The sequence below is a fragment of the Trachypithecus francoisi genome, unplaced genomic scaffold (assembly GCF_009764315.1).
Source record: "Trachypithecus francoisi isolate TF-2019V2 unplaced genomic scaffold, Tfra_2.0 Lachesis_group3, whole genome shotgun sequence".
NCBI classification, from domain to species: Eukaryota; Metazoa; Chordata; class Mammalia; order Primates; family Cercopithecidae; genus Trachypithecus; species Trachypithecus francoisi.
Genome location: NW_022681468.1, coordinates 62299761 through 62371849, shown reverse-complemented (window position 1 = coordinate 62371849; position 72089 = coordinate 62299761). Strand labels below are relative to the sequence as shown.

The 72089-nt window shown below is 32.5% G+C and overlaps 1 long non-coding RNA gene across 1 annotated transcript; it reads right to left on the bottom strand.

The window, feature by feature from the left end:
- Positions 1–31977: 31977 nt before the first annotated feature.
- Positions 31978–52411, bottom strand: LOC117071250. The gene is made up of 3 exons (XR_004432209.1): positions 52401–52411; positions 40281–40284; positions 31978–32116 (listed from the first exon to the last, which is right to left on the bottom strand). It is a non-coding gene; the product is annotated as an uncharacterized LOC117071250 (long non-coding RNA).
- Between the last annotated feature and the right edge of the window lie 19678 nt (positions 52412–72089).

Here is a 72089-nt window from a genome sequence, read left to right as displayed (position 1 = left end):
AAGCCAAAGCCTAATCCAGAGCAAGGCCCTGCCTCTCTATTCAATTCTATGAAGGCTAAAAGAGGTAATGAAGCTGTAAAAGAAAATCTGGAAGCTAGCAGAAGTTGATTCAAGAAATTAAAGAAAATGAACTACCTCCACAACATAAAAGTGGAAAGCGAAGCAGCAAGTGCTGATGTAGAAGCTGCAGGAAGTTATCTAGAAGATCTAGCTAAATAATTGTTATAGATGACTACACCAAACCACTAAGTAACAGATTTTTAATGTAGAAGCAATAACCTCTTATTGGAGGTAAATGCCACCTAGAAATTTCTTAACTGGGTAGAAGTCAATTCCTGGCTTCAAAACTTCAAAGAACAGGCTGACACTCTTGTTAAAGGCTAATGTAGCTGATGACTTTAAGTTGAAGTGAACATTAATGTACCATTTTGAAAACCCTAAGGCCTTTAAAAATTATATGGAATTTACTCTGCCTGGGCTTTATAAATATATCAACAAAGCCTGGATGATAGTAACTTTGTGTAAAACATGGTTTGTTGAATATTTTAAGCCCGCTGTTGAGATTTACTGCTTAGAAAACAGATAAAACTTGAACAGATGAAGAATTGCTTCTTATGGATGAACAAAGAAAATAGTTTCTTGAGATGGAATCTACTTCTGCTGAAGATGTTGGGAATATTGTTGAAATGATAACAAAGAATTTAGAATATTACAAAAACTTCATTTATAAAGCATTAGCAGAGTTTGAGATAATTGACTCCAATTTTGAAAGAAGTTCTATTGTGGGTAAAAATGATATCAAAAAGCATCTCATGCAACAGTAAAATGTTTCGTGAAAGAAAGAGTCAATCTAGACAGCACAGCACACTTTCTTGCTCTCTTATTTTAAGAAATAGCCACCGCCAGCTCAAACATCAGCAACCACCACCTTGTTCTGTCAGTAGACATCAACATTGAGACAAGGCCCTTGATCAGCAAAAATATTATGACTAACTGAAGGTTCAGATGCTCTTTAACTTTTTTAAAGAATAAAGCATTTTTAACTAAGTTATGTTTAATGTTTTTCAGACATAATCTTATTGTACACTTAGCAGACTACAGGTACCGCAAACATAACTTTATTTGCACTGGGAAAACAGAAGGTTTGCATGACTCACTTTATTTCAACAGCCAGTTTATCGCAGCGTTCTAAAACCAAACTCACAGAATCTCCAAGGTCTGATTGTACTCAGGACACTTCCTACACATTTCCTAAAGTCCCTGTAGTCCATTGCCAGATATAGCAATCAAAATAAAAAAGAAAAAAAAACACAGTATCAATAATAATAACAAGAAATGACAGTGTAGATCAAGTTTTCTGAGGACAAGAAAAGACCCCCACTATTTAAAAGGCAAATCAAACCATAATTTTTCCTTTCTAGCCATCCATTTGTTATTAATTAATTAGTTAATTTATTTATTTATTTATTTTAGAGACAAAACAATAGAATTTTCAACAATATAAGGAAGTTTGAGTCATTACTAAGTATCTTATTTACTCCATCTGTGAATTTGTTTAAGACATTTATTTCTCAGTCTCCATTTCCTCATTAATTAAATGAAAACTGTAGCAATTCCTCAGTTTGCTATTGGTATGAATTGAGTTTATTTACATGAACGTGTGAGTAGAATGTTATTCACTATGCAAATGTTAGTTTCTATTCCTCTGACCTGTGAAGGTTTAGGGTCATGTATGATGACAAATTTATCTTTATTCCCAGCACTTATCACAATAACTAACCAAAAGCAGAGGTCCTTAAATTTGTGTTGAATGATTGATTAGAAATAAGCCACTTGGTTTCATTTTCTAAACCTTTTCTTACAAGTATTAAACTTATATTTTTCAACTTTTATGATATTAGAAGAAAGATTATATCTTTTATAAATTGTTGATCTTACTTCAACACTAGAAAATTTCAGATGATAAATTTTATGGTTTTAATATTTCTTTTCTTGCCGAGTTCCCTAGAGAAATACTGACATCTATTCTGACACTGTTAAAAATGTAGCAGATAAGTAAGAAACATAATTATAAAATTATCATAATGTGATGGAACAGATGGTGATGTAAATTGATCTACCTGCAAGCCATGAATGAAAGAATAGGTAAAGGTTAGAATAAATACAAGTCAGGTCAACAACGTACAAGGCTAGGAAAAGAAGTGTCCCCACTGGGTACACAGACAATGGTACCAAAAACTCTATAATTAACTGATTCTTATAACTGGAAGATAAATATCTTAGCAGAGGTACTCAATGGGAGGATCTATCAAGACCTGGAATACAGACTATATTAGTTTACAAATTTAAGGTAACATTGAAGCTACTCACTTTTACTGTTTAACGAAATCCCTATTTTAAAGAACCATTTCAGATATTTTGAAAGAAACATATTTGAACCAATTTTTCCTAACTGAATTGGATTATTGGCATGATTCTGGTGTCTAAGATTATAGAAGATTTATGGACACTGTTTTACACGGTCTATATATTTCTGCGAGTATTTATAGCAGGATATTTTGATAGAAACTTCCACAGTCTATGTTTTACTATATAAATTATATTTGCTTATGTAAAAAAAAAAAAAGAAAAAAAAACTTTAGAGGAATCCATTGTGACCATCAGGGATTCAAAAATTATACTTTAATAAATCCTGAAAAGTCCACATTTAAGACATCACAGTTTCTGCAGTATATACCGTGATGTTCTCAAGAAGGTTTTGATTCTGTTGATATAATTTAAATCTAGGGAATTTTAATTAATAGTCTTGATGATAAACAAGATATCAATAAGCATATATTGTCACCACATCTCCTTATCATAGATGTAGTACAGGTGTTAATAACATACTGTGGCAAAGACTTAAGTCACCATAGACTTATCACACAGAGTGGACAGAAACAATTCTCTCTGCTAATAGTTGTACATGATTGCTTAAAGAAAAAAAATAATCCCAGCATAAGTTAGGGATATGTTTGCCTAGCAGCTCTTAGGTATAGGCCGAAATAATCATTTTTATCAGAAGATCTGCTAAAATTAAAGACTACATATAGTATTATATCATTTATTTGTTGTTCTCAAAAGTAAAGTCATGGTGTTTGCTGTTCATATTTCTTGCCCTCAGTTATTTTGTTTTCTTGTGTAGTGATTAGATATTCAGCAGTCAAATTATCTCTATTTGATATAAAACTACTTTTATGTTCATAAGAGCCAAAAGTTAAAAACTACTAAAATATTCATTGAAAGTTAGAGGTATTATATTCACTCAATAACATTTATACAGTAATGAAAATCAACATCTATAACTACATACAGCAACATGAATGAATCCTATGAATACAATTTAGTGTACAAAGCCAGGCATGAGAGTACACACTGTGTGGATGTGTGCATTGATTTATTGTAAATGGAAGAAAATATGCGAAACTTACTTAGGTTTCAGAATAGTAGTTATACTTGGCAGAAGAGGGGTGTGTTGCAAGGGAAATTAGAGGAACTTCAAGATTACTGCTAATGTTCTCTTCTTGACTGTCAGTTATGGTTCAGTTGGAAAAACGTTATTAATATATAACATCATATGAGACAATTCTCTACAAATATATTACATTTTTGTATACCTTAAGGGCAGAGGTACTAGATGCTTTTCAGAGATTATCTTTTCTAAAATATTAATATTGAGGTGACCATGAAAAATAAAGGAATAGTTCCATCAGGAGCTGGGAGAAAATTGGTTTCCTGACTAGTACAATAAAGATAATGCTTCTCTCCAGGAACAAGTTTGAGTAGGTTAATCTGTAACCCCTTTTATGGAAGATTGGTTTACCTAGTTCACAACCTGCTGCATGTGTAAATGTCACTGAGCCCTTGTTACATGACCATGTGGGAATCAAAGCTCAGGAAACATGGGAAATTATCATATTTTACTTCTACTGCTGTGAGCAATGATCATTCCTTTGTTTTTGCTTTAAGAGTCTCACGACTTCTGCCACCATCCATGAAACAGTGGCAGACTACCTTGTTAGCTTGAGAGTAGGATGATATCTCAAAACCTTCACGTTTTTTGACACTAAAATAACCACTTTACAGATGTCGTTAAGTAGTTAAGTATAACATATATTTAATCAAAAGTAAACTATAGTTATTGGTGTCTGTGCTTTTTTATACATGCACTACCCTTTAACAGAAACTTAAAAATTACTTGGAGCAGTCCTGATTCCTTATAAATCATAAATCACAACAATAAGCACATATAGAAACCAAAAAGTATTTCTTGTTCTAGAAGATATACACACACACATCAAGTCAAAACAAGTTAAGCACTTCCTAGTACACATAGAGCAATAATTAACTTTTTAATGTAAAAGCATTAGCTACTTTTCTTGGGGGGGAAAAAGGATTCGGGATCATGGATTTCTTAGGCCCCTGCCTTTTAATTATATAAATATTTTATCCATTTTCTTTGAAAAATTATACTGCAATTTTTATTACTTTGTCCCATGTATTAGCCATTCAAGTTTTATGCTTGCCTACAAATTAGTAACATTTAAACACTATTTTAGGATTTTAAAATGTTGTATCTTTTTTTTATTCATTTTGCTTAAAGAGAAACAAGGGTTGATGTATTTGCCAAGTGACCAAATGAATACTGCTTGTCCTATTTATAGAGAAATTTATTTGTAGAAGATTAGTTGGAAAACACATCTGATAATACCATATTTGCACAGAGTTTATGTTTTGGGGGTAACTAAACTCAGATCACACTGAATTGTAAGTCTGTTGGGAAACATAGTATCCTAGTAATAATGCTTAACACGGTAAATAAGGACACTGAAGAATAGAAAACTTACTTTTTCCACAATTATTTTAAAAATTTTTAGAGGAGGTACCTGAACCTGGATTTTACCAAAATACTCTGCCTTCAAAGTCATAAATTTAACCTAAAAGGGCCTTTCTATTTAAGCAATACATTTATGATAGTAAATGGTATGCAATTCTATACATGATAAGTCCTAGTCATTTTAATATCTGAATATTAAAATTGTCATTTCGTCATCTAAATATAAAAACATGACTGATATTTTTGAAAATTGAAAATTGTATTGAAAATGAAACATTGCAAGAAAAACTCAGAAATTAATAATTACTAAATATGCTAGAAAAGTAATACATTCTCAGAGCTTCAGTTCCCATAGCATGCAGTATTCTCTAAAACAGTGTCAATGACTCAATTCAGCATATTGATATTGAAAGCACCGAGAAACAAAGCCATAAAAATAGCCTAATAAAAAATAAGCTATTTGTGGGTGATGAAAATGTATTCTGTATGAAAAATTTTGTACAAGACCCTGTGGGTTTCCTCTCAGCTATACAACTAGGCTAGCTTTCATAACTGGGGCTGTTCTCCAGGGATTCTTGTTGCTTTTTGGCTTTGATAAAATAGAGAAGGGATGAGAATATTGAGCCTGATTGGTTCACTACTCTAGGGACAAGGGCTTGAAAGCTTCTCAGCACACTTTTCAAAACAAACAAAATATAATCTTTCAAATGTAAGTATGAGAGGCTTATAATTTAAAGAGAAAATTGGTTTTGTGTGGTGATATTTTTGGGGTGCTTTAATCATTGCCTTCACCTCCCTACTCCTCATATCAGGTAATTGAGTTAATAAATAGTCATAATTCTCATCCTATTATTGTGTTCAGAGTTATGTTGATTCAATTAAATTGTTAATATCTTTTGACTTTAGCAAGTTAGGCTGCGGATTAAATAAGATCATGGTAACATAATTGCTTTGAAACTGCTTTTTACAAAATCATATTAATAGATCATTTTCATTTTATATATACATTTGCATAAAATTACCCAAAATGTCCAACGGGAATAAAAAGTTCCAGGAACCCACATATAGATAAGAAGGGTTAATGTGTACATGTAAGACCACATTGTTGACCTTGCTATCTCTCACAGTAATAGGTTCCTGTGAAAGACTCTTTACTGAGCCATTACAAGAGAATAATCACCCAATTTCATGACTTATATATACACGCATTTTCCCTAATAATAAGGAACTCAAACAACACAATAGCAAAAATAATAATAATGGTAATCTGATTTTTTATGGGCAAGAAACCTAAATAGATATTTCTCAAAAGATGACATACAAATGGCCAATAGGTGTATGAAAACAATGTTCAACATCACTAATCATCACTGAACATCAAAATCACAATGAGACATTATTTCACTCTCATTAGAATGACTATTATCAAAAAGACAGAAAATAACAGGTGTTGATGAGGATGTGGAGAAAGGGGAGGGCTGGTACACTGTTTGTGGGAATGTAAATTAGTACGGCTACTATGGAAACAGTACAGAGTTTTCTCAAAAAGCTAAAAATAGAACTACCATGTGATCCAACAATTCCACTGCTGGCTATATATTTTTTAAAAAAGGGGGTGGAGTTGGGGGGAATCAATTTATTAAGCACATGCCTGCACTTCTATGTCTTTTAAAGTACTATTTACAATAGCCAAGATATGAAATTAGCCTAAGTGTCCAGCAACAAATTAATGCATAATGAAAATGTAGAAATACATGATGGAGTATTATTCACCCATAGAAAAGACTGAAATTCTGTCATTTGCAGCAACATGGATGGATCTATGGAACAATCAGTGAAATAAGGCAGGCACCGAAGACAAATATTATATGTTTTTACTCATATGTATGAGTTAAAAATTTTGATCTCAGTGAGTAGTAGTAGAATGGTGGCTACCAAAGTAGGGTAGGGAAAGGGATAGAATGAAAAGACATTGGTGAATGGGTACAAAACTACAGTTGGATAGAAAAGATAAGTTCTGGTGTTCAATAGCACAGTAAGACTGCTATAGTTATCAAAATTTTATTGTACACTTCAAAATATCTATAATAGATGTTTTGGAATGTTTCCAATGAAAATAAATAATAAATGTTTGAAGCGGTAGGTATCTTAATTACCCTGATTTGTTCATTACACACTGCTTGCATGTATCAAAATGTCACATGTACCCTGAAAATCTGTACAACTATATATCTTTTTTAAAAGAATTACCAAAGCTATACAATTCCTCAAAAATAATGTATTGTCTAGTATTTTTACCAATGAATAAGAAATTATTTTATCATAGGAGATTATATTCATAATACTTAAATTTCTCCAAAATATTAGCAATAATATGCTATCATAAAGATTAATGTTATCATGGCCAACCATGAATACCTTGACAATCTGCATAGTATGAAAACATGTCCATATCGATTTTTCAAAAAACAGATGTTGAAATTAAATCATATATTTTGGTTTTGTTTTCATTAATCCAAATACCCATTGCTTTTCAGCTTTGGTCCTAAAAATATGGCTAATGATTTTCTTCTATAGGTTCTGTCTCCCAAACCTTCTAAATTATTGTGTTTCATGCAATGATCTTATTTTTGACAATTTGCCTTTTCTTTTCCTGTTTATTCTCTTGTCTTTGGCATCCAGTTTTTTAAGCCTTTGAACTAACAGCAAGAAACTGAGGTAATTGTGAAAGAGTAGGACTTTTGTTTTTAAAGTAATACCCTTCTTAGTTTTGAATGTGTAATGTAAAGCATGTTATAGTTTTATGAATAAAATTTAACAAAACAGAAAATAAGTCAAAATCATTTTTAGATGTCTATAATTTTGCATACCTCAGCATATAAAGTATAACATTATGTGTATCTTAGTAACTTGAGATTCAAATCTATGGAAATAAGTGGTGCTTATAGAAAATCTTTAACATAGGGACAGTCAATTGGCATTATTTCAGGAAGTACACACTTGAGAGGCATTGCTGTCCTCCCTTTAGCTAGCCATATTCTATCAATATATGAAGGTTTACCTATTAGTATGATAAATATCAGATATGACTTTTTACTAGCAAAATCATAGCTTAATCATCCACATTATGTCTTGCTATTTGTTTGGGAAAATTGTTTCCTGACCCCAACTATAAGACTATAGGACCCAGCTTATGGAATGCTGTCTTGTCTATCTTGGCTGAACTTTCCACACAAAGCGACAAGAGTGCATGAAAAACAAATTTAGTGGATGAGTTTACGGACTGTTTATCCCTGCTTTCTAGGGATTTTTTTTAATACGTATTGTGTGTATGACAAAATTTTGACTGTGATTTGCTTTAATGGTAGGATTTGACAAGGTAAGAAGATAGCTATTCAAAAATTCTAATTTATTCTGCACTAAAGATAAACTATTGAAAAGTTTTAAACAAAGAAGAGGCATAATACAACTTGTATTTTAGAACAAGAGCTACGATGAAGAGCTTGAATTGAGATGAGTTGAGAGAACAGATAGGAAGGCAAACGTCAAGGTAAGTAAAACAAATTCTGTCTGTATTACTTTCCCTCATTTTCATCCATTAAAATTTCCCCTTCAGCCTTTACAAAAAAAAGTTTCAAAGGTATCCTTTTAATTGTTTGTGTATATTAGTAGAAAAGATCTTAAGCCTTTCACTGCTTACTCTACGTTACACAACTATTCAGCTGTAGAGAAAGACATACTGGTTTCAAAGTTCAATAATCTATCATTAGATAATAAGAGGTAGGAAAACAATAAATGATGCAAGGCAGGGTATGCTAAATGCTCAAGTGGAGGGTTGGAATTTATGCTTTTGAGTAGTGGAGAAGAAGACAAGAAGCTGAAGATTGACAGAGGGGAATATTTGAATAATAAGGGATCAGGCTATTAGAATGTTACAATCAAGAATTAATTTACTAAAATGATTAAGATTAATTAAACAGCCTAGTTTCCATTAAAATATTTGTAGCTTAATATTTCATGTGAAAGACTGGCAAATATAAATGTTTCTCACTTGACTTCATGATGGATATGGATCAAACCGGAAGCTGCCCAAACCAGCTGTGTTAATTTTGATGGAGTGACCCTATCAATGAGGTTCAACAAACATTAGTGTTATCATGGCCAGCCACGTGTAAGGAGACAATACATGTCTAGATTTCTGGATCATTTTAACATAGAACAGACAAGAGAAAATAAGCTTTCCGCATTGCAAAGCTTTTCATGAATGTGAACTTGGCTCTGGGCAGCATCCCCTAGGATCTCTGCACAAACTGGCATGAGTTCTGTCATGGTAGGACTATTCAGGATGTTCACTTAACCAGTAAAATCTTCCCTACTAAGGGAGACTAGAGTAAATGGGATTCAAACACAATGCCATTTTTTATTTAGTAACACCTGTGTTATGTCTGAATAAGAGCCATAAAAATAAGCGTTTGGGTTTCGGAAAGTCATTGCTCCCTACCTATGCCCTGGACTGAAAAGCATATTTTTAAATTTACTTTGATCTATTTCAATTTTTCTGGTGTTCTATTAGTTCAAAAGGTTTGGAAGCATATATATTATACTGTGATTTCATTTTACTGAATATTTAGGGCATTTTTATTTCATTTTTATTCAAAGCAGTCGGAGCCCATTATGGTCGCTACTTGCTTGTTAAATGCAATATTTTTCCTCTAATGGCAGCTTAGAAATACTCTGATTTAAGTTTACGAAAATCTTCAATGTTAGTAAGTAAAATCACTGGAACTTCTCTGTATTATGAAGCACAATTTAATTTAAATCATTTTTATCCAAATGAATGTAATAACCAAATAGCAAATACATTAAAGAGGATTTTTTATTGGAAATCCTAGCATAAAGTTAACTAAAACAACTCTAGAATTCCAGTCAGAGCTCCTATAAAAATAAATCAGATTTATGTTCATGTTGTATACAGCCTATTCTTTGCAAAAGAACAGTGAGGGGAAAAATCAGCAGTATTTAGAAATCTGTTAAGTTTAATAAATGTGCAGGTTTAAAATTCCAGTTGTGAGTAACATGGAAATCTACAAATAAAGCCATATATATAGCTAATTAATTACCACTTTTAGTAATTAACCAGCACCCATGTGTTTATATTTATTGAACCAAGAAAAGATGCCATTTAGTGTGCAATTTTGTGGCAAGTCCATGCACTGAAATAATAATACTGTGTGTATATGAACTTCTAATTGTATGTTTTATTTCAGACTTAAACCATTTTTATAAAGCAGAAGCCAGTGGGTAGCCACAGCTGGTAAAAGGAGAAAGCATTTTCTACTGCAGAGAACTCATTCATGAATTGTATGAGCTGACTTAAAATGAAGTGGATCCTATCACAAGCAAAACAACCACTGGGAAGACCTAGATACGTTCTTAGTTTGAGGTTACACTGATTTTGACACAAACATCTCAACTCCTTTTTACTCCCTTCCATTGGATGCCATTTCTGTGAAATTTGAAGCTCTTAAAATCAAGACTCAAAGTCTGGAGAGTGTCAAGAGAAGTAGAAATACGTAGAAATATTGAGTGCCAGGTTTATCACTAATAATTTATACTCTTAACACTCTTGTAAAATACAGTACCACTGTTATTTTCATTTTGGAGGTTAAAAAATAATCTATGAACCTATTCGATTTTTTAAACGCTTCCAAACAAGGAACATTTCAACAAAAATAAAATCCTATGAGAATTTTGGTTGAGATTTAACAATTCATTTTCCATGCTGTTCACAATCCTCATTCATTACTCATCAATGCACAGCTAATGAAATATGGTTAAAATAGCACCAAGAGAAAAATCAATTGAATCTTAGGAACTTTTAGGAAACATGTTTTCGTGAGTTAATTTACTTCTAATTTCATTTTATTTTTATTACTTTTAGATAATACATGTTCCTATGTTTTCAAAAATAAAATAAAAATGTAAAACAGCAGCCATTATTATACTGTTCCTCACTATAATTCTTGATCCTCCAGGTAAACCCATTTTTATATAATCAATTTTTGTTTGTGTCAATTTCACGTTTTTAAATAGCATGACATGCCTTTTTATTTTGAAGTTTTTGACATGATATATTGACCTATCTCTAATGGAAAAATGAAGTTTACCTATGTTACATTATGCCACTGAAATAAACATATGCCAACTGTTGAGCAAATGACACTTCCCACCTACCACCAGAAACAGCAGTCCCAGGATATGATCACACTACATGGTTTTGCAGCATCAAGTTGCCAAGAAGTCCACAATTTACTCAGATGATAAATAGATCAACAGCTCTACTCACTCAGAGACAGAGTAAGATCAGATTTTATAGTGGGCATTGGTCTCCATGGCCAGTGGATCTGGCCCTGCAGCGGACACAGGGAGATAGTATACATGATACCTCTTGTGCTGCAGGCAAGACCCCATTCCCTTTCTGCTGTGAATAGATATACTAGTGGGATTGACCAGGTGGCACATTTAGCACATGCTTAAGCAGAACAAAGTACACACTGAGTCTGAAACAGGGAAACAAATTCTCATACAAGGCAATAACCCCAGCAGAGGCACTGGCAGCTCTTTGTCTCTTAGAAAAGAAGTATTTCAGACCCAACGCCTATTCCTTTACGCAGTCTGTAGAGATTGAAAGACTTTTTTATTTTTATTTATTTATTTATTTATTTATTTTTTGAGACGGAGTCTCGCTCTGTCGCCCAGGCTGGAGTGCAGTGGCACGATCTCGGCTCACTGCAAGCTCCGCCTCCCGGGTTTACGCCATTCTCCTGCCTCAGCCTCCCGAGTAGCTGGGACTACAGGCGCCCGCCATCTCGCCCGGCTAGTTTTTTGTATTTTTTCAGTAGAGACGGGGTTTCACCGTGTAGACCGGGATGGTCTCGATCTCCTGACCTCGTGATCCACCCGTCTCGGCCTCCCAAAGTGCTGGGATTACAGACTTGAGCCACCGCGCCCGGCCGAGATTGAAAGACTTTTTTCTATCTCAACACTGACCAATCCAATGTAGCTCCATAAAGTTTTCAACATTAAGCATTTTTATATAGATTATATATGTATATATCTTTTACATGTATTATATAATATTATACATAAAAATATTGTATATTTAAATAGAGTATGTAATGTAATGATATATAATTGCTTATATAATTATTATTCTGTTGATTCATAAATATGTTCATTTCTTATACTTTCTTCATTGGAAGTTTTCTTATGTCACATTTTTAAAAACTGGCTGCCAGAAACGGCTTAATTACAATTCCTTTTTCATGATACACTCCCACTGCTAATGCCATGGTCTACTTTTATTATGTAATTAACCATTTAATTAGCTAATGCAATTTCTTAACACAATAAATACTGTGACTTGATTACCATCCAACCTAATTTAACCATTTAACCCATTCCTCTGCCTTCCCTGAAAAAAAGCATCCTTAGTTTTTTTTCATAATTCTATTGTTTTGTCCAGTATATTTTATGTCATTTATATGAGCTTTAAATTAATATTTTATTTCAGTTGTTTTAATATCATTTAAAGGTATACATATAAATTAATGTAACATACTTAATGTAATAAAACTGTTCTTCATTTACTATTATATTGATAAAGTTCAAACATTATTGTTGTTTGAAAGTTGTTTTGAGTGCTTTATAATATTCAGAACTGAATATAACAAAATAAATGTTGTTTCTAGTACCTTATACTATTCAGAAATGAATAAAACATAAGTTTTTCATCTACTTCTCTTGATGGGCACTGAATTGTTTTCAGTTTTTACTGTTTTCTCCACTATGCCTATAAAAAATTGTGTGCACATCTGCTCTGTATGCAAGAAGATTCCTTTAGGTAAATATCTCTGGGAAGAACTGTTGGTCATATACCATGAAAAGGTTCAATCTCAGGAGGTGATCTCGAAAGCTTTTCAAAGTGGTTGATTTGATTGGAAAACCCAGTTACTCATTCCCATACAACTCTGGGAAGGAGATACACTGCTTTGATATGAACACCTGTCTGGAACATCCTATAAAATAAGTTAACTTCAATTGATGAAACTACTACAGTTTTGAGATTATATGTTAGTGAAGCCTAGGCTACCTTAGTTAACAAACACAGACGATATATATCTTCTTCAGAGTTTCATATAGATTTTCTAGGGCATATCATGGTACATTTCATATAATTAGACTTTAATGGAATACATGTGTGGGAATGCATTGTGTGCCTCCATGTAGTTTCTGTACCACAATTTAAAAACCAGAGGCATCAAAATAACTAATAAATCTTCACAACATATATTGTTCAGGCTCCAGATCTGGATATTATCATTCACTAGGTCTGGGATGGGCCCTAGGAATTGTTACATGATTATATATAGATGATAATATTACACAGCTATGTTTGAAAAACAACTGATTTTAGGGTTCATTAGAAATTCTGGTAGAATAACAAAATCTGACTGTAAAACACATCTCTCTAAACGTGCCACTTATAGGACTTGCTGGAATTTGTAGCTAGTTTTTGAAAATTCAGAAGAATATTTAGGCTTTATGTATCCAAGCATAGAAATCTTGATTTAATAAGTCTCAGTTTAGCCATGAGGCTTTTTGTATATTGACTCACCATCTCAATGCAAATTTCTATAATGACTTGCTTATAAAATTACACTCTCAAGTGAGGAATATTATTTCTGTTTTTCTCCTTTGAGTCAGAAAAAGTTAAGATTGTACTACAGCTTGCAAGTAAATGATTGTTTTCCTTGTGAATTTATCAGACATTGTTATTCTGTTGCCAGCGACTTTAGTCCTATTGGTCAAGAATGTGCATAGAATATACTCTGCTCAAGGACTTCGTCTCAGGAGCTGAGCATACAAAAGTAAAAATACCCTAAAAAGGAAACAGATATACAATTCACGTTTCTTAGATACTTATTATCGTGTAAACCATTAAAGAAAAACACAAAATTGTCAATTTGATCAATCATTGAGTCATAAAGCCATGCTTTGAAATCCTAAACTTATCAATCATTTAGTTCCAAACTAAATTTCTAACCAGTTTCTTCCATACAAGCTGACTTGTGTCTTGTTCTTACCATCTGCTGTGTTTTTTATCCTGATATACTCTTATCCAACATGTCCTCCTGGCTCATTTCTTTAGTTGACCCAGATGCCAACTCAAATGTCAAATGTCACAATTTGAGAGGTCTCCTTGAAGAAACCCTTATGTAAAATTGAACCCTCTTGCCTATGGTCTCCCTTTCCCCTTGTCATTTCCCATAAACTTAATATTTACCTTAATTTAATATCAAATAAATGCTTGCTTGTTTAGTTTTAGTCTTCCCGCATTAAAACACAAGCTTTATGATGGCAAGGATGTTGAACTGCAGTCACTGCCATATCCCCAGAAAAAATGAGAATAGTGGCACTTAGTTAAATTTTAAAGAAGTGTTTAGTAAATCTCAAAGTGTCATTCATCAGATTAAACATACACACCCTTCCTTATAAAAAGGATAATAAGAGTGGCTAATTATCTTTCTTTTAATTTTTATTTTTATTTTGAGATTGTCGTCTATATGTTGGCCATTTATCTATCTTCTTTTGAGAAATGTATCTTCAGGTCTTTGGCCCATTGTTTATTTATTTATTTGTATGTTTGTTTGTTTGTTTGTTTATTTATTTATTTAGAGATGGAGTCTCGCTTTGTCCTCCAGGCTGGAGTGCAGAGGTGCGATCTCGGCTCACTGCAAGCTCCTCCTCCCAGGTTCACGCATTCTCCTGTCTCAGCCTCCCAAGTAGCTGGGACTACAGGTGCCCGCCACCACACCTGACTAATTTTTTGTATTTTTAGCAGAAACGGGGTTTCACCGTGTTAGCCAGGATGGTCTCGATTTCCTGACCTCGTGATCTGCCCGCCTCGGCCTCCCAAAGTGCTGGGATTACAGGAGTGAGCCACTGCGCCTGGCCAGCTAATTATCTTTAAATTTGGATTGTGTACACAGCGTTTTAGTATAAAATAATCTGTAATCAATTTTTTTTCTTATTATTGTTTTTCTTCTCTTCCCAGGTAAAAGAAAATTGCACAAAAAAAGTAGTTTGCTTGAAATAGTGTTTCAAAGACAATAATCATTGTTTCTTTAATAGTTTGGTGGTTGAGAACCAACAGATAATCAGTAGCATCATGTAACATTTTCAAGAACTCTAAAGGAAAAATGTAAAAAATCAATAGTCTTTGTTTTAACCTTTCTAGAGGAAATTATTATTTACATTTGTAATATCACATAACTTTTTTAAGTCAAAAAGAAAATAATAGATAAAATACAATTAATTCACAGGATATCCTTAAATAAATTGTCAAACAAGAAATAAACGTTTTCAATATTAGAGGGCATCTTAAAAATTTTAAGAAAAATTTATTGATAATAAGGAAAAGTTCTGATCAAAATGTACTATATTTTAAAACATTTCAGGAATCAAAATGATATTACCTTAAATATTTGCTTTGGGGCACTTTTATATAAAATACAAAGGTGTTACATTATGCCATGCTGGTAGGGTTTAAGCCTTGGACTCATTTTCTTCCATTTTTTCATGTCCCACAGACTCTGTTTACTGATATTTTTCTATGTATGGATGTTCCAAATTGAAAAAAAGTCACAGTTCAAACCACACATCATATACATAAGTGAATACTTACATTTTGAAAAATACACCTTATTCAAAAATAAGATCTAGAAATAGCCTAAATATATTTCATGGGATGCCCCCAAACATAATATATTCAGGATTTCCTGTTGGTAAAGTAAATTACAGATCTGTTTCTCTGAGATTGCAATAATACCAGAGCAACCTTTTTGTCAGACAAATTTTTTCATAACAATGTAACAGGGTGTATCATTAAAGCAGCCCTGTTGGTCAATCCTGATTGCTCGTCCAGTAATCTAGTCCAAGAAGAAAGCCCATTATTAGTCAGTCACAATCATTTTCACAATAGATTCTGTGCTACTTAATGATTTACACTTTGCCCACACAATGAGAAAGACAGCAAAGAAGAGCGGAGATTCTCATAGACTAACATTAACTTCATATTTCTCCAAATTATTTATACAACCCATCCTGGTAGTTTAATAAATTATCTTATTTCGATTTAAATCCAGGCAGAAACAATATGACTCAATGAAAATAATAAATGTCAGTTTATTCTCTATATTGTGGTTGCTTCTGTCATTCTGTTACCAAGTATCTTCTCTCTCTCTCATATACAATGTGTGTGCTAATTATATATTTACACATAAACATTTCCACTGATTAGAAATGGCCCACAGATCTTCAGAAGTTTTTTAACATTTGTATACTTGATCATAAGGATTAAATGTAACTATATTCTTACAGAATGAAGTGGGCTAAAAGGCAAAGAGTTGGCCTGGCACGGTGGCTCATACCTGTAATCCCAGCACTTTGGGAGGCCAAGGTGGGTGGATCACCTCAGGTCAGGAGTTCGAGACCAGCCTGGCCAACATGGTGAAACCCATCTCCACTAAAAATACAAAAATTAGCTGGACATGGTGGCAGCTGCCTGTAATCTCAGCTATTCGGGAGGCTGAGGCAGAAGAATTGCTTGAATTTGGGAGGCGGAGGTCGCAGTGAGCCGAGATCGTGCCATTGCACTCCAGCCTAGGGGACAAGAGCAAGATTTCTCAAAAAAAAAAAAAAAAAAAAAAAGGCAAACAGTTATTACAGATTTTTTGTGTTTTATATTCCACTCCACACAATGATTCTTAGTAGGTAGTTTCTTATAATGTGATAGACAGCAAAGGTTGCCTTTGTTATTCAATGAAGAGTAATATCTATGAAAAGTAATCATAGATAATTATTGCATTTCCTCTCTGTATGCAAATGACCTTTATAATTGACATGTGACTAAAACAAAAGGCCATTGAAACACAAAAAATAGATGAGTATATGTGTGCTTATTTTCATGTAATATTGATTGATGAAATTCCTGATAAACAAAGGAATATTAAAGTAAATGAAAAAGGCAAATGTAACAAAGGTTTTCCAAAGGTAATTTTATGGCAGATATAAATAGCTATTACTTTCCAAAGTAGTAAAGTCATGGTAGATATAAGACTTGCTATAAGTTAGAAACAGTGGATATTTTGGATCAAAAATAATAAATTTATAAAGGTATCCTACTTTGTATAGCTGTCATTTACTTACAGAACTTATTATTTTGTGGATTATGATTAAAAAGTTACATTTTCAAAGCAGGCTTCTAATTATAATGGTGTACTCACAAGTACCATAATTTCTAGCCCTAATTCTCAGATCTTTTCATTAGGTGCTACTATCTGTTAAATTGAAACTTTTCTTTTATATTTAAAATGTCTTTCAACAACAAATAATTCTGTGACACATAGCATTTTTGATAATTATTCAAATACTAGTCTTTAGGAATAGTTATATGACTATCAGAATAATTGTCAGCTTTTTTACCTAAATTGTTCCTTAAATGAATAGACTCAAAAATAATAAAGCTTTTTAGATCCATTTAAGTAGATATTAATTTTCCTAATATGAATATAAATGTTATGGGGTGAATTCCACAGTTTGAGATTTTAATTGTATGAACGTTTCCTTTGAAAGCTTTAGCAAATGAAATACTTGCAATAGTTTATTTCTTTAAGGGAATCCTTTGAAAAGTCAATATCCTAGTTATATATAATTATGTAAAAGTTTTGGGTATCCTTAAATTTAATACCATATAGGCCATATAACTAGCGATAACCCATACGAATTTAATAAATAAATGTGGCAAATTGAAAATATAGCCAAACAATTCATTTCCAAAAAGAGTAACTACAAAATATCAAATATAAATATAAAAGTCAGTTAATAATTATTCCATTAATATTTATTTCAGCTGAAAAACAGCATTAATTTACATAATAAATGTTAAGTTGCCAGTCTAATTTTTATAATTCATTTGAAACAAGCAATATTTGTTTGCTAAAAATAGCATCTATCTATAAAGAAATGTTTTTATTTAATTTTAGGGGTATTATATAACTTAAATGTTGCACTTGCGTTGTAAAAAATTGTATATCCTAATGTATCAATGCATCAAAAATACAAATAGAAACTCAGCCAACTCTTTCTTTTCATTCACCTTTTCCCCTAACAGTTTAGATACTTTATTGGTTATTTTAATACATGGTACCATAGTAACTCCATTAGCTAATTAATGAGTATAATCTCTGAAATTCTTAGATAAAAAACAGTAGCAATGAAATGATTGTTTATCATTTATTTATTTATTTATTTATCTCATTATGTATTTATTTATTCTGAGATAGAGTCTCTCTCTGTTGCCACGCTGGAGTTCAGTGGCACAATCTTGGCTCACTGCAATCTCCACCTTCTGGGTTCAAGCAATTTTCTTGCCTCAGCCTCCCGAGTAGCTGGGACTACAGGCGCACACCACCATGCCCGGCTAATTTTTTGTGTTTTAATAGAGATGGGGTTTCACCACGTTGGCCAAGATGGTCTCGGTCTCTGACCATGTGATCTGCCTGCCTTGGGCTCCCAAAGTGCTGGAATTACAGGCATGAGTCACCGTGCCCAGCTCAAATTATTATTTTTATTGCTAATTTTATTAATATAATATGACACATTAAAAAAATGACTGCTTTTAAGCCATTCTCTTAATCCAGGAATTATTATGCATTTTCTGTTTATTATTGCTGTCTAACAGACTTTTAGAAAAGTTACTGACTTGAAATTGCAGTCACTCAAAAGTAAAGTTTGATTAATTTTTGTGATATTGATGTAATTCTCTCCCCCAGGGGTCTACAGTGAAATGCTGGCACTAAAATTGCATTTCTCCTAATTCTGGTAATTCCTGTATTGTTACTTAAAAAATTAGCTAGAATTAACTTTTTTTCAAATAAGCAAATGTGGAATCTTATTTGTTTCAAATTATTTTCTAAGGGATGCAAGACTATTTCATTTCCTAGTGTACATACTGAGAAATAAGATTTTGGGGAATTTTTGAGTTAATATAATAGTAATTAGAAAGTTCAGCTATATTTTTTTTAGCTAAGATGCTTTTCAACTATACATATCAAGCTGAATAAAATTAAAAGCACCTCAGGGTTATTCTTCTATAGTTTTAATTTTATTAGATGAATTTAACTTTTAGCATATATATATATTTTTTTATTTGCTATATATATATATTTTTATTATACTTTAAGTTCTAGGGTACATGTGCATGACGTTTATATCATGTATAACTCCCCAAAGCAATCCCTGCCTCCTCCCCCCTCCCCATGATAGGCCCCAGTGTGTGATGTTCCCCTTCCCCAGTCCAAGTGATCTCATTGTTCAGTTCCCACCCATGAGTGAGAACATGCGGTGTTTGGTTTTCTCTTCTTGTGATAGTTTGCTAAGAATGATGGTTTCCAGCTGCATCCATGTCCCTACAAAGGACGCAAACTCATCCTTTTTTAAAAGAAGTCAAAGAAAAAAAGCAAGACATGTAAAATGAACAAAATTTCAAATAGTTTTCCTTGTGTCAAATGTTACAGATACTACTTAGTTACCGTTTTTGATTTGAAGCCTCAATGTCAAGTTTGAAGTGACTACAGAACTAGCTTCTATCCAGAGTCTATGTGGAACTCTAGGGGAGTCTATTTTCAAGAAGGCTGAGAAAACACTACTGAAATACAACCTGAAATGGAATTTGCTAAGATGTGTTAAAACTGGTACGTGTTGGGCCCAAAAGACTTATTTAGATAAATGTACAAAGTTGATAAAAATGTAAGCCATTTAAATTTGATGTGTATTTGCTGCATCTTTTATCAGCAGATACTTTGTGGAAAATATTTGAATATTTTATTAAGCCAGTAATGATGATAGTAAACTCAAGTCACTCTCATAGAATTAACCATCATAACTTCTTTAATTTTTGGTGAGAAATACAAGCTGAATGTTCTTACTTGCTTAACCACACAACAGTTCAATTGCTTAGTGAAAGTAAAGTTTTATTGCGACTTTTGGCAATCACATTTGTTATTTACATGTTTCTAAATGAGCAGAAACACCCTCAACCACTGTTATCAATTACTGAATGGCTTTGGAAATTATATTTTGTTGCAGACTTGATAACATGTCTCAATTAATTCAATCTAAAATTCCAAGGAAAAACACTGATTAAATATAAAGTATTTGATTACAACTAATGTATTTTAATTATAAGTGATATCAGCTGCTTTACACATTTATGTGATGTTAAAAAAATTAAAAGCAGAAATGGAATTTCAATTCCTAGACAAATTTGCAGCAAATGTTTTTCAAGCTCAAATTTTATTTCTAGCAGTGATTTTTCTGCCCATGAGGCTGATGAAAAGGCTGTTTCAATATTTCAAAATTCATTTACCTCTGCAATTGAGGAGCTTCTACTTAGCTTTCAATGCAAGTTATCTGAAACATAGTGACATACTAAAAGGTAAATATTTTTTAAAGATAGAATTATATATGGTTTCCAAGCTATAGATACACTAACTTAAAAATTATGTTTTCAGAAACTGACACCAAAATTTGCAGTTTCTGTGAGAAAATAAATTTTAATTTGTAAGATAAATAGATCTAATTACAGATCAATATTAATAGCTAAAAATTTGCAATGGATTTTGACTATAGCAAACATTAACTCTGAACCCCAACAAGCAAAATGTTTTGCTCCCTAAAAGTATAAAATCAAGTTATTCTTATGAGTAGACCAGCATCACAAAAAGGTCGTAAATTTTCATTGTTTTATAAATCTTGTCACTAAAAATTACATAAATTTATTTTCTCTTCCATTATATAACTATCTGTATATCATTGATGTTGCATCTTGGCCAACAAGCTTTAAACTACTTATTAATTTTATAGAAAATATTTACTGAGTATTGATGTTGGAAATAATATTATTTCTTTTCAAATGTATCAAGTTATTTCTTTTCCTCAGCAATTTAAAAATATATAACAATTTAAAATAAATATACATTAAGTTACTGTTTTACCCTTACTGAACAATTATTATCATAAGGAACCTCCCCATTAAGTTAAAGCCTAATGAATTGACCATTAACTTTTACTAGCTTACTTTTCTGATTAGAATTAGTACATAAATATAACTTTGCTACTCTTTTTAAAATGCTTAGAAAAATTACAGTATTATAGTTCACATAAGTCCTTTTAAAAATTTCGTGTCACAAGTTTTTGACATAAGGGTAAAATAATGACAGCATTCTTAAAAAGACTCTTGATAGATACACTACTAAGCAGCTTATGTATTCAGCACCAACAACTACAATTTTTAGTACTAGAAGTATTGCCAACTTGCATGAAGTTCATCTGTCACATTTTAAAATGCTTTGAATCTGAACATACACACCATGACGCAGAATTTTAAATGTAATGATTAAAACAGGTATGTAGTAATAGTTAAAAATTATATACTGAAAATAGGGAAACCTGGAATAAGGCTTAATACAAGGTGTGACTAACAAAGAGTATTTTAAAACATAAATGCTAGACATGGATTTTATTTATCAGATTCAGTTTTTCCTTTGGTAGATGTGATGGTTAACATTGAGTGTCAACTTGATTGGCTTGAAGGGCGCAATGCATTGTTCCTGGGTGTGTCTGTGAGGGTGTTGCCAAAGGAGATTAACATTGAAGTCAGTGGACTGGAGAGACAGACTCATCCTCAGTCTTGGTGAGCACCATCGAATCACCTGCCTGTCCAGCTAGGATAAGAACAGGCAGAAGAATGTGGAAGGAACAGATTAGCTTAGTCTTCCGGCCTAAACCTTTCTCCAGTGCTGGATGCTTCCTGCCTTTGAACATCAGGTAAACTCCCAAGTTTTTCAGCTTTGGGACTCTTCCACCTATAACCACAGACTGAAGGCTGCACTGTTGGCTTCCCTGCTTTTGAGGTTTTGGGACTCGGACTGGCTTATTTGCTCTTCAACTCGTAGATGGCCTATTGTGGGACTTTACCTTGTGATTGTATGAATCAATACTCCTTAATAAACTCCTCTTTGTATATACATGTATCCTATTGCTTCTGTCCCTCCTGAGAACCCTGATTAATACACTACACATTGAAACCACTAGTGCTGCTCTTCAAATTTGTATTTTGAAATTTCTGAGTTACTCTTAAAAAGTAATGTTATATTGTACGTTTCACTTTGCCCTTTAAATAGGTAAAACTATCCTCTTTTTACTACTGTTATTATTCAGAACAAGTTTTCCTCCCCAAATCAACTGCACTTTTGCTCCTGTTAAATACAAACACAGAGAAAATAAATGCATTTAAGAGAATATGAGAAAAAATGTGAAAATTTTACAGGTAGGGTTGGAATGTAATATTTAATGCTGATGTCATGGAGTCACAAAATGGCTTTGCTGGCATTCAGATCTCCTCACTTAGCTATTTTCTGAGACTTTTAAGAGTTATAATGTATAAGTATGGAATTATTTTTTCTTATACACTAATGAGTTTTATATCTTCAAAATAGTCAAGGTAAGCCTTCATATTCATTCCAGTGAGATAGAGTTTTCATGCAAAATATTTTTAGAACTTCAGTTTTCAAATCACATTAGAAAGTATATTCTTAAATGTAAAACTTCTAGGAAATAAAACTTCAGGTGCAATAGTTTCATTGGTGAATTCTAACAGCTATATTAGCAGAAAATAACATCAATTATATACAATTTGTTTTCCAGAAAATATAGGAGAGAAAGGACTGCAACCTTGTATTATAAGGTTAATATTGGCATCAAACAAAATAAAGGGGAAAAAATGAACTAGAAAAAAAAGACCAATACTTTTTGTAAAGATAAACACAAAAATTCTAAACAAAACAGCAATAAGCTGAATCTGGTAACATATACAACATTTAACACACCATGCCCAAGCAGAACTTCTCTGGAATGCAAACTCAATCCAAATCTTAAAATTAATTAATTCAATCAACATATTAACACACAAAATAAATAAACCACATGATCCTACCAATTGATACCAAAAATGCATTTAATAAAATACAACATACATTCATGATAAAACAAACAAACAAACAAAAATTTTTTCAGTGAACTAGGAATAGGAAAAACATTTCTATCATGATAAAAGACATTTAAAATTTGATGGCTGATAAAACACTTAATAGAAAAAAAAAAAAAAAGAATGATTTCCCCCTAAGATTGTGAACAAAGAAATGATTTCAATTCTGGCTACTCTTGTTCAACATCATATCAGAAGTAATAGCCAGTGAGGTAAGAGAAGCAGAAGATTTATGGTTTATGCAGAATAGAAAAGAAGAAGTAAAAGTCTCTATTCAAAGATAGCATGATTGTATACATAGAAAATTCCAGAGATTCCACAATAAATCTTCCACAACTAATTAGTGAATTAACAAAACCAGAGGATAAAAAGGCAACACAAAGCAATCATAATTATATTTCCCAGCAATAATTGGAAAATGAAACTTATTAAGTAAAGCATTTAAATTAGCTTTAAAAATTAAACAGTCATGTGTAAATACAACTAAACATGTGAAGGGTTTGTAGGCTAAAAGTTACTAAATGCTGGAGAAAAAATTCAAGCTGAAGTAAATAATAGCAGAGACCTGCCATGTTTATCAAAGTCTCAAAACAATTGTGATATTAATTCTTTCCAAATTTATCCATAGATGTATTCCATTTTAAATCAAAATCACAGCAGGATATTTTTATCGTAGATAAGCTGATTTTTAAAATGTATAAGTCACAGAAACTGAATGAATAAAACAATTTTGAAAGAAATAAAGTTACAAAACTTACATTACATTGAGACTTTCTATAAAGCAAAAATAGAACAATGCTGTATTGGTGAAAGTATAGACACATAGATCAATGGAACAAAATTGACAGCCCAGAAATAGAACTTTATGTATCTGGCAAATTGAATGTTGACAAAGATGCAGATCTTAAAAATATAGTTGGAACACCTAGTCTTTCTCAAAAGTAACTGAGTTATAAAATGATCCTAAAGATCAATGTCCTTAAATATCTAATGCTACATATAATAATTTCTGATATTTTGGTACTAATTTTCCCCATATAATATTCAATGACTAAAAGAATTAAAAAGTATATAGTGTGTAAGTATTCCTGCTTGCTGATTCTGCTTCTGTAGTTAACTTTGTGTACCATACTTCTCAACTAACCTAAATTTAATCTTCTTTTCGAGGGTTTTTATGTACGTTCACATATATAAGACATAGTTTATGTCATAAACTATTTCTAAACTAAATTAAACACATGAAGAACTCTAGCAATTTTTATGACACTAAGCCATTTAGAAAATCAATAATGTCTCTGTGTATTTAAATGTTTCAGGACCATCAGTCTGCCTTAAGCATTTTTGTACAATGTTCAGATCTTAGCCATTATCACTTCTACCAACTTAGAGATATTCAAATTAAAAAAATCTGTTTTTCATTCAAATCCACTGGGAGACTAAACTGTATACAGGATCAGGCTTCTGTCACTTTCATACAAAATATCCAAAACTTAAGTTTCATTTTCTTTTTGGTAATTAGTATGTACCATGCACTTTTCTAGGTCCTGGAATACAACACTGAATAAATACATAAGAAAGTTTGTTCTCAGCACTTTTGTAATTGAATAGGAGAAACAATGTGCATTAAACAATTTCAAGTTATGGTACATTCTGTGAAGGTCCTTGTTGACTATTGAAATATCTGCCCCAGAGATTAGTATATCTGTCAATGAGGCAGTCAGTAGAGTTCAAGAAGGACATGAGCCCCTTTACTCTCATTAGTAATGCACTATCTCATCAAACTTTCATGCAGAAATAAGCCCTTTTTGAGAAAAGCAGAAAAGTTATCCTCTTGCTTTTGTCAGCACCTTACATAGCCCCATGCCAGTTCCCTGAAATTCATGGAGTTCCAGGACCTTTGGGTTCAACTGTTCTCAATCATCAAATGGGATACCAAATGGAAAATACTACAGCCCTGAGTGTTATCTCAGCTATATAGCTACATCTTTATTGATGTGCCAAAGTCAACAACCTTTAGAATAATTCAGCTTAAAGGTGAATTATCCAGGGTTACATTAATCTTTCAACAGAAGTATGGATTGCTCATTCCAAATGACTGCTTTGGGGTGGCCAAAGATTAGTGTTTTTGACTATATAAATTATTCAGCTGAAAATAATTATCAAGCTCTCGGTTGTCACTCAGAAATCATTGGCCAATTCCCCAGCCTAAAGTTTTGGGGCACTAAGTTATTTCAGAATCTAGAAAGCAGTTCCTTAAATTCCCTGGCCTTGGCTCACAGACCTTTCAAAGGATGTATTTAATGTCATGTAATTATATCCTTTAGCAAAATGCTGAATAGAGAGAAAATAATAAGATACAAAATAATAATAATATTTGGAGAAGTGATTTCCAAATAACAAATTTGTTATTTATGGAGAGAATATCTTTTAGATGGTGGTGCTTTTTCAGGTCTAGGCAGGTTAGAAGCTCTGGTGCTGTTTAAAAGGCTAGAGTGACCAAAGGTATATGTTTTGTGTCATAAGACTAAAGTTGGGATAAAGTAAACAGTAAGCACATTTTGAACTCTATTGTCCTTCAACATGTAAGTTGATTTTTCATAATAATCATAATAAAGCAATGTTTTAATCCTAATGTAGAAATCCACTATCTAACTATTGGCAGTCACAGGTTAAGGAGGAAGGGACACAATTACATGTAGTTTCTCATGCAGGGTACATGGCATTTTTCATTTCTGAAGCATTATTTTTTAATACCATGCCAGTGTCTTAGAAAAGTCACTATTAGTTAACAGGATAACTTATAATGCCCTAAAGCAGATTTGAATGCCTATTGTCCAGTTTGAAACTTTCTAGGGGTATTTTTATGTGAAATCTTGATGTTCAGGAGGTGTAAGAGTACTTTATGCCAAATCTCTTTGTATTGAACCTATCTGATTATAATACAGGGCGAAACTGAGAAACCAAACTTTAATATATACTCATCCTTTGTTTTTCTTCTGTGTAGCTATTTTTAATTCTATAGTCTCATTTATTTTGGCTAATTAAACAACCACCCATAGGTCTTTATTTAAATGGCCATTATAAACATAATCATGTATAACTGGCAGTAACATAACAAACATAACTGACATAAATATATCACTTTAAATACCTAGGTTTGCAATCTGTATTCCTTATATTACAGAAAAAAAAGCTAATGAAGACTTTAAAGTGGCTAAATTGAGTTAATGTTTCTGAAACATGCGGTAGGCATTTTTTCTTGCTCTCTCTCTCTATAAATGTATATGTATATATATTCCTATGTATGTATAAATATATAGCTATACATATGTATATATGTATATATGTATGTATACATACATGTATTTATGTGTGTATACAAATATATACATGCATGTGTATACACATGTGTATACACATAGACACATGTATATATATGTATGTATATCATACGTATGTATACATATATATGCACACATATATACACACACACACGATAAATATTTGACTTGGGAAGGGGTAGCCTTCCACTACTGTGACCTTACTTGCTACTCCTTCTTCAAGATAGAAACTTTCATTTTCTACACTGGCATGTATAATAAGGTAGAAAATATTGATCAGAAATAAAAATATCCTGAGATCTCCAAACAAGCACTTCATTTCTTTTGCCAAAAGAATGACACAAATGAACATGCTTCTTATTTTTATTGAAATGGAAAGGGTACATTCCACTTCCTGAGTACTTCAAAATAAATAAGTAATGTTTATTAAAGACTTATAGACACATAACGGTATTTGTATTTGTCCATCCTCATGCTACTTACTATAAGGTCATATCCAAGACTGGGTAAATTATAAAAGAAAGAGGTTTAATAGACTCACAGTTCCACATGGCTGGGGAGGACTCACAATCATGGCAGAAGGCAAAGTAGGAGCAAAAGTATGCCTTACATGGCTGCAGGCAAGAAAGCGTGTGTAGGGGAACTGCCCTTTTTGAAACCATCAGGTCTCATGATACTTACTCACTATCATGAGAACAGCATGGGAAAAACCTGCCCCCAGGATTCAATTATCTCTCACCAGATATCAATCCCCTCCCATAACATGTGGGCATTATGGGAGCTATAATTCAATGTGAGATTTGGGTGGGGATACAGAGCCAAATCTTATCAGGATTAAATTATTTAAATTGAGTTTCAGTATGTCATTTAATATTTTATCAAAGTATCAAAAATATCTATTTGATATACACAACAGTCAAATAAAATCCACATGTCAGGATATTATGAATATATTTATAAATTTTGTAAATAAAATATTTTTGCATGAAAAATATGATTGTTGCATTTATGAGAGTACAGACACCTTTAGTTTCAGTTATGACATGTAAAGAGCTTTGAAGTCATCACAAGATGAAAGCAGAAAGAGATGCAAAACTCAGCCCCTCTGAGGCAGACTACTTAGGGAAATTCCAAGTCAATAGGGTAGAAGAAACCTAAACAGTAGAGGAATTTGAGCTAGTGATAACTACAGCTACACAAAGCACTAAGCAGAGTCAGACTCCTAGACAGATTAAGATAAAACTAAACAGTAAGGACTTTGGTTCCTGTTACTCGTTACAATGTGTTTGGATTTCAACACAAAGTTACAGAAATGTCAAAAGGCAAGAAAAACACAATCTGAAGAGACAAAGTAGGCATCATAACCTGACTCAGATATGATTCTAATGTTAGATTATCAAATAATAAAGTAAAAAGAATTATGATTAATATTCTAAAGATTCTAGTGGAACTGTAGACAATATCAAGAATAAATGACTAGTGTAAACACAGATATAAAAATACACAAAATAATCACAATGAAATGCTAGGAATAAGAAATGCTACAACAAAAATAAATGTCTTTAATAGAAATATTAACATATTATACACATGTGGGAAAATAAAGTGACCTTGAAAATAGGTCAATAGAAACAATATCATCCATGTGCAAAGATAAAAATGAATGAAAATAAGCAAATAGAATACTCAGGAACTAAAAGCAGTTTTGTAAAATATGTATTGTACATGCTATTGGGACAGAAACAAAAATAATGGTGCAAAAATATTGAAGTAATAATGTACAAATAATTGCACCCAAGTTAATAATGGAAACAAGAAAGTAGGGAAACCCAAAAGCAGGATAAACATAATTGAACTTTAAGAAACCAAATGCATAGAAAAATATTTTAAAAAGCCAAGGGAAAACAAAATCTTACATATGAAACAAAAAAAAGGTTAAGAATTACAGGGTCTAATCATTGGAAACTACAGAAGGAAGAGAGTGGAGTAACTTTTAAAAATTATTATTTTATTTTAGATTCGTGGGGACATGTACAAGTTTTTTACGTTAATATACTATGTAATGGTGAGATTTGGGGTGCTAGTGAACACAACACTCGAATAGTGAACATTGTACCAAATAAGTAATTTTTAAACTCTCACCTCCCTCTCATCCTTCCCATTTAGGAGTTCTCGGTGCCTATTATTTCCATATCTATGTCTTTGTATACTCATTGTTTAGCTCCCACTTATAAGTAAGAACATGCAGTACTTGATTTTCTGAGTTTTTTCACTTAAGATAACAACCTCCAACTCCATACGTGTTACTGTAAATGACATTATTTCATTCTTTTTTAAGGCTGAGTAGTATTTCATTGTGTATATATACCACATTTTATTTATCCAATGAACCATTGATGGGCACCTATGTTGGTTCTCTGACTTTGCTATTGTTACTACTGCTGCAATCGAGTACACGTGTCTTTCTGATAAAACATTTTCCCCTGAGTAAACAGTAGTGGCATTACTACGTTAAATGGTAGTTCTATTTTTAGTTCTTTGAGAAGTCTCCACACTGTTTTCCATAGAGGATGTACTAATTTACATTCCCACCAACAGTGTGTAAACATTGCCTTTTCCCTATATCCTGGGCAACATCTGTTTTTTCCAATTTTTTAATAATAGTATTCTGATTGGTTTGAGATTGTATCTCATTGTGGTTTCAATTTGCATTTCACTGCGGATGAATGATGTTGAGCTTTTCCTCATGTGTTTGTTGGTTGCTTGTATGTCTTCTTTTGAGAAATGTCTATTCATGTTGTTTTTCCACTTTTTAATGCAGCTATTAGTTTTCATACTATACAGTTGTTTGAGTTTCTTACATATTTTGGAGAGTAATCCCTTATAAGATGTATAGTTTACCAATATTTTCTCCCATTCTATAGGTTGCTTGATTACTCTGTTAATTATTTCTGTTACCATGAAGACAGTTTTTACTTCAAGTTTCATTAGTCTATCTTTGTTTTTGTTGCCTTTGCTTTTGAGATATTAGTCATAAATTATTTTTCTAAACTGCTGTCCAGAAGAGTTTGTCTTAGGTTTTATAATAAGACTTTTTACAGTTTCAGGTCACATCTTTAATTCTTTAATTTATCTTTAGCTAATTGTTGTATCTGGTGAGCGGCAGGGGTCCAGTTAGATTCTTCTGCATATGGTGAGACAATTTTCCCAACACCATATGTTGAATAAGATATCCTTTCCTCATGGTTTAGTTTTATGAACTTTGTTGAGGATCACTTGGTGGTAGATATGTAGCTTTATTTAGTGGTTCTCTACTTTGTATCATTGACTTATATGTCTATTTTTATACCAGTACCATGCTGTCTTGGTTACTACAGACTTATAAAATAGTTCAAAGTCAGATTATATGGTGCCTGTGGCTCTGTTCTCTTTGCTTAGGATTGCTTTCACTCTTTTTTGGTTTCACGCATATTTAGAGATTGTGTTTTCTAATTCTGTGAGAAATGATGTTGGTAATTTGTTCAAAATTGCACCAAAGCCATAGATTGATTTGGTCAGTAAAGTCATTTTAACAGTATTAATTCTTCCATGAGCCTGAGATGGTTTTCCATTAGTTTGTGTCATGTATAATTTATTTCATCAGTGTTTTCTAGTTTCCCTTCTAGAGGTATTTTACCTCTTTTATTAACTATGTTCCTAGTTTTTTTGTGGCCACAGCAAATGGGATTGAGTTCTTGATTTTGTTCTTAGCTTGAGCATTTTTGTTGAACAAAAATACAACTGATGAATTTTACATTGATTTTGTATCCTGAAACTTTAATGATGTCTTTTATTAAGTCTCGGAGTCTTTTGAAGGAGTCTTTAGGCTTTTCTGCCTATAAGATTGTGGGATCAGGAAACAAAACACATGCCTTTCTATTTTTTAATTTGCATGCCTTTCATGCCTTTCTCTTGCTCAATTGCTCTGGCTAGGACTTCCAGTACTATGTTGGATACAAGAGTGGTGAGAGTGTACATCCTTGTCTTCAGTAGTTCTTAGGGGAATGTTTTAAACGTGTCTTCACTCAGTATGATGGTGGCAGGTTTGTCACATATGTCTCTTACTATTTTGAGGTATGTTTCTTTGGTGCCTGATTTGTTGGGTTTTTTTTTCATGAGAGATGTTGAATGTTATTGAAAGGTTTTCTACATCTATTAAAATTTTGTTTTGTTTTGTTGTTCATTCTGCTTATGTGGTGAATCACACATAAGCAGATGTGTTATTAGGATCGTTATTAGGATGATAGTGGTTTCTTAGAGTGAGTTAGGGAAGAATCCTTCTTCCTCCATTTTTCTTAATACTTTCCGTAATATTGTTACTAGCTCTTCTTTGTGCGTCTAGTAACATTTGGATGTAGATCTTTCTGGTCCTGTGCTTTTTTGTTTGTGGTGGTAAATTTTTTCATTACTGATTCAGTTTCATTACTTCCTAATTGTCTGTTCAGCATTTCTATTTCATTTTTTCTGGTTTGAACTTGGGAGGTGTAATGTTTTCAGCAATTTATCATTTTTTTTCTAGATTTTCTAGATTGTACACATAAAGAGCTTAGGTCATTAATTTGAGAACTTTTTATCTTTTGATGTAGGAATTTTGTGTTGTAAACTTTCCTTTTAGTACTTATTTTGTTATATCTCAGAGGTTTGGTTATATTGTGTTTCTACTTTCATTCCATTCTAAATATTCTTAAATTTCTGCCATATTTCATTGTTTACCAAAAAGTCATTCAGGAGCAAGTTGTTTAGTTTTCACATACTACTAGAGTTTTAGGAGTTACTCTTGGTGTTTACTTACAATTTTATTCTGCTATGGTCCAAGGAGATACTTAATCTGATTTAGATTTCTATGCACATATTGAGACTTGCTTTGTGGCCAAATATATGATAAATTTTGGAGAATGTTCCATGCACAGGTGAGAAAAAATATATATTTGCAGCTGTTGAGTGTAATGTTCCATGATATCTATTAGGTCTGCTTGGTCAAGATTGCCATTCAAGTCCTGAGTTTATTTTCTAGTTTTCTGCCTTAATAATCTTACTAATGCTGCAGTAGCCAGTGGGGTGTTGAAATCTCACACTATTATGATATTGCTATCTAGCACTTTTTTTCATTCTAGTCGTATTTGCTTTATAAATCTAGTTGCTCCAGTTTTGGGTACATACATATATAGTATTGTTAAACCTCCTTATGGAATTGGTCATTTTATCATTACATAATGCCCTTATTTGCCTTTTCATTGCTGCTCATTTAAAGTTGTTTCGTCATATTTCTCCTTTTTTTTAACATTACTTACTTACAATTATATACTTACACATCTTTATAATTCCAGTTTTTATTTTAGATTCAAGGGGTACACATGCACATCTATTACACGGGTATATTATGTCACACTAAGGATTGTAGTATAAGTGATTCTGACACCGAGGTAGTAAGCCTAGAACCCAATAGGTAGTATTTCAGCCTTTGTCCCCTTCCCTCTCTCCCCACTCTATTAGTCTCCAGTGTCTATTTTTCCCATCTTTACGTCCATAGGTACATGATATTTATTTCCCACTTATAAGTGAGAACACACAGTATTTGGTTTTCTGTTCCTGCATTAATTCACTTAGGTTTATGGCCTCCAGCTCCATGTATGTTGTCGAAAAGGACATGATTTCATTCTATTATATGGCTGTATCATATTCCATGGTGTCCTGTTCTATATTTACTTTATTAAATCCACTATTGATAGGGATCTATGTCGAATCTACAGACTTTGTTATTGTGAATAGTGCTGGAATGAACATATTAGTGCATGTGCCTTTTTGTAGAATAGTTTATTTTCCTTTGGATGTATACCCAGTAATGGGGCTGCTGAGTTGAATGGTAGCTCTGTTTTAAGTTCTTTGAGAAATCAACCAATCGCTTTCCACAGGGGCTAAACCATTTACATTTCCATCAACAGTGTATAAGCATTTCCTTTTCTCTGCAGCCTCATCATGATCTGACATTTTTACCTTTTTAATAATAACCATTCTGAGTGCTTTAAGGTGGTGATTCATTATGGTTTTGATTTGCATTTCTCTAAAGACGTGGAGTATTTTGTTCATATATTTGTTGTCTGCCTGTATGTTTTATTTTGAGAAGTTTCTGTTCATGTCCTTTACTCATCTGTTAATGAGGTTGTTTATTTTGTGCTTGTTTATTCCTTTACATTTTTCATACATTCAGGATGTTAGACCTTTGTTGGATTCAAAGTTTGTAAATATTTTCTCCCATTCTGTGCATTGTTTGTTTATTATGTTGATAGTTTCTTTGTGGTGCAAAAGCTCTTTAGTTTAATTAGGTCCCTTGTCAATATTTGTTTGGGTTGGAAATACTTTTGAGGACTAAGTCATAAATTATTTTCCAAGGCCAATGTCCAGAATGGCATTTCTTAAGTTTTCTTCCAGGATGTTAAGAGTTTGAGATCTTACATTTAAATCATTAATCCATCTTGTGTTAATTTCTGTATGTGGTAAAAGGTAAAGACCCCGTTTTATTCTTCTGCATAAGGCTAGCCAGTTGTCACAGCATAATTGATTAAATAGGGAGCCCATTCCCTCTTGCTTATTTTTGATAACTTTGTTGAAAATAAAATGTCTGTAGGAGTGAAAATTTATTTCTGGGTTCTCTATTCTGTTCCATTGATCTATGTGACTGTCTTTGTACCACTGCCATACTGTTTTGTTTACTGTAGTTATCATAAAAGGGATTATGTTCTTGATTTGGCTCTCAGCTTGAATGTTATTGCTATATTGAAATTCTACTGATTTTTGTACATTGACTTTCATCCTAAAACTTTACTGAAGTCATGTAACTTATCAAGGAGCCATTAGGCTGAGTCTTTAGGATTTTCTAGGTGTAGAATCATCTTGTCAGTGAACAAAGATAATTTGGCTTCTTTTTTATTATTGAGATGCCTCTTATTTCTCCCTTTATCCTGATTGCTCTGGCTAGGTTGAATAGGAGTGATAAGAGTAAGCATCCTTGTCTTGTTACTGTTCTCAGGAGTAATGGTTCCAGGTTTTGCCCATTCAGTATGATGTTGGTTGTGGGTTTGTCATATGTAGCTCTTATTATTTTGAAGTGTGTTCCTTTTATGCCTAATTTGTTGTGAGTTCTCATCATGAAAGGATGTTCCATTTGCTGTTAGGTGTAGTTTAAGTCTTATATTAGATTTCCTATTCATTGCTGGAAGGGGGAGATTGAAGTTTCCTATTTGTATTGTATTGTATTGTATTGTATTGCTCCCTTCAGATCTCTTATTATTTACTTTACTTATTTAGGTGCTCCAGAGTTGGGTGCATATATATTCACAATTTATATATTGTATTGATAAATTAACCCTTTTATTATTATATAATGACCTTTTCCTCACTTTACAATTTTAGACTTACAATCTATTTTGTCTGATACTAAGTATCATTACACTTGCTTTATTTTTGTATCTATTTGCCTGTAATATATATTTTTTTATCCCTTCACTTTTAGTCAGTGAGTGTCCTTTAAGTTGAAGTGATTCCCGTAAAGGCAACATATACTTTGGTCTTGTTCTTTATTCATTCAGCCATTCTATATGTTTCAACTGGGGAATTTTATCTATTTACAGTCAAGCTAATTATTTATAGGTAAGCAATTACTAGTAGCATTTCTTTAGGTGTTTTCTGGATGTTCTCCAGATTCTTTGTTCCTTTTCTTCTTTCTTGCTGTTTTTCTTTGTTTGATGGTTTTCTATAGTGGTATATGTTAAATCTATTATTTCTTGGTGTTTTTGTTTTATGTTTACCCTGAGGCTGACATAAAACGTTTTGTACTTATAAAAGGCTATTTCAAGCTGATAACAATTTAACTGTGATTACATACTCAAATTTGACACTTTAACTCCCTGTTCCCAAATATTTTGTTTTTGATGTCACTAACATATTTTTATAATTTGTATTTCTTTACAAAGTAATATAGCTATAATTATTTTTAATACTTTTCACTTTTAACCTTTATACTAGACATATAATTAATTTACACATTGCCATTTCCGTATTAGATTATTTAGAATTTGCCACGTACTGACTTAATGGTGATCTTTATACTTTTGTAAGTTTTTATGTCATTAGTGTCCTTTTCCTAAAGCTTGAGGAAATTCCTTTAGCATTTCTTGTAAGTCAGATGATCTCTTGATTTTTTTTTCAGTCCAATTATTGAATTGAATTATTCAATATTTTTCAGTCCAATTATTGAATTGAAGTATTCAAGTCAATACTGAATTATTGACTATAGATTCTTTAGCTCTATGATTTCTTTTTGATACATTTTTATCCTTGCATTTCTCCGTTGAAACTTTAAGTATGTTCCTCCTTTGCTTTCCTGATCTCAGTAAGCATCTTTATTACCATTATTTTGAATTTCATGATGGGAAATCACACATGCCCATTTCATTATGGTCAGCTTCTGGAGATTTATCTTGTTCTTAATCTGGACTTTTTAAAAATCTTTCTTCATTTTTCATGGCTCTCTGTGTTGGTTTCTTCATATTACATAAGGCAACAGGCTTTTTCAGTCTTTTCAGATTGGCCTTGTGCAGGAGCTAGACCTTACCATTCTGTCCAGGCATATATTCTAAAATATCTCTTTATCTTTGTGTTTTTCCAAAGTGTTGTCTTTGTTTTTACTGGCCCCTAGGAGATTTGGATGTGGTAATTTCCATCAGTAGTCCAAAACAGGTAAGGTAGAAACCACATCTTCTAGATGTAGCTGAAAAGGTTAGAGTGTTAAATGTGTGTTGCTATTCCTTCTGTCTTCAGGGTTACACTGTGAGCAGGTGTTTATCTCCCACTCCCTATGCACTAAGCTGGAGAGAGGACCTGTGGGAACTGTCTACACTCTCATTCAGGCTGACATTCTGATCCTAGAAGCATAGCCACTGGAGATGGATCTGTTTACTATCCACCTCTTTATTTTATATGGTCTAGGAAGATTTAGGAATGTAATGCTCCATCAAGTCTCTGAGCTGATTGGTTAAGGACGTAAGTTCTTGATTGTGGTTGTATAATTTGTGGTGATCAATGCATGGACAAACTCTTTCCAGAAAAAATTTGTAGACCTGAATTTGTTATTGTTTATCTGCCCTCTTTAACGCCCACAAAACGGGTAAGTTAGATGTTAAACTGTCTAGTAATCATTGGAAGGGGATACAGGAAAACCCCTTTTGTTGAGGAACTATTGACTGTTACCCCATCCTTTTCACTGCTCCTGAAGGATGCAGCAGTCTCTGGATAAGCTTGCACACCCGTTGAAAACCACCTAATTTTACTATGGTCTAAGTAGAATCACATAGGCCTAGTCTTTTTTCATTTCCAGAACTAGGAGGTTTAGGATGCAGTCTGTTGGGTGTAAACTGTAGAAGTTGGGACACTCAATGTGTGGGGAAATTTTTACTGGGAAGAGCATTTTAGCCAGAACTAGGAGGATGCAGCCTGTTTGGCTGGGAGTTGTAAAAGATGGGAAACTCAATGTGTGTGCAAACTTTTACCAGGAAAAATTGGTAGCCTTGGGGTTGTCCCCTGGGTGAGCCAAGGAGAAAGCTTAGAAAATACCCAAACTTCTCTTCAGGTTTCTGAAGTTCTATAGTTTGTCAGCCCAATTAACTCCCTGATGTAAGCTACTTAGGAGTTTAACTGTCAGCAGCAGCAATGGACAGAGTACACTGGCAAATCTCTTTCAGTGACAAATGGGGACCTTTGAGTTTTAGTCCTTTTTCTTTCCTTATCCTAAGGAGAATGAAGACTCGGGGAGTGTTTACATACCTGTGCATGACTTGGTTTAGTGGCCAAGCGAAACTCAGGTATACCTAATTCCTTCTGCTTCCAGAGTTATGTGAATTGTGCCAATCCAGGAGGGACCTTATAGTTGGGGTACAGAATGTTCGGTACAAATTCGTCTCTCCTCAAGGAGGAGCTAGGATTTGAAAATTTCTTCCCAGTTGTATGAGGTAGTTCCCAAGGTGAGGTTCAAACCTAAGTGTGCCTAAGCTTTTTCTGCTCTTTTGCTGTGGATATTTTCTCAGTTGCCTGGAGTGTAGAGTCTCGAGTTTGTCTGTGGCTCTCTTTCAGATGACATTGATCCTTGTGTAGATGTTTATTCAGTGTGTCCATGGGTGAAGGGAGAGTCAATAGCTTCTTATTCTGCCGTATTGCTTATGTCACTCCTAAAACATACAAATAGTTCTTAAAACTCTGTAGTGAAAAATAAACAACTTATTTTTTACATCAGCAAAAATCTGAAGATATCACTCCAAAAATACACAGATGGCAAGTTAGCATATGAAGAGATGCTGAACATAATTTGTCATTTAAAGAAAGAGAAAAAAAAAACATATATTAAGACACAAATGAGATACCACTATACACCTACTAGAATAAATAAAATACAAAAATAAAACTGACAAATACCAACTGGCAACTATATAAAGCAACTTATGCATTGTTGTTGAGAATGCAAAATGATACAGCCACCTTGACTGACAATTTGACAGATTTTTACAAAGTAAAAAGTGAAGTTCAGAAACTGTGCCACTGTATACTTACTCAATCAATTTGAAAACTCATGTCCACAAGTAGCCAACATAAAAATTTGCTTAATACTTTTACTCATAATTTCTATTTGAATTTCACTTTTTGCTGTGTGATAAAGACTCAATGACAAATGGGGCTTATTTCTGAATAGAACTCATATTTAGGTCTCATTTCATAAGACTGACTTTTTATAAATAATAGTCTTATGCTCTTATGTTCAGGCTTTGGAATCTTTCTTTTTTAAGTTGTCTTTTCTTAAATTTGTAACACATACAAACTGTTAACAAATTTAATATACTGTGAATAGAATACTCACCAGGAAAAAAATTGAATTAGTAACCATATGTTTAGAAAAACAAAAGCCAATAAAGCTTGGGAAATATTTATAAAAATATTTAGTTGCATTAAACATAAAATCACATGTGAATTATAATATCACCATGTGATATTATAATATTCACCATGCCGTGAAGAATAACCTATTTGAGACAAATTTTATTGATTTAAAAAGAGAATTAACAGAATTATTCTATGTTTTAAAAGATAATAGTATTATCAGGAAATCTTCATCTATGATGCTTCCAAATACTAAGAAATATTATTCATAGTTTTCCTGTTCCATATATTGCAAAATACCAGATATAGAAGCCAAAAAACTATATTTTTCAATTTGTCTTGTCATTACAGTCCTGACATGTGAAATAAGTTTCATTACATACAGTTTGTTTGAATATAAGTTACTTGAGGAATTAGGATCAGTGTGAATTATCTGGCATCAAACTGGCTTTGTGAAAGTCACCTTATATCTGTTGTTTGCAGTGTTGGTGGCAAGGAATTCTCAATCGCTTGAGAACACCCTGCTTTGAGTTTGGATCAGAGACAACATGATTCTTCAATGAGCCATTGCGGCAGTCCCTTTCAGCTTGACAGTTCTGCGCAGTCATTCTGGAAGGTGTTTCTGGCATCAAAACTTAAAGTCTATTCCTCTAGCCCTACAAAGATTTGATCAGATTTTTAAAATCCCACAAAAAAAGTATCTTTCTGCTCAAACTAGCCGAGTTTTTCTGTGTGCAGCCAAGAACTCCAATCAATATAGTTGCCATAGGCATCTTTTTACAACAAAATATGTATAAGAAATCATAGAACATTTGAAGCTAAGTTAAAACTAAAACTTAAAAATTTTCTCAAATACTTTTGCTTATGTTTTTAATTTTTTTCTCTCAATTTTTATGTGATAATAAAAACTTTAATTTGTAGCTAGGAAATTGACTGTCTAAAATAAACACTAAAATTTTTAGTCTTAAACGAAAATAATTTATCATGTAATTTGTGTAGACACAATTCCATCTATAAGAGTCCATTTTATATTCTTTTTTCTACCTTATTCCCTATAGCTGTAGTTACTCTACAGTTCTTCTACAGCATAGGAAACAAACCTATAATCTAGAGATAGCCTTTCAGTGATAAGCAAGACTTATCATTGGATTTCTGAGGATGTGATGAAACATTGCATCCTACCATATCATCTAACGTCCAAATGATAATATTAGGAGGTGGGACACCAGGAGGTGATTAGGTCATGGGCAAGAAGGCTTCATGAATGAAGTTAGTGTCCTTATAAAATGGCTAACTTGCCATTTTCACCTCCGGAAAACATGGTAAGAAAGTACCCTTGGTGAATCAGCAATGGGACCTCACCAGACACTGAATCATTCTGTGCCATGACCATGGACTTGTCAGCCACCAAAACTGTGAAAAATACATTTGTTTTATTTTTAACATACTCAGTTTATGTTATCTTGTTATAGAAGCTTGGACAGACTAAAACAGATGTTTAAATTATACTATTTTATTTGTGGATTTGATATTAACATAAAAGAGTAATTATTTAAAACAGTAAAAATAATATGGATTTTAATTTGAGGGATCTCTAAGAAAATGTCTACAGCATGTCCTAGGTAATGAAATAAAATAAAAATTTTCATATACATTTAATATTTCATGAGCATTCAAACTCCATTGAAAAATTCTGAGTGCTTGTCATTAAATCTAATCTAGGAATTCAGAATATGTGCCTGTAAATTGAGACAAAAAAGATTAAGAGACATTCATTAGAGACAAACAAGCACTCATAATTTTATTTCATTTCCTTTTTTCTTTTCTTTTCCTTTTTTTTTTTTTTCCCCCTTTGGTTTTGTTTAGTGACAGGGTCTTGCCCTGTCACCCTGGTGCTGACTAGAGTACAGTGATCATAGTTCACTACACTTCAAACTGCTGGACTCAAGTGATCCTCCCAAGTAGCTGAAACTAGAGGCATATGCCACCATGCCCTGCTAATGTTTTTGTTTTATTTTATTTTTTATAAAGATGAGACCTTGCTATGTTGCCCAGGGCTGGTCTCCATCTCCTGAGCTCAAGTGATCCTGCCACCTTGGCCTCCCAAAAGTACTGGGATTATAGGCATAAGCCAGCATGGCTGGCCAGAAATGTTCTTTTGGACAAACTTTCCTCTAATTTGTCTTTTCTAAAATTATCCTCAAAACGTATACATTTACTTGCATTAGATTTATATTTCCTTGTGGATTATAACATTGCAATCTATTTAGAATGCTATCTATTCTTTCTCTGAGCCAGCTTTTTTGGAGGAAGTTATTTTTAACCTCTTCCCATCACTGGATCAGTTATCATAGGCTGAATACTGCATTGTTCAATTTATATCACTGACAAATCCAGTATTTATTAGGGAGAATTTAAACACAACTTGTTTATTTATGAAGTCTGTCAAAATGTCCTTAAATAAAAATTTTGAAATTGAGCAGAAGGTGCTATGATGATGTCAATACTCAGTTAAAGAAAATTCATAGGAATGTAAGGCTGTATACTATAGCCAATCATGAGCAAACCACAGACTTTATTATAACAGAATTGAGCATGTGAAACAGAGCTAATACCTGGTTTATAAAAGTAGAGTTTGAGAAAGTTCGCCAGTAATAAGATTGTATGTGATTGCATATATGTTTTTATATTTCACTAGAGAAGTTTAAAAGAGAATTCACATTTCACCAATTAAACTTCAACATGAAGCACATATGAATTTCATGTTTTCATTTGGTTTCCTCCCAAAGGGGGCTTATAACATATAGTTTACTTTCTGTTGGAAAAAGGAACTTAAAGTTATGTTTGATTCAGTAACGCAATTTCTCTGTCCTTCCTTTCTTCCTGTTTCTTTCACCAACTGTTTGTGAAATTTCCATCTCTCGTTAAATACTATGCTATACAAAAAAAAAAAAAAAAAAAAAAATCAAGAAGATTCTATGTCATCAAAAACTCTATGTTCAATACAAAGTGAGGAAACCTACAGAATGGGAGAAAATTTTTGCAATCTACTCATCTGACAAAGGGCTAATATCCAGAATCTACAAAGAACTCAAACAAATATACAAGAAAAAAACAAACAACCCCATCAAAAAGTGGGCAAAGGATATGAACAGACATTTCGCAAAAGAAGACATTCATACAGCCAACAGACACATGAAAAAATGCTCATCATCACTGGCCATCAGAGAAATGCAAATCAAAACCACAATGAGATACCATCTCACACCAGTCAGAATGGCAATCATTAAGAAGTCAGGAAACAACAGGTGTTGGAGAGGATGTGGAGAAATAGGAACACTTTTACACTGTTGGTGGGATTGTAAACTAGTTCCACCATTATGGAAAACAGTATGGCAATTCCTCAAGGATCTAGAACTAGATGTACCATATGACCCAGCCATCCCACTACTGGGTATATACCCAAAGGATTATAAATCATGCTGCTATAAAGAGACATGCACACGTATGTTTATTGCGGCACTATTCACAACAGCAAAGACTTGGAATCAACCCAAATGTCCATCTGTGACAGACTGGATTAAGAAAATGTGGCACATATACACCATGGAATACTATGCAGCCATAAAAAAGGATGAGTTTGCATCCTTTTTAGGGACATGGATGCAGGTGGAAACCATCATTCTTAGCAAACTATCACAAGAACAGAAAACCAAACACTGCATGTTCTCACTCATAGGTGGGAACTGAACAGTGACATCACTTGGACTCGGGCAGGGGAACATCACACACCGGGGCCTATCATAGGGAGGGGGGAGGGGGGAGGGATTGCATTGGGAGTTATACCTGATATAAATGATGAATTGATGGGTGCTGACGAGTTGATGGGTGCAGCACACCAACATGGCACAAGTATACATATGTAACAAACCTGCACGTTATGCACATGTACCCTAGAACTTAAAGTATAATAAAAACAAACAAACAAACAAACAAACAAACAAAAAATACAAAGTGAGGAACTTTATAACTGAAGTGACAGTAGGATGACTATTCTTTATTAAGTTAGTTCATATATTTTAAAATATATGAAAATTTTCACTTGACTTTGTCAATGTAAGTCAGATATTTAGTAACAGAGGTAGACTATAACTTTTCTACCTTGACTTATTTGCATAATATGAAGACTCTACTGTCCTGCGTTTAAGAAAAATAGTTAACTAAATTATAACTGTTAAATTGCAAGGTATCTTTAGTTCTCTGTTATTATGATAATAATACAATTAAATAAAGTAATGTAATTCATAAAAATTTAATTTAATTCACAAAAAATTATTTTTCTTTGTTGCTTCAGATTCCCTGGGGAAAATATAATAATTTACCTACACTGGAAATCTCTGTATTATAAGACTTTCTAATGAATGTTTTTCAAAATGAAAATTGACAGCAAATGTATTTCACAGATACATCATAGAATGTTAGAATACAAAAATGCAACTGCAGATCACATACTGTATATATTATTTTGTAATAATAATAATAAAACTGAGTCTCAAGGACTATGAGAAAGCAGTTCCAGGAAGAATGCAGATTAATGGTTTAGGCTGGCGTAGAAACTAAATAAGGTTCTGTTGTTTCATGCCTATCCCAAGCAGGATTAATGGGATAAAAGAAAGATATAAATACAACAACCCCAATAAAAGGTTGTTTTGTGTATATACCCTTTTCATCTTAAAATAATTGGTGAAATTAATTCTGGCTGTGTTCTGTAACAACAACTCTTGTGGATTGCTGGAGCATCTGTTGGTTTGGTTCAGTTTTGTTTGTGTGTTTGTGTGTCTGTTTTTGATGACGAATATCACCTTTAGCAAATAGTGGAGTAACTGCTGTAAATGGTTTCATCCTTCTTTTAATTTTCTTCGCCAGGTAGAATTATTATACTCTTTTCTAGATTCTATCCTGGTCTTTAATTATTGCTCTGTAATTGTCCCTACAGCAAAACATCTGCTGTTGCCCATTTTTCTCTCCCTATTGCTTCAGATCCCCTGTGGGCTATATTATATCATGTTGACATTGCATTTTCTAGTTGCCTCTGATGATGTTCTATCCCAAGGGTCCTACAAAGATCAGGATTTTTAGGTACTTCATTTTCTACGACAAATCAGACCTTTTTCCTTCTATGTTACTGTCAGATTATTGAATTTAGGAAATAATTTTGGCAAATAAGAGCAGTAAAATTGTTTTACATTGACAGTTTTGTTCTATTTATAACTTTAAAAATGTAAAGTCCAATATAACCTTGTTATATTTAGGAGTAAATATAACAACAGATTATCAATTTTTATAATTAATTTTATTCATGGTGTATTTTTATTATCATACTCAATTTGTATTGTGAAATCATATTTATACTAAATTATGTTTTATATTTATATAATATATATTTATTTTATAATAGTGTGACATTTAAATTATATTATGAAATATGATGTTATAATTATAACATAATATACATATGTATATATATTATGTCATGTTAATTATCACTATTATTTTATGAAGAATGATTTTGGATAAATATAATGGATATTTATATTTATTTTATATCTGTATTTTTAGAGAAGCCATTGATATTTTATATCTAAAGGAGAAGTATAATTGGTTATTAATGTTTAGAGGCTAAAGATTAAACAATATTTATATTATACTTATTTATATTAATAATTAATCTATACAACATTTAGCCTAATCTTGTGTCAGGCAGCTCTCTTTACTCAGTCCTACTAAAAGGCTCCTTCATTCACACTACATTTCCCAACCTTAGTTAAATATCATATATTGTATTTTATTGTATTTTAAGAAAGATTACAATACCTAATGTAAGATCAAAATTAGAATCAAACACAGTCTTACGAACATTAAATTCTATAATTTAAATATTATTTATAGAGAAGTTTTAGAATTATTAATGTGAGTGAAATGACACTAAGAGTCTTGATAACTCATATGTTAAAACTTCTACAGATTATGACATTGTTTTGTAGTTAAATTTTAAGAAAATGTTACCAAATGTGGACAATATAAATTAAAAATTATATATGTTTGTATAATATTATATATTTATCTCCTTTTCTGGTAAAGCATACTTCTGTGTAATTTCTGATTGTTGCTATCTTTTTATCAATACTATCAGATAATATTTTATCAAATTTACAAGGGTGTTTTTTGGATTTTCATGTGTTCTCTATGTTTTAAAACTAAAATACTTTTTAATATGTAAAGAAGATAATAAAAGTACTATCTCTCAGAATATTTTTCTTTCTGTTTTATCATAAATATGTTATGGATATGGTTTGGATATTTGTTTCCTCCAAATCTCATGCTGAAATGTCATTCCCAGTGTTGGAAGTGGAGGTCAGTGGAAGGTTTTTGGGTAATGGGGGAAGATTCTTCGTGAATGACTTGGTGTCCTGCTGATGACAATGAGTGAGTTCTTCCTCTGTGAAGTCATGAAAGAGCTCCTTAAAAGAGCCTGGCCCTTCCCCCATCAAACTGGCCCTCCTTGCCTTTCTCCATGTCTGGAAGATTCCTAAGACCTTCATCACAATCAGATGCTGGTGCCATGCTTCATGTAGAGCCTCCAGAACGGTGAGCCAAATAAACTTCTTCGTTATACATTATCTAGTCTCAGGTATTATTTTACAGCAATGCAATCAGACTAATATGGTTATAAATTAAAAGACTCTATTTAGATTAGAATGGATTGAAAGTTAGATAGGAAGTTGGGGAAAATGCAGAAAAAAGGAAATAAACACTTTTTAAAGAGATGTTCAGCATTTTCCATACACTATATAAACTTATTTATTTGCAACATAGTCTCAGAAGGTGCAAATCTGAATCCCTATAAGAAACTTACAACTTGCATTAAATTATGGAAGACTTGTTCAACTGAATCAATCTCCTAAGGAAACTACATCTGGGTAACATTTACACTGCTAACATCCTTCTACAATGGTCTCGTAACCAGAAATATTTTTTTCTTCATAATCATTGATGATTCTGTGTATTAACATCATCAGTGTATATATCTTTAGTTACAATGATCTTTTAAGATGCCACTTTCTTCTATGATTATGCAAAATAGTGATCATTGTATCTTAGCTATTAATATCAAGCTGAAATGATTCAATGGCTGAACTGCATATTTGGTTTTTTACATTGAAAAATGTATAAAATACTTAATCCCTTTTACTAATTCAGTTTCATTTTTTCTGGTTTATAATAAGAAGTATTCTCCCTGTATTAGTCCATTTTCACACTACTGATAAAGGCATACCCAAGCCTGAACAATTTACAAAAGAAAGAGATTTAATGGACTTACAGTTGCCCATGATTGGGGAGGACTCACAACCATGGCAAAAGACAAGGAAGAGCAAGCCGTGTCTTACAAGCAAAGAGAGAGTTTATAATGAAACTCCCTCTTATAAGAGCAACGAATCTCATGAAACTTACTCACTATCATGAGAACAGCACGGGAAAGACCTGGCCCCATGATTCAATTACCTCCCTCCCGGGCCCTTCTTATAACACATGGGGATTCAAGATGAGATTTGGGTGGGGACACAACCAAGCCATATCATTCCACTCCTGGGCCCTCCCAAATCTCCTGTCCTCACATTTCAAAACCAATCATGCATGCCCAACAGTAGCCCGAAGTCTTAACTCACTTCAGCATTAACTCAAAAGTCCACAGTCCCAAGTTGCATCCAAGATAGGGCAAGTCCCTTCTGTCTATGAGCCTGTAAAATCAAAAGCAAGTTAGTTCCTTCCTAGATACAATGGAGATATAAGCATTGAGTAAATACAGCCATTCCAAATAAAAGAAATTGGCCAAAACATATGGGCTACAGGGCCCACGCAAGTCAAAACTCCAGTGGGGAAGTCAAACCTTAAAGCTCCAAAATGATCTTCTTTGACTCCATGCCTCACATCCAGGTCCTGCTGATGTAAAGGTGAGTTCCCATGGTCTTAGGCAGCTCTGCCCCCATAGCTTTGCAGGATACAACCTCCCTCCTGGCTGCTTTCACAGGCTGGCATTGTCTGTGACTTTTCTAGGCACACAATGCAAGTCATAGGTGGATATACCATTCTGAAGTCTGGAGGACCCTTTTCACAGCTCCACTAGTTGGTGCTCTAGGAGGGACTCTGTGTGGGGCTCTAGCCCCATATTTCTCTTCTGCACTACCCTAGCAGAGGTTCTCCATGAGGGACATGCTCCTGCAGCAAACTTCTGCTTAGGAATGCAGGCATTTCCATAAATCCTCTGAAATCTTGGCAGAGGTTCCCAAACCTGAATTCGTGACCTCTGTGCACTTGCAGACTCAACACAATGTGGAAGCTGCCAAGTCTTGGGGCTTGCATCCTCTGAAGCCATGGCCCAAGCTCTACATTGGGCCCCTTCAGCTATGGCTAGAGCAACTGTGATGCTAGGTTAAGACCTAGCAAGACCCTAGGTTACACTTGACAGGGACCCTGGGCCTGACCTATGAAGCCATTTTTTTCTCCTGGGCCTCTTGGTCTGTGATGGGAGGGACTGCCATGAAAACCTCTGACATACCCTAAAGACATTTTCCCCATTGTTTTGGGGATTAACATTTGGCTCCTATTACTTATCCAAATTCCTGAAGCTGCCTTCAATTTATCCTCAGAAAATGGGATTTTTTCTTCTATCACATTGTCAAGTTGCAAATTTCCCCAACTTTTATGCTCTGCTTTTCTTGTAAGACTGAATGCCTTTAACAGTACCCAAGTCACATCTTGAATGCTTTGCTGCTTAGACATGTCTTCTGCCAGATACCCAAAATCTTCTCTCTCAAGTTCAAAGTTTCACAAATCTCTAGGGCAGGGCCAAAATGCCACCAGTCTCTTTGCTAAAACATGACAAGAGTCACCTTTGTTCTACTTCCCAATAAGTTCCTCATCTCCATCTGAGAGCACCTCAGCCTGGACTTCATTGTCCATATTGCTATCAGCATTTTGGACAAAGCCATTAAATCAGTCTCTAGGATGTTCCAAACTTTCCCGCTGTCTTCCTCTGAGCTCTCCAAACTGTTCCAACCTCTTCCTGTTACTCAGTTCCAATGTCACTTCCAAATTTTTGGGTATCTTTAAAGCAGTCCTCCACTCTCGGTACCAATGTACTGTATGTGTCCATTTTCATGCTGTTGATAAAGACATATCCCAAGATTGGGCAACTTACAAAAGAAAGAGGTTTAATTAATGTAGAGTTTCACGTGTTTGGGGAGGCCTCACAATCACAGTGGAAGACAAAGAAGAGCAAATCATGGCTTACATGGATGGCAGTAGGCAAAGATGGCAAGCTTGTGCAGGGAAACTCCCCCTTATAAAACCACCAGATCTCACAAGCCTTATTCACTCTTAAGAGAATGGCAGAAGAAAGACCTGCCCCCATTATTCAACCTCTCACCAGGTCCCTCCCACAACACATGAGGATTCAAAATGAGATTTGGGTGAGCTCATAGCCAAACCATATTACTGCCCTAAGATTTAGTTCTGAAAAATATATGAGCATTAGGGTCAACCTACTTATTTAATTGCCTATCTGTTCTGATCAGTAGTTACACACTCAGAGCTTATCTATTTATAAAAGAGCAATCATTAAAATACATTTACTTCAAATTTCAGATGTTATTCTATAGAAATGTATATACATGTGTGAATATTGATATGTTGACTTTATGAACTTATTAATTTGATCAATTTTCCTTATTTTAGTGTATCAGAAACTCAAGCCAATATGTAGTTTCAACATATTGATCACAAATTGAGTTTATGTTATTACCATGAGCCAGAACTATCAGAAAAATGGCTAACAAGTTTAGGCTTTCAGTGCAATGCTATATCCTAGATTAGATATAATTCCTGTTAATTTTTCCTTTATGATTAGTCCTTTTATATACTTATATCTTTTATATTTTCTCTGCCAAAGTCTTCTGTTCTAATACCTTTTTCTACTCTAAAAAGGCTGAGTACATAATAAATATTGCTAAAATATAAATTATTATGTCAATACATGAGGTAATATTCAGATGTCAATTTCTATTAACAAAAAATGAATTTTATATAAGTATATATTTTTAAAGTATCTTTGATAGCTTCAAATGTGAAATCACATATAGTTCTTATAAAATAGCCTTTAATATATGTTATAGATAATGTTATTAACTGTTTCTGATATGAAAACCAAATCAAAAAAGTTTACTGGACATTCTTTCTATCATATCATAAACCTTCCTATATTGTAAGTTACTTTCCATTCAAAACATATATATAATCTCATAAAAATATCTATAAAATAAAAATTATGTGTATTTTTTATACAATTTAATATACTTATTAATATTTCATTATATAATATTTATCTATAAGTTAGAGATATGTATGATCCTAGGGAAATTATCAAGTAGAGAAAAATTTAGCATAAAATGAATAAATATTGATGGATGACTAAAACTAGGCTCCAGTTCATATTTATTAATGAACTATATCTTGCATAGAAAAGTACATTCTATCCTTTGTCTCATCAACTGTTGTTTTGTAGGCCTATTAAAGTTTTGACAAACGTATTTGTAAGGGCCTTCAAGATTAAGTCTACAGAATAAATAATTCAAAAGGAAACAGAACAATGGAATGGAAAGAAATTGTCTTAAACAGTTGCCTAAAAATAAAGTCCTGGTTTACATATCTCTAATTACAGAGACTGTTCCAATTTGTCATATATATTTAACCTAAGTCTTTATCTTATAAAATAAAGTTTATAGAAATAATGAACTTGTCCATTGAGATTAAATTTAAAAATTAAGTAAAATGTATATACTATTATGTCGTAGAGTGACAGTATGTATAATTTCACAAATAATTTTCCACTGCATTTCAATTCACCTTGGAGTAAAACATAATACCATATGTGTATCAGATTTACACACTAGAGATGTGTAATGTTCTAGATGGAATGCACTGGTGGCATATGGCCTGTCAGCCATTGAAATTTGACTAGTGCGACTGTAAACCTGACTTTTAAAAAATTACTCAATTTTAATTAATTTAAACTTAAATTTAAAACATAATATTGGAAACATTCATGTTGCTTGCAAAACCTTTGGTATTTAAGGGTACTTTTTAAAATGTAAATTTTGTGAAATTCACATCAAGATATATTACTTCTAATAAAAATTTAGTACTGAATTTAAATATGTTCTAAATGTAAACCACCAAATTTAAAGGTAGCACAAAAATAAAGTAAATATTAATTATACTTTCTATATTGATTAAATGCTGAAATAAAAATATCTTAGATATAATGTATTAAAATCTATTTTTGAAATTAATTTTACCTGTTTTATTTTTTACTTAATACATGTGGCTACTAGAAAAGTTAAAGATATATATGTAGTTCATGTATGTTTCCATTAGGCAGTTTAATTGCTCAAGTTATGTTTGTAGGCAAGTTTTTTACATGTTTAATTCCCACTGTATTGCTGGACTTGGTAAAACATTATTGATTGATGCAATGTTTTTCACAAAACAGAATCCATTATAAAGAATTATTAAGCAGAAACCTCTACTTTATTGCAGAATATGCAAAATATGGCTACTGCCAATAATAAATTTACCAATAGATATGTTTTTAGAGGATAATATTTATCATTCATGTTGCAAATATCACTAATGGCAAATAATTGTATTATTTATTAGTATTTAAAGGTCCTCTATAAAATTTGGGTAATTACAACTTGTTACAACTATCAACAGAAATAGTTTTCTTTTCAAACTACACATATAAGCATGATAAGTACAAACACACAAAAAAATTACATTTGTTTGCCTTTGGTAGGGTGCACTATGAAACTTGCAACTTGACCTGTATTTCCTCCTGCTCAATATGCTTTCATAGTTTTTGAATTTTTACACAGGAATGCTTTAGGAATTCTTTAATTTGTAAGTCATCAATTTTTATCATGGCTAATATTGTAATTGACATAAAACCTCTCTGAGTCAACTTATTTTATTATTTAATAGATGTTATTTAATATATATTTCAAGTTTACAACATGATGTTATCAGATTCATTTAGGCAGTAAAATGGTTATCATTGTGAAGCAGATTAACACATCTATCATCTCAAATAGTTAATTTTTTGGTGACAACAGTAGCTAAAATCTACTTAACAAAAAATCCATAATATAATTGCTAAGAAAAATCCCTAATATAATACAATTTTATTAATTTCCTCATTTTGTCCATTAGGCCCCTAGACTTGTTCATCCTACATATCTACTATTTTGTATCCTTTGATACATATTTCCCCATTTCTTCTCTACCCCTCCTGCCACCATCCCTACTGGTAACCTCTGTTTCATACTCTGTTTATTTGTATTTGAGTTCTTTTATTTTGAAGTTTCACACAGAAGTGAGATCATATAATTTCTTTGTGTGTATTTCTGGCTTACTTCGTTTAGCATGATGTTCTGTGGGTCCATCTGTGTTGCAAAAAGTGGCATAATCTGTCTTTTTATAAGGCTAAATAATAGTTCATTGTGTATATGTGTATGTTTGTGTGTGTATAAAATATTATATACACATGATATGTATACTACTCGTTCTTTATCCATTTGCCAATCAATAGGCATTTAAGTAGTTTTGATGACTTGATAATTGTGAATAATGCTTCAATGTACGTGAAAGTGCAGATATCTTTACTTACAAGGTGGTGATTTCATCTTTTTAGATATACATGCAGAAGAGGGATTGTTGAGTCATATGGTAGTTTTATTAATAATTTCTCTAAGAATCGCCATGCTATTTTCTTTTTTCTTTTTTTTTTTTTTGAGACGGAGTCTCCCTCTCTTGCCCAGGCTGGAGTGCAGTGGCGCGATCTCGGCTCACTGCAAGCTCCGCCTCCCGGGTTCACGCCACTCTCCTGTCTCAGCCTCCCGAGTAGCTGGGACTACAGACGTCCGCCACCACGCCCTGCTAACTTTTTGTATTTTTAATAGAGAAGAGGTTTCACCGTGGTTTCGATCTCCTGACCTCGTGATCCGCCCGCCTCGGCCTCCCAAAGTGCTGGGATTACAGGTGTGAGTCACGGCGCCCGGCCACCATGCTATTTTCTATAATGACAGTAACAATCCACATTTCCACTACCAGTGTACCAGGGTTCCCTTTCCTCTACATCCTTGCCAACCTTTGTTTCCTCTTGTATTTTTTGTAATAGTTATTCTTACGAGTGTGAGGTGATATCTCATAGAGTTTTTAACTTGCATTTTCTTATAATTAGTAATAATGAGCACTTTCCACATACCTGTTGGCCATTTTTATGTCTACTTTGGAGATATGTCTGTTCAGGTCCTTTGCCATTTTATTTAATGAGTTTGTTTGTTTTTCTGCTTTTGGTTGTAAAATTTCCTTATAAATATTTGATATTAACCCTCTATCAGATAGATAGTGTGCAGTTATTTTTTTCCATTTCATAGGTTGCTCTTTCGTGTTGTTTCCTGTATTATGCTGATGCTTTTCAGTTTAATGCAGTACCATTTATTTATTTTTACTTTTATGGCTTGAGCTTTTGGCTTGTTATCCAAAAACTGGTTGCCAAGGCCAATATCAAGGTATTTACTTTTTCCTGTATTCTCTCCTCAGAGTTTTATGGTTTCAGATCTTACATTTAGGTTTTCTATCCTTTCTGAGTGAATTTTTGTTCGTGGTATAATACAATGACCTAATTTTATTCTTTTGCATGTAGAAATTCAGTTCTTCCAGTACTATTTATTAAAGATACTATCCTTTCTCTAATGTATCCTTTTGGTACACTTGTCAAAAATTAATTGACTGTGTATGTTTACATTTATTTCTGGGCTCTCTGTTCTGTACTACTGGTCTATGGAGCATGATTCCTCCATCATACTTCCTGATTTTCTTCCTCAGTATTGCTTTGGTTATCCAGCTTATGTCTGTGGTTCCACGGAAATTTGAGGATTATTATTTTCTGTGTCTGTGAAAAATGCCATTGATGAATTTTGAAAAACAAGATCATAAAAGAGTATAATGAATCAACTATCATGTAGCTAGTATAATTATTGAAAGTAACATACATATATATGATATATATATCTTATATATATATATATACACACACACACATTTTGCCTTGTTCTGATTTCTAGACAATAAGTTATATATGTGGCAAAAAAGTGAGAAATAATAGTGAATATGTAAAAACTTACTTTACTTACAAACACCTTTCTTTCAGTGAGGTTCTAGAATTTGATAGTAAGTTGTAAATGTGTGAGAATTCTGTTCAAGTGTGGCTTCCTTGTGTGAGAGCAAGATATGACTATTAATGTACAATAATTATATTAGGAGAACAGTATGATCAACTTGAAAAAAAAAACCTTCAAAGTTGAGATACATGAACCTATCAGTCATTTTTATTACTGAATTTTAGCCATGACCTCCACATCTCTTTCAGTTTTTCTCATTAAAAATGAATATTCAAAGTACAATGCAGCATGAATACAAAGGCATTTTATGATTGATGTTAAGCACATTAATGTAATTAAGTTAAAACTTGCAAACTCCTGATTGTATTAAAATTTATAAAGTATCATTTTATAGTTCCTTCTACTAGGGTACATACAACATCTATATCAAATTTGTATTGCTAATTTAAGGCTAATTAAATCTCCAAATCTTCAGTGAATCTTGGCAAGACACATGGATTAATTGAACATTCGAAATAAATATTAATCTTTTTTACTTTTGTGACTTTATTTAGAAAGCAACAGGAAAAGACAATGGCATTCAATTACCATAATTAAATTTGTATTAATATATTACCCCTCATTAACTCTGTACTGATGTGAATATGAATTAGAAACATCTAAAATTTAAAAGAAACGTGTTCTCTTCAATAGAGTGAAGTTTCTAAATATAACAAACAAAAGGATATACCATGAATAAATCTCCTTTGAACTACCTTATTTTAATAACACAAGATTTCTGGCAAATCTTTTATTTGCAAAGTTCTCTATTAGGTGTAGAAGCTTGGAGTTAGGTATACTAAACTGAGATAGCAAATGAAAAGAAGTTCTTATCCCCCAACTCTTTCATTTCTCAGAGATTATATCATTATTTCACAGGAAGGGGAGGATAATAGTGTTGACAAACAAGACATTGCAGGAATAGAATAGGGATATTGGGAATATGATATTTACCAAAACACAAAAAGGGTCTTGCCTTCATGAAACATCAAGATTAATGATTGAGATCTCCACTTCATTTACTATATCTGATAAATATATACTATGAACTACAGTAAGTGAAATAAATGAGAATACATGACATGGAAACTCCTAGTACCAATATGAGAAGACAGTTGTTAGACACATCTTACATTGTGAAAAAATATTGTAATATTTATAGATATCATCATACAATATTATAAAATGCATTATTTTACCAATTATTAAAGAGTAATGGCAGGCAGTTTTAGAGGATCAGCTTTATATTGACATATATAATTTTATATGAGAAAAAGCAACTATTCGTAATGTAAGTCTTTAATTATACTTCTATCATCTCTTGTTTAAAAAAAAATTAAGGCATTTTACACTGTGTAAATGAAAATATGGAAGCGAACACTTTTTCTTTATTTGGATTTGAATTCCAAAAGCAAAGCACAGTATCTCCTTAAGATAATAAAGAAATCAAAGTATAAAAACACTTTCTACCAAGTATTCAGCATTGCTTTCAACTACCACTGTTCAACAACCGTTAAGAGGAGTCAAGATGTAGAATTAATTGTAGAACAGAACTTGAGTTTTACAGGCAACTAAAACCCTGGCATTCTCTTCTGTAGCTTATAACATGATGGGAAAATATCAGCTATGATGAATGATGAGAAGCAATGAAAACTGGTTGCTTTTATTCAGATCTGCATACAACCGCATATTGTAGTTTGAGGAGAGAAAAGAAATGATGAAAACATTTTTAAATGAAACACTTCATTTGATATTTATTTATTTGAAATTATAGAATTTTATATTTAATTTTCCTTTTATATTTTATAATACAATGATGTAACATACATTATTAATACTGGTCATTTTATATTTTATATTTACTTTGTTATAATCATAGCTGTTAGCAGTCATTTTTGTATTTGTGTTCACTGCCATATTCTTAGCAAATGGAAGAGCTTATAACAGGTACTAATAAACATTTTTTGAATGACTATAGTATAATATATAACAGAATGCTAATCATCTCACTTGAAACCCTGACTCCTTCAATTTCCGCCTCCCTTAGCCAATAATTTAAAAATCTCAATATATCCTTACACATCTTGATATATACACACAGAGATTACATGGAAAGTTTATTTATTTTTACTGAAACCTAATAATAAATGCTATCCCTAAGTTTATTTATTTTTACTGAAACCTAATAATAAATGTGATCTCTAAGTTGCTTTTCCACAATTACCACTGCACTCAACCAATTTTTAATGCTGTCAGTTCTATTTATCATTTTGTACATTTTATAAGCATAATGTTTTCCCATACCTTTGGATATTTTATTTATTTATTTGTAAATTTGTAAAAGCTAATTAGTATGTGCATTGCAAACATTTTTGTCTGACTTTATCATTGATACTTTGGTTTTTTAAGTCAATTTCCAGCCATACCAAAGATTATCCCATAATAAAGTCCAACTATCTCTCAAGTTAGGTTTTCATTCCTGGGTATTATTATTAGATATGCTAAATGTATGACCCAGGAATGAAGACCATACATCTATTATATGTTTAAATCATCTTTTTATGTTTAAATCAGAAATTATTTGCAGTGCATTATTTTTTAATTGGGTAAAATCAGAAACAATCTTTACTATTTTCCTAAAGGACAGCTAAATTTGTCATCAATATATACTAATGTATGTTCCTCATTAAACAGAAGCACTATTGATGTCATGTGTTAACCACCGATACATATTTGAATCTATTTATGAAATAGCTAAGTAATCTCTCTAGTGGTATACAAATAACGTTTTAATAAAATTTCATAGATTATCTCTCCATTCTTTGAAACTGTTCACCATTGCCTCCACTATTCTAAAGCCTTTGTTTTTCCAATAAATTTTTAAATAATTGTATAAAAAATAAAGTCTTACAACTTTGATTGCAATTATTTTATGTTTAAATATCAATATACAGAGATTCCATAGTTTAAGATAGTAAATATTTTAGTAAATAATACTACGTTTTAAAAATATATTTCCATTTAAAAATATTCCCCAATGTTGTATTATAGTTGTTTACATGTTATACCTAGACTTTTCATAATTTTGTCACTATATTGAAAGAGCTATTTTCCCTGCTGATTTTTATGCATCTGTTGCTATGGAGAAACAGTAGTCAAAGAATTATACAATATCTCAATATATAATTTGCACATTTATAAATGTATTTCAAAAGTTAATTCCTATTTTTTTGTTATTTTTAGAATATTAGAGTTTTCTAGCAGATGTAAGGCCATATCATGAACAAAATAACATCTTAATTCTTTAAATGTGGATTGTTTTCTTGCACAAAATTTTACCTTCAATCTGAGTAATGTTTTAGTAGCAAGAATTACTCTTTATTACCTAAGCTCAGTTAAAATCTGTGAGTTTTATATCTGAATTTTTTATTTTTAAAATAATATTTATAAACTGTTTTTTATCTTATCTTTTTGAATAGGAAATATTTCTAAAGATTATCAGATGCTCTTTTAGTGTTCATAAATATAATTGTTTGCTTTACTTTCTTTAATTTTTATGAGATAAACTAATGTTAATAAATTTTCTACTACCACATGTATCTTCAATTCCTGGCATCAATCCAAAGTTTTCAAAGTTTGATGTTATTTGTTATATTGCTTAATTTTTACATTTTATTTAGGATAGTCTTCACACTTTTTAAACAGTTTGTCCCATTTATTTTCATATTTTACTATCAGTATTGTGTTATGACATTAATTTTATGTTATTTTTCTAAGATGGTTTGTGAATATTTCATCTTATTTTTTAGTTTAGAATAATTTCTAAAACATTGGTATTATAACATTTTTAATAAGTTGTTCAGAAAGCCAACTATGAAAATGTCATTTTAATGTCACATATTGAATCATATTTCTAATACCATATGGCACAACTACTCTTTTAAATAGAATTAATTTGGATAAACTACATAATACTATAAAATTTAAAGTTCTTCTAGATTTTAGTGTAGAACTGTGTAAAGCTCAAAGAAACAGAAAACATTTTCTTTAAGATCTTGTCTTTAAGAATTATAAAATGTATTGTATCACAAATAAAGAAATACAATTTTAATTCTAGTTTAAATAGCATTATAAAACAGTATATCTTCATAATCCATCTATGAATTAATATTCCCTGTAAGTGTGTTAAATATTTTTCAGAAGATTGAATTCACCTCTAACGTATTTGAACAGAATCTACTGGGAGGACTCAATGAATCTATATTATAAATATATTCCATAGATGATGCAGACTCCCACTTATCCACAGGAACTATTGTTCTGCAGAACATTTAACAGAATTTTACCTATTGTCAGTTATTTGAACATTAATCACACATAAAAAATGAATTTTTATGATACTAATTGAGAATACATTTTGCAAGAGAAACAGAAATACAAAGTGAATTACCAATAAATATTCATTTGCTTTAAGCATAAATGTGAATGAGATTGATCTAATGTAGTCCTGTTGTCACAGTAAATAATAACCTAATTGTTCACATGTGTAGTGGTCTTCAGAATATTGTTATATTCAAGAATAAGTTTCAACTTTGCCATTGCATTGCATGGAGACAGGCATAACTTCAATGGGTGTGCTTGTGATTTTTGTTTGTTTATTTTCTTTATGTTTTACAACTTAAATAGTAATACCCAAATGTCAACATATTTTTTACAGATTGATGATTGTATGGCTAGAGGTGATAGTTTGCAATATAGCCAAAGGTTGTTAACATTAATCCTTGGGAATGCCCTTTCCGAAGGTTAGCATTGCTTTTATTACTATACCTCCTTGCAAAAGTCTGTCAGAGCGGAGGCAATGGGGCACATCCAAATTCGTGTAGTGTAATGAAGTCCATCTAAAAAAGGAAGCCAAGTGTGGCATGACCGATAATTGAATATGTTTCTCTAAAAAAATATCATGGCTACAGAAACCAATTTGGTAACAGTGCTACCATTCCCTTCAAATCAATATGAGTTAATATCGTTATGCTTTCTCCAGACAGTTCAGCAATTGTTGTGTATGCCTTACTTAGAATGGACTTCAATGAGAGATATTTTTATTCACACATCACACAATGGAACTTTTTCCCAATATGGAATTATTAACCAGTGTTATATTATTATCTGTAAAATGATACTATCATTTATTTTTATAAACTATTTCATCAACAAATATTAATTTAGTAACAAATTTAGTTTAACATTGAGCTGAAGGTAAGAAATGCACAAAAATTTTTGGAATCATTTATAAATCAGATAACTTTAGACCCATTTCCAAACAGAAATATTTCAATAAACTCGATATTTTTGATTAACTCTATTTCTCAATCTTGGTATATGATTCTAGGAAATACTTAAAAGTACTTAAAAATTATACTAGTTAATTCCAATTATATAAAATATATTATTGAGGAAATCTTTACTTTAGGGCAGAAACTGCTTTTATACACATCTCAGGCATTTTTATGCCGTAATTGGAAGTGTGCCGGAGTAAATTTCTCCATACTTCTTCTGTAAGACAGATTTGAATCAATAGGAAGGTATATTTTCTTTCTTGAAGGCATAGTCATTATATTAGTAGCACTTCTTTGTGTAGCGGGCACAATGAAGAACCTGTGTTGCCACAATGCACATATGAGGCCACTGGGCATGTTGGAGATGTATAATGTTTAAGATAAATCTATCACCTTTATGATTTTCTGCGATGCATACTACATCAGTGAACGAGTTAAAATAATGTTTCACTAAGGTTTTTGTATTACTCATGCTTCTCGAGAAAAGCAGAATCAATAGTTACAGATATATACAGGTATATGAGAGGGGATTTATTAGGGAAAATTGACTCACAATTATCGACTCAAGAAGTCCCACAATAGACCTTCTGCAAGCTGGAGAAGTAGAGAAGTCAGTAACATTGTTCCATTCACGCCTGAAGGCCCGAGAACCAGAGAATCTCATAGTATAATTTTCAGTCTGAGGCCAAAGGCTTGACAATCTGGAAGCTCCTGTCGTAACTCTGGAGTCTAAATAGCAGAGAACTTGGAGCTCTGATGAGCAAGGGCAGGAGCAGATGGGTGTCCCAGCCTGGGAAGAGAAAGAAAAATTGCCTTTCCTTTGCTTTGTTATTCTATCGGGGTCCTCAGTGGCGAGACAGTGCTTGACAAGATTGCGTGAGGGTAGAGCTTCCTTAATCTGGGCTTATTCAAATGCCAGTCTTCTCCAAAAACTCCCTCACAGGCACACCCAGAAATTATACTTTACCAGCGTCTGGGTATCCCTTACTCCAGTCAATATTAGACCTGAAACGAACCATCACACTTTCTTTTCCCTTTACACTACCACTCACACAGTCATATATAACTGAAGGTGCATTATGAGTATTTTTTAAGGTTATAAAAAGACAAGTGAAATTGATTTTAATGATATATATATAATATAACCCAATATATCCAAAATATTACCATTTTAACATGTAATCAATGTGGACATCATTAATGTGACGTTTTACATTCTTTGTTTTCTTTTTGTTGTTGTTGTTACTGCTATTTTCTTTTTCTTTTTAATTATACTTTAAGTTCAGGAAAACATGTGCAGATGTGCAGGTTTGTTACATAGGTATCTACATGCCACGGTGGTTTGCTGCACCCATCAACCCATCATTTACACTAGGTATTTCTCCTAATGCTATCCCTCCCCTAACCCCCCACCCCCTAACAGGCCCCAGTGTGTGATGTTCCTCTCCCTGTGCCCATTGTCTTCTCATTGTTCAACTCATGCTGTGTTTGGTTTTCTGTTCTTGTGTTAGTTTGCTTAGAATGATGATTTCCACTCATCCATGTCTCTGCAAAAGACATGAACTCATCCTTTTTTATGGCTGCATAATATTCACATGTGCTACATTTTCTTTATCCAGTCTATCATTGATGGGTATTTGAGTGGTTTCCAAGCCTTGCTATTGTGAACAATGTTGGAATAAACATATGTGTGCATGTGTCTTTATAGTAGAATGATTTATATTTCTTTGGGTATATACCCAGTAATGGGATTGCTGGGTAAAACTGTATTTCTAGTTCTAGATCCTTGAGGAATTGCCACACTGTCTTCCACAATGGTTGAACTAATTTACACTCTCACCAACAGCGTAAAAGCGTTCATATTTTTCCACATCCTCTTCATATCTATTGTTTCCTGACTTTTTAAGGATCGCTATTCTAACTGACCTGAGATGGTGTCTCATTGTGGTTTTGATTTGCATTTCTCCAGTGACCAGTGATGATGAGCTTTTTTCATATGTTTGTTAGTCGCATAAATGTCTTCTTTTGAGAAGCGTCTGTTCATATCTTTTGCACACGTTTTGATGGGGTTGTTCAGTTTTTTCTTGTAAATTTTTTAAGTTCTTTGTGGATTCTGTATATTAGCCTTTTGTTAGATGGATAGATTGCAAAAATTTTCTCCCATTCTGTAGGTTGCTTGTTCACTCTGATGATAGTTTCTTTTGCTGTGCAGAAGCTCTTTAGTTTAATTAGATTCCATTTATCAATTTTGGCTTTTGTTGACATTGCTTTTGATGCTTTTGTCATGAACTCATTTCCCATACTTATGTTATGAATGGTATTGCCTAGGATTTCTTCTAGGGTTTTTATGGTTTTAGGTCTCAAGTTTAAGTCTTTAATCCAACGCCCCTTCATGCTAAAAACTCTCAATAAACTAGATATTGATGGAATGTATCTCAAAATAAAAGCTATTTATGACAAACCCACGCCAATATTATCCTGAATGGCAAAAGCTGAAAGCATTTCCTTTAAAAATTGGCACAAGACAAGGATGCCCTCTCACCACTCCTATTCAACATATTATTGGAAGTTCTGGTTGGGGCAATCAGGCATGAGAAAGAAATAAAGGGTATTAAAATAGGAAGAGAAGTCAAATTGTCTTGTTTGCAGATGACTTGATTGTATATTCAGAAAACTCCATCATCTCAACCCAAAATTTTCTTAAGCTCACAAACAATTTCAGCAAAGTATCAGGATGCAAAATCAATGTGTAAAAATCACAAATATTCCTATATGCCAATAATAGACAACCTGTGAGCCAAATCATGGGTGAATTCCCATTATCAATTGCTACAAAGAGAATAAAGCACCTAGGAATACAACTTGCAAGGGATGTGAAGGACCTCTTCAAGGAGAACTACAAACCACTGCTCAAGGAAATCAGAGATGACAAAAACAAATGGAAAAACAATTCATGCTCATGGATAGCAAGAATCAATATTGTGAAAAAGGCCATACTACCCAATGTAATTTATAGATTCAATGCTATCCCCATCAAACTACCATTGACTTTTTTCACAGAATTAGAAAAAAAAACTACTTTAAATTTCATATGGAACCAAAAAGAGCCCATATAGTCAAGACAATCCTAAGCACAAAGAACAAAGCCTGAGGCATCACTTCATCTGACTTCAAACCATTCTACAAGGCTACAGTAACCAAAACAGCAAAACAGATACATAGACCAATGGAACAGAACAGAGGCCTCAGAAAAAAAATGCCACACATCTACAACCATCTGACATTTGACAAACCTGACAAAAACAAACAACGGAGAAAGAATTCACTATTTAATAAATGGTGTTGGGAAAACTGGCTAACTATATGTAGAAAACTGAAACTGTACCCATTCCTTACACCTTATATAAAAATTATGAGTATTTTTAAGACATATTACTGTACCTAGAACTATGACATTCTAAATATTTTCTTTAATAGCAGTCATCTAACACAATTCAAACTTTAGTAGTCACCAACTCTAATTATCACCCACCAGCCACAATTGATTGCCTAGAGATAAGCCTCAGTCAAACAGAACCATATATTCTCTTTCTTGGACATTTTGCTACTTTATTCAGGGGAAGCACAAACATTTTCTCTCAGATAGCCATATCTGTATCTTCTTCAGGCCCTATCAGTGATCATATTTTCTGCTCAAGAGAAGAAAAGGACAATAAAAATTAGGAAGAAAAGAAGAAGAAAAACCAAAGGAGAGAGGGAAAAGGGAGTAGAAAAAAATGACAGAATATTTAAGAGAGAATAAATTAAGGCAAAACCAAAACATAAGAAAACATAAAAAGCTAGACAATTTACTGACCATCAGACCATTGTATGTCAAATGTCTCAGCATTGTCCCTGGAGCACAGAAGAGTCACAATACAAATGAATTAATGTGTGTGTGTGTGTGTGTGTGTGTGTGTGTGTTTTAAAAGAATGAATGAATGAAGAGAGTAATGTCAGTGTTTGAGCATTTTCATTCCAATGTTTCCTGAGGTCTATTTCTTTACTAGGTTCTGCAAGCACTAAGCAAGCAAATTGGTTTCTCTTGTTTTAGCATGGAATACTAACATACATATGCTAATGATGCCCTCACAAAATTTTTCAGTCACACACAAAAAAGAGCAAGGGATAGTGTATTTCGAAAAATCTTTGCTGATTCTAATGTGCATTTTTTCACAAAAATGACTTTGTTAAAATGAAAACTGGCCAGGCATGACGGCTCATGCCTATAATCCCAGCTCTGGAAAGTCAAGGTGGGTGGATCACCTGAGATCAGGAGTTTGAGACCAGCCTGCCCAACACGGTGAAACTCCATTTCTATAAAATTAGCCGGGCATAGTGGCTCACGCCTGTAGTCCGAGCTACTGAGGAGGCTGAGGCATGAGAATTGCTTGAACCTAGGAGGAGGAGGTTGCAGTGAGCAAGATCGCACCATTGCACCCCAGCCTGGGGGACAAGAGCGAAACTCTGTCTCACAAATAAAACTAAAACTAAAATAAAATAAAATGAAAATTGAATTATGTTGTTGCATGTTAGATCTACATATATTCAGACATTATTCTATGAGTTTCTTCAATAGAAATTCATTTACATTCAACGTAAAACATAATCTCTTGATAAAAAGTCTACTGAATTGGGCAGAATGGTCATTCTAAAAGTAAAACCAATTTATATTTGGTATAAATATGGCAGAAATGCTGAATAAAATTAGATAAGCATTTTGTAAACTGTTTAGAAATCGTTTTCAAGAGCTGTTAATAGGTAGCAGCTAGTAAGAGATATGATTAAGGTACGATAATAAACAGAGCAGGGAAAATGCTGCTTATCAAATCCCCATTTTGAAAATTTAAAATATACTTTTAATATAGTAAATATTCCCTAAAGCCACAGTAATTTAACAAAAATTTAATTTATTTAACCATTCAACAAAAATTATACTGCATAAGTATTTCTCATCCATAGAAACATTTATTCAGAACACTGAACCACACACAGGTACTTTAAATTATAAAGAGAAGATATTTAAGTATTTCACCAAAATGATCTTTTTCTTCATCATTTTACTTTATGATAACTTTATTTGCTTTAAGTTGGTTGAAAATTGTTCCTAAAAATGATTTTAGCTGGGCGCGGTGGCTTACGCCTGTAATCTCAGCAATTTGGGAGGCTGAGGCAGGCTGATCACTTGAGGTCAGGAGTTCCAGACCAGCCTGGCCAACATGGTGAAGCCCCGTCTGTAGTAAAAACACAAAAATTAGTCAGACGTGGTGGTGGGTGCCTGTAATCCCAGCTACTAGGGAGGCTGGGGCACGAGAATCACTTGAACTCACAAGGCACAGGTTGCAGTGTGCCGAGATCTGGCAACTGCACTCCAGTCTGAGTGACAGAGTGAGACTGTGTCTCAAAAAAAAAAAAAAAAAAAAAAAAAGTCTTTAATATAATATTGTCCGTACTATAATTGATCATGATTTTGAACAACTTACTTTAAAGAGCGTCAAACTTCGGCATCAAGGTTTTTTTAAATTTTATTTTACTTTTTTTTTCATTTTCAATTTTTATTTTAGATTCAGGGCATACATGAGTGAGTTTGTTATCTGAAAGTATATTGCATGAAGCTGAGCTTTGGGATACAAATCATTCCTTCTCCAGGTACTGATCATAGTATGCCACAGATTTTCAGCCCTTGCCCCTTTCTCTCCCCCCACCCAGGAGTCCCCAGTGTCTATTGTTGCTATCTTTATGTCCATGAGTACCCAATGTGTAGCTCCAACTTACGAGTGAGAACATCAGTCATTTGATTATCTGTTCCTGTGTTGATTAGGCATCAAGTTTATTATAGAAAATAAATATTTACTTCAGCATTTCAAAATGCTAAAAGGATCTTAAACAAAACATCTGGCTTTCACTTTATAATATTTTATCTGTATAAACATTAACTTGAGAGATTGTGTTACTACCTTAAACATAAACAAATGCACCATATATCTGTTTAGAAGCTTTAATTTCAATTTCATTTAATGATTTTTCTCTGTATGAAAGCCTTAAAGGTAGTTTCTAAATGAACAAGAATTTTATGAAATTTAGTTACTTCTTCCAGTAGATGACACGTGGGCGATACAGATGAGGCTACCCAGTAAGGCAGACTACTATTTTTATTGCCTAATAAAGTTGAGATGTAGACTTTTAAATACACATACCTGTATTGTAAATTAACATACCCAATCAGAGATTTATTTCCCTGTTGTGACTTTATTATTCTATTTTAAAAAATTTTAGACTGGATATGAATATACATCCATCTATATGGATTACTCTGGATGGCTTATATGAGAGGCCAGTTTGTTTTATTTTTGGTGGAGGCAGAATAAGATAGGAGCTCAATGGTGGTGCCATAATGCAGAATCAGGCTTGTTTGTTGCTTTGGTTCATGTATGGCTATGATCTCTTCTTTGTATGGTATAGTACTCAGTCAGGCTCTTTTACAAGGTAGTCCTAAAGTTGAGGTGAAGTACAATAAAAAGTCTTATTAGAAACATTTATTAGACATCTATGCTGACATTGCTGTATTACTCACATTTATATTTTTAAATAATGAAGACCATGGAGGAGGATAAGAGGATAAAGGAGAGTAGTTGGTGAGAAAGGTGAGAAAGTACTAGATATTGAAGAATTGCATAAGACAATAATCTTTTATATTCTCTAAATTTTGGCACATGTTAACCCGTTTCCTGTGACTTCTTCAATTATTTCTCTAATTTCTTCAATCAGGAGGACGTTTTCAGTTCAGTATTATTTCAAAACATTCAACTGATGACTTATGCTTTAACTCATATTAATCTCTATACTGCTCATTTTTCACTAGGCTTGAAATTTCCTCTGCTACAATTTTATAACTCCAGTTTCCAGAAATAATGAATGGTTAAAAACTCAGTTATGACTTGGTGTTTCTTTTCTACTATGTCAAGCTGAGTTGATATTTACAGAGTTATGAAAGATCTGTATATGGTGATTTATAATGACAATATAGAATACTTTAAATTCAGGCAGTCTAATTAAATTTTTAAAAGTTAAGATTGGTGGGAAGAAAACAGAACTTCCCATATATGCTTAATGGCAGTAGAAAGTGAGATTATTTTCAAAGGTCAAATTAACAACATCACTCAAATTCATTGACTTATCTATTTCACTGGCAGCAATGTAGCCTAAGGATATATTTTCATGTGTCCACAAACACGTACTCTGACAGATATTCTTTGCAATGTAGTTTGTACTGCAAAAACAAAACTGGAACTGATTTGACTCACAAGTAGAATAGGTAAAATAAACTCAAATATTATGCATGTTTTATAAAAAGAGCTTATGAAGCCAAATAAATTTTAAAATGTATATACCACAATGCGTAATATTATGAAGTGAAAAAGTAAAGTGCATAGCATATGTTTAAGTAATTTCTGCTTGCGAATTTCAATAAGATATTAAAAACATGTTTCTATTTGAGTTGACTCAGTAAGAGAAGGAAAATAGAGACCGCTAGTATTTTTTTTTAAGTTTTGGTATTGATTTGCTGTACCATATGCATTTGTTAAATTTATCATTTAAATTAAAAAATTGAAATATCAGAGGATTATGTCAGTTTTAATGGGATTCTATGCGAGTCGTTGTGGTGGACAAATACGAGACCAAGACATAAAACTGAGAATGTTCAAAGTCTCTATCTGTTTTGAAAGGGAAATTAAGATGCTGTTGGTGGTTTTATTTTACTGTCAAATAAAAGTAACATTATATAAATTATGAGAATGCATGATAATTAGGTAAAATTCAATAAGTTACTTTTGGAAATTTTCAGTTAAGTTAACTTGATGACTACTAAGCTGAGATTTAATTTTATAGCAAAGTATGTACTGTAAAACTGTAGAGTCTAACTAGGATCTTGGCAAACTACAACTAATTTAAATAAGTGTACAGCGTCATTGCCACTGTGTACATATATAATTTGAACACGGGCATTTTTTTAAAAGTAATCTACTTCTTTTAAGCTTCCATCATTTCCCTCAATATTTAAATTTTGCCACGACAATTTTCCTTTTTCGTTTGGTCCAGTTACATCATTTTCCTTCTGGATTATTGTATATTTCTTTCTTTTCAGATAAACTTGAAACAAAAGATTGTCATATTTACCTGAGACATTTTATTATCAGTTTAAGATTGCAAAGATATTAAAAATTAAATGCGATTTAATTTAAACTTGTCAAATTGAAATATTTGATATGATTACTATATTACTTTTTTACATATTAATATGGATTTAAAACCTTATTTAGACCTTCTTAAAGAGTTAACTAATAATGAAGTTAAAAATCTTTTAATTTTTTTGATAAAAAATTAATGGATAATTAAGTTTTATTTCTCGAAGATTTTCACTAATAACCTGAAGCATAATAAATGCAAAAACCCATAATTTTAAAACAATCATCATCTGTAGAAAATCAAATAGAATATATTCATAATACAAAGTTTTTTGTTTTGAAATTGTTTATATTAGTAAAGAACAAAATACTTTTATATTTAAATATGTTTTCTCTAAACACGCACACCAACACATGTAATATGTGAGTTTTAGTTTTCTGAACGACAAAAGGCCCTATTTAGAAAAAAAAAATATGCATGTTAAAACATTAACTTGAAGTATAAATTTGCTATATCCAAATGTCAGATAACATATGGACATGCTCCTATGATAGAAAAAGAAGTTTTAAATTGAAATTCAGGTATTAGACATTACTTATTATAAGAGGAATTCTTATGGATTAATTTAATTAAATAAAAATACAATATCTAAACTGAAACTACATTTATAGAGGCTTGTAAGTATAAAATAACACCAAGCTTTTAATAAGCTCTAATAATTATTTTTAATTTAAGACAAAGAATTACAAGCATGCCTATCAATGACAGTAGGAAATACTACATATTAATTTTCAAAACAGAAATATTTTGTTCATTTAGTTATATTTGTATAATTTTTCAGCAAAGAACTATCCTTTTGGGCATAGCCATGCATTTTCAAAAACTTAGTTTAGTAGATCAACAGATACTTATTACATGCTAGACATTAGGATAGTTGGTAGAAATTTTAACGGTGTTACATTTTGCTATCTGTCCTTTGTAATTAAGTTTTATTTCTTTTGGATTTATGTTTAAACAACTAGTGTGTAAACTAATAAAATGTTGCCATATTATTTGTTTATGCCATATTTGAAACTAAACCTAATCAAAGCGCTATTGATACAGGTGTACAATGAACATAATAAAAGTCAGAAGTAATTAAAAATGTTTTCCAGCTTAAGAAAAGAAATAAAGAATACCACTCTAACACAATCATTGTGAACACATTTGTAATTTGCTATAGTTAACTATCATTTTAGTCCTCAATTCTGCTATCCACTTGCAGGTTAAATGTCATAATCAAAGTTGTCAAATTCACTTACTTATGTATAAATTGAAGTTGACCTTCCAATTTAAATCTTTTCAAGTTAACGTAGATTAAAATTGGTGAGTGGAAAAAGCATTATTTAAATATATAACAAATTTCAAAATATTTATCTGTCAAATTCAGATAGATTTAAGGCACTAGTGTGATAAAACATGATTGCTTTCAATTTCATAGTCTTTAGTCAAAAAGAAATCACTTTTTTCAAGATTTTATCTTTCTATAAAGAAGAAATTGTTATATATTTAGTTTCTGAATTACTCAAACCTGCCAACTAACAAGCATTCCCAAACTAATGCCACAGTAGAAACTCAAGTATTGCAAAGAGGAAAAACCTACTCAACACTGAAAATTCTTGTAGGGAATAAGCTACGTGAACCAAAAAAATAATTTTCTTGAAGAGATGTTTATGAATTGTATCAGCTAGAAGGTGAAGAGTCTTAACTTTTGGAGTGAGGCCTCTGTGTTTAATCCAACGCAGTAAAACTGAGCAGTACAATATTCCAAAAGGTCAGAGTGCTTCACAATCACAATAAGTAGTGGTGGTAGGTAAGTAGAATGAGGAGGAGATGGTAAAAAAAAAAAAGAAAAAAAGAAAATAAAAGGCATCAGAGAGAAGATGGGTTAAAATGGGTTAAAAAGTCTAGGGCACCGACCAGCACAGTGGCTCACGCCTGTAATCTCAACACTTTGGGAGGCCGCGTCGGGCGGATCACTAGGTCAAGAAATCGAGACCATCCTGGCCAACATGGTGAAACCCCGTTTCTACTAAAAAATACAAAACTTGGCTGGGCGTCGTGGCGGGCGCCTATAGTTCCAGCTACTGGGGAGGCTGAGGCAGGAGAATCACTGGAACCCAGGAGGCTGAGGTTGCAGTGAGCTGAGATTGCACCAGCCTGGCGGCAAAGCGAGACTCCGTCTCAAAAAAAAAAAAAAAAAAAGTCTGGGTAGGTACGTGCCCTGTTCTCTTATGTGACTTTGTGACTTCGTAAAGTCCAAGGGCATTGAAAATTACTGATCTAAACAGATCCCTCCTACAACAATATTTCATTCCTAAAGTTTTGTAGATTCTTACTACGGAATGATAATACAAGGTAGGTCACATTCTTGGTTAAGACAATTATAACCTTTTAAATCTTTCCACCTTTAGTTTTTCTTAAGTTAAAATGAGACAAAGCAAAGCTAAAGTTTATAGGCTGCCTACTACATGTCAGTCTTTGCAGCCTTCAGATGTTACCTTATTTCATTCCCATCTTATAAGTCCACAATACAAATATCCATTCCACCTCCCTTTCTTTTCTTTTGGTCAGGAAACTTACAGGTGAGTTCCTTTGCTAAAAGCCATACTTTTTAAAACTTGTTATGTGAATATAATTCTACCTAACTAATAACTCTTACTAGTGGCATATTTTAAATAATAGCTTTAATTGAACTTGTCTGATTTATCATGACATATTTTGTTAATATATCTTCTTATACATCTGTGTGGATTTGTAATTGACTTTATATTGACATTTACCACACATCTGTTTATATAATACATGTATAAAGGTATATATTATGAATATATTTCATGTATATGTAAGATTCAGACCAACAGACTTTTATAATGATCATGCCCTCTTGTCAGTTTGAAAGAATAATTTCACATATTAAATTGTATTATTTTGCTAGCCAGATTTAATTAGAATAAAAATTCGCTATAATTTTATTTGTAGTTTCTCTTTTTTAAGTGGCCATGTTACATTAATGCAACATATTAAAATGAATAACAATAATAATGAAGCTTTTAATTTTCAACATGCTTTCAAGGAAGGATCATTATTTCCATTTTGCCAATTAGGTAAGTCAGGCTCAAGGGTTAAGTGTTTAAATTACATAAGCTTGCTTCAGAGGAAAGTTTATACCCAAGAAACCAAATTATCAGCTACTTCCACTCTTCACTACTCCATGATTTGAGAGCCATTTTTGAAGAAATATATAACATAATTCTCAATGCATGTATTATTTATTTTTAGTTGACTCTGAAGTATTTTGTTCAGAGTGATCATTTTAGGGAACAGATTTATAGCATATGTCAACATAAAAGATGATGGTGACATAAATAATTATGATAGATTGTCTACATATTTGATCTGAATTTAGGTTTCAAAATACCTCATCTTCTTGCTATTATATTTAGGGAACTGTTTAAATTGCTTGCAATATGAACTAGCTATTTGTAACCAGCTGTCTTCCTAGTTGTTGATAAAGATAAATCACTCTACCATTTTACGTGCCTTCCTTTCTACCCCCACCTAACTCTTTCTCTGCAACCAAACACATCACAGACCTGTCATTATTAGTGATAATCAGTTTTAAGCAACTTTAATACAATTCTATCCTCAAAATTTTGCTGGACAAACCTACTCCGTTTCTTCTATCCTTTAGATCCCCTTCTGTTTCATTGTAGGTAAAGCCTCTCTTTCTCTGATATGGATCCATTAACTGGCAATAAGGTAACTCTTTTACTCATCATCTTTCTCTGATTTTATAATTTGACATTACTTGAAAACAGTAGCGTTTACAATACAGCAATAAACATTAATTGATTATTTCTTCCAATTTATTTAAATCATCAATATACTAGATTCACTTTTTATTCTTTATTACTACTCCCATTAATCTAGACTGGATGTTAATCTCTTTCTGACTAAGTGTTTTAGGAGTATTAGAGGTACTTAACCTGACATTATCCTTCTTCCTCAATAATTCCGCATATTCTGGTTAATTATCCCTTCTCACAACTTGCTTTTCTCAAACATATTCAAAAATATAATGATGTGAACTTTTCAATAAGTTTGGTAGAAATTCATCTAGGGAGATGTCAATGCACTCCGTAATCTGAATCTACTTTACTTATCGGTAGTATTTCAAACTTGTCCCGAGTGTTAGCTATTTACAGTCAATCCTTGTCAGTAGACTGTTGTATTCATGCTTACTGAAATTTTACCACTTAAAACAATGTTATTATGATATAATCTATGTACTTATATTCTTATGTGCATTATTCTTATCTCCAAATTGGTCATACATCATTAAAGATAGACATCACAAATTTTAGGTGACAATATATAACAGTATTTTAATGCTTCCTTCAATAGACTAATGATTGACCAAAAGAAATAACTTCAAATTATTGAAATTACTATTACTGTTGTCATTAGGTACACACAAACATAAAGATGGGAATAATAGACACTGGGGACCCAGAAATGGGGAAGGGAAGAAGAAGGTCAAGGGTTGAAAAACTACCTATTGGGTACTATGTTCACTATTTGGGTGATGGTTTCAATGGAAGTCTAGACCTCAGCATCGCACAATATATCGATGTAACAAACCTGCACGTGTACCCTTTGAATCAAATATTAAAAAAAATAAAATAGTACTTTAAAAATATGATTGCTACCTTTTATGTAAGTTAGTAATCATATTTTACTACCTTAGAGTTTACTACATTGTATGTCATGATCCTTCCATTTATTTCAGGATTTCCTCACTCTTTTCTTCAATTTGATCTTACCATTGAGGAATCAGCCCTTTTCTTCATTTCTGCTGATATTGCTGCTTTCTAGTATTTAGTAAGCTGGCATTAGCTCCATCTTCTGTGGAGCTGCTGCCTCTGAGACTATCTCAGGAATATTGATTATAGACATCTTTGTTATTTCCAGATAAATCCATTACTTCAATTTGTTTCATGCCTAACATATGCTTTCTCAATAGAACAACATTTTTCTGTATATAGTTGAAAGTGTATTCTAAAATTTTGAATTTTTTTTGCTTGTGTCTTATATCTAATTTTTTCACTTCACTGAATCTGATCACTCTAGATCTCTTTGTTATAAGAAGCAAGTGGCTTAAGGTTATCTCTTTCATCTTTTTTTTCTTTTTCTTTTTCTTTTTTCTTTTTTTTTTTTTTTAATGAATAAATCAGTCAAGAGTATTCTGAGTGGGAAGGTTATAAATCAGAACATGCAGCATTTGGTTTTCTGTCCCTATGTTAGTTTACTTAGAATAACGGCCTCTAGCTGCATCTACGTTGCTACAAAGGACATAATTTCATTCTTTTTATAGCTCCATAGTACTCCATGGTGCATGTGTAACACATTTCCTTCATCCAATCCACCATCGATAGGCACCTAAGCAGATTTCATGTTTTTGCTACTGTGAATAGTGTTGAAATAAACATGTGAGCACAGATGCCTTTTTGGCAGAATGATTAGTTTTCCTTTGGGTATATACCCAGTAATGGGATTGCTGGATAAAATGATAATTCTATTTTTAGTTCTTTGGCAAATCTCCAAATCATTTTCACAGGAGCTGAACTAAATTACAATCCCACCAACAGTATATGAACGTTTCCTTTCTCTGCAACCTTGCCAACATGTGTGTGTTTGTTTTTTGACTTTTTCATAGTAGCCATTCTAACTGGTGTGAGGTAATATCTCACTGTGGTTTTGATTTGCACTTCCTATGATTAGTGATGTTGAGCACTTTTTCATAAATTTTTTGTCTGCTTGTTTGTCTTCTTTTGAGAAGTGTCTTTTCATGTCTTTGCCTACTTTTTAATGGTGTTGTTTTCTGCTTCTTAATTTTTTTAAGTTCCTTATAGATTCTGAATATTAGACTTTTGTCAGATGCATAGTTTATGAATTTTTTTCCCATTCCATAGGTTGTCTATTTACTCTGTTGGTGGTTTATTTTGCTGTGCAGCAAAATAATTAAGTCCCGTTTATTTATGTTTGTTTTTGTTGCATTTGCTTTTGGGATTGTAGTCACAATGTCTAGAAAAGTGTTTCCTAGGTTTTCTTCTAGGGTGGTTGTAGCTTCAGGTCTTAGATTTAAGTCTTTAATCCATTCTGAGTTAATTTTCATATACAGTAAGAGATAGGAATCTAGTTTCATTCTTCCCCATGTCACTATACAACATTCCTAGTGCCACTTATTGAATAGAGTGTCCTTTCTCCAATTTATATTTTTGTATGTTTTGCCAAAGATCAGTTGATTCTAAGTAGTTGGACTTATTTCTGTGCTCCCTATTCTATTCCATTGGTCTCTATATCTACTTTTATGCCAGTGTCATGCTGTTTTGAGTACTTTATAGCCTTGTAGTATAATTTGAGGTCAGGTAATGTAGTGTCTCCTGATTTTTCTGTTTGCTTAGGATTGCTTTGGCTATTTGGGCTCTTTTTTTGCTTCCATATGAATTTTAAGATTGTCTTTTCTTATATTGTGAAAAATGGTGTTGGCATTCTGATAGAAATTGCATCCAATCTCTAGATTGCTTTGGGAAGTTTGGCCATTTTCACATTGTTAATTCTTCTAATCTGTAAGTACCTCAAAATAATAAAAGCAATATATAACATTTCATACACAGCCAACCTCATACTGAACAAGGAAAAGTTGAAAGCATTCACTCTAAGAACTAGAACAAGATAAGGATATCTGCTTTCACCACTTCTTTTCAACATAACTATTGAAAGTCCTAATGAGAGCAT